Genomic DNA, 72,089 nt, shown 5'->3' on the forward strand with positions numbered 1-72,089 from the left:
AACGTGCTAAGAAATTTGTCTTCAGCAACCACATTGTTGCCTTCCCCCTTCTCTCCTGTGTTACTTCAAACGTAGTTAACAAATACGTTTTAACACATCGTTCCCACATGGCGTATATTTGTGGCTGAAACTACTGTGTTCGCAAGATGCAAGTCGTGTGATTGTTTTGTGCGACGGTGCGTCGGCCATATGCGTCACGCAAACAAAGAAGGCTCTGCGACTCCACACGGACAAATTGCGCATAATTTAGTAACCGTACTGCGACGTTTGCTCTGTTACACCTACGTGGCAGCCGACAGCGAGCACTGCTGCCTACACCGCTGTACCACAATCCATCCCCACTCCTTTCGTACGACCCGCCCCATTTCCAGGACCGCAGTCGTAGTTAGTAGTTGCGAACGTGCGGTAAAGATGGCAGCACTGCCGCCGCGAGAGGGTAACTAGTGAAGGTTGTTGACCAGCCTGCAGAAGAGAAGGGAAGGCAGGAGTGATTAGGTTGGGCTGGTCGGTTTACAGCAGCCGACGTGGGAAGGTAAGGAAAAATCAGCACTCTTCAGTGTGTAGTTGACAAAACCCACCCAACTGCTCTTACTCGACTGTCAGGTGTATCTGCTTTGCGCCTTTGATGCGATTGTTAACGTTGTTCTGCAGAGAAACGATTCCGCAAAGGCAAAAATACTCGGTTCGAAGTGCTCACGTCGTCTGCGAAGACAAGTGGGAGGGTCCAATAGCGGCCGCGACAGCGGTGACGTTTCTGCGAAGGGGAATACCCGTGCGAAGCGGGATTCGCACTCGCCATTTCGCGTGTGCCAATCAGCGACGACGTCGCAGAAATCGCGAAACGGCGGCGGAGTGGCGCTGCTGTTCGGGCGGTGGCGCTGTCTTACAACAGTGCTTCTGCGTGCCCACACCGCCATTTCAAATGCGAAGTTACGAAATGATGAAACACGCCGCAACTGCAATCGTGTGTAGAAGGGTTAATATTGCTTACGGAACGGTGCTCATTTATGCATTCTATCACCTCCTTGCAAGCAGCGCTTACCCATGTCGGTGACAAACCTCGAGAAGGAAACTGAAGTCTACACTTTTTACTTTGTGTGTGATGTTTTCGCTACAGCTAAGAGCTATGACGTAGCTCAAATACGTCGTAGTTTTAGGTATGATTCCTGGATTCGTTTAATTTCACTTGACGCGTAATTTTTTCTAAGCAGTTCGTCGTCTCTTCCAAGTTTACCAAGTGTACGCCACGTCTGTTTCAAGTGTTTGCCTTGCTAGCTCTTTTCCTATGCAGGTGCAAGAAAACGATTTAAGATAGCTATGTAAACAGAACCCAAGCGAACAGTTTATTGCTGCATTACCTAATTTTTCGGGAACTGTAGTGCGACATCTTTTCCTGCAAGGACAAGTTAGTTCCTTCTCGTTGCGGTTATCTTGATACATAATCATTTCAAGATCAAGTTATTTATTTGATTTTTCTAAATTTTGATGCAGAAAGACAATACTAGACGTCAATTCCATGTTTCACACAATTTGAAAAGGATGTCCACACGCATAGCAGCCTACCAGGAGTCTGAATTAATGTTCCTGAAAGAGAGGGAGAAAAAAAGAGACGCGTTCCAAATAGTCGGTTTTAGAGCCCCTTTTATTATCAAAATGTGTCGAGTACAGAGGAGAACATAACAGCGTTAGTAGATTTAGATTATTTTCTTCAGACCTGCCAACCACTCAACGACACTGTATTTTATGAAGAGTGATGTGATCGAATACTCTAATACTGGCCGAATTCAGCATATTCTGAACAAGTTGTTGATTAAAATTTTTCTTTCGTAGTTCGTCAGGACACACAAGCTTAAGAACGTTTGTTGCATGGTCTTTTTGTATTTGGTAGCAGACCTATTTGAAACTCGCCCTGGTTTATATGATTTCGGAAGATTAATTGCTATTTGTACCTTTGCCTTTTTCACGAAAGGCCTATGTGAGTGAGACGATCGAAATCATATTTTGTGAAATGTAACTTAGTAAGTTCGAGAACAAACAGTCACCGTGGTCCTAACGCTCTGACATTGTTTACACGTCATTGATTAGATACTCATTGTAGCCGATTTTTCTAACAAATTTTACAATATGAATTTAATTCATGACATGTATAATCTTATTGTCGGAACAAGCAGTTGTGTTATGTGGTGCAGCCTTTTCCCAAGTCACACTCTGTTTGTATCTTGTAACATACATCACAATGATTAATTAATATGGTCGTCACTTTTCTTTTAGTAACAGTTTAGTGAATGGTGCTGCTTTGTTTGACAGATGTGGTATGAATTTAATTCTATCAGTTTCTATCATTTGTGATGGTTTAGAAAGTTTAATACTGAAGTAAAAATTCTATTATATATGTACTGAAGAAGAAATACACAAAGTGCTTTCACCTGTATTAATTATTTTTAGTTAATCTTATTATTCTTGTAAAAAAAAAAAAAATGGTGCAATCTCGTGGTCCCCTCCCTCAACACCAGTGATTGCCAGCCTTTCTGAGACCATTACCCCTCAGTGCAGTCAGGTAGTATAAACGAAACTTTTGTGACGAAGAATTTTCTTCAAAGGCTTTTCTTTTTAAAATGACAGAAGATAAATAATATTTAGTTATTGCAAGTGTTTTGTTAAACAATAAGCTACAGAGTCAATGAGGCAACTAGTATTGCTTGTTCCTAATAATTTTTTATAGAATTATGAAGCAATTTTCTGTGTGTCACAAGTACTACATGCAGCGCCTTCTCAGAAAAGGAAACTAGTTTTAAAGTGCTTCCTGTGCACCACGCACTGTCATTGTGGAAATACCATGCCACTCATGCCCTGCACCTCCATTTAAAATCAACAAGTTAAAATGTGTGCACTATATGTATTTTTTGTGAATCACTTGATTGCTGAACTCTTTACTTCTGAACATACGGAAATTAGAAGATTTGAGTGTGTCAGTGCTTTGTGTGCAACCATCGTAACTGACATTAATAATAATAATATTGTGCAGTTGTACAGCAGTGTAGTAGCCATTACATAGTTCTGTTGTGTTGCATTGTCAATTAGTTCATTTACCTATTGCAAAGTGAGTAATGAAGCAATTTCTTGTAGTTTGCGGGAACTAGCTACAACTCAGAAAAGGCATTTTCATGAGGTTTTTAAGCATATTTGACACATATGTGAGGAAAACATCATACATATATTCTTTTCACAAGCTGACACCTGCACCTCATTGTGTCATGTATGTGTGTGTGTGTGTGTGTGTGTGTGCGTGTGTGTGTGTGTGTGTGTGTGTGTGTGTGTGTGTGTGTGTGAGGGAGGGGGTGGAGGCATAATTGTTCGTAACTTAAGTAATCAGTATTAACATCTTATGCATTAGTGATGAAATTAATGATCTTTTAACAATACTTTAGTTTTGTGACTGAAACACAATCAGACCTTCTTCTTTTTGTCCCTCAAAAATATAATTTTATCCCTGAGTGGTAATTACCGCCAGATTGGGAACCACTGCTCTGCGCTGTCATTGTTGCATACCTACCACATTCAATGTTATTTATGACACAGGTAATACATTCCAATACATATTGCACCAACTTTCCAGTCATTTGGTAAGAGTGTGTAAAGTGCTTCTTTCTGTCATCTGTCCCAGTGCTTAATTTTGAGTGTAATGTTTTCTGTTATTGGGGTTTCCAGTTACCACCTCCATTGTGGAGTTCTCCTAATTATTTGAGACCACTCTTTCACTCCCATACATTTATTTTAGACTATTGTTGTTATTGAAAGCCTTCTTCAGCTGTACAAGTCTGCCACTTTCCTATCACATTATCATAGCAAAGGAATTGTGGCCATGGTTCTTTCCTCAGGAGTGATGTTCATTTCATTCTGAATCAATGCACCTGTGCTTTGTTGCTTTTGTCTTCGCATACCCTAAAATAAACTACCCAGTCCATGAAACAGATGGTATATTTTTGATAGGCAGCATAGTTTCTAATGTAAATTCAGCGCCTCTCTCGTATTTAGCTGTTGGACAAAGTCTTTCACTAGAGGAAGAAACACACACATTCTCACACAGAACTCACACACACTGTCACCTCCAGGTGTTGTCAGTGGGGCCATAGCACCTGGAGATGACAGTGGTCATTCTGGAAATACCATTCAACCGCCTGCTTTTAAATGTGCCTGTCTGCTGTTGAACAGTTTGGTTCTCAAGATCAAAAAATGATATTGGCTAAAAATTCGCAAAGTCTTATAATACATATGCTCATGCTTTATCCCACTGTTAGATCATGCTTACTGTAGCTTTATAATTTGTTTGTCTTAATGTAAGAAAGGTTAATTGATAAAGTTTCTTATGTGGATGATATGTGTTGTTTCAGTTCCTGAGTGGCAATAATGAGAAATCAACCATACCTGATAATAATTGTATCAGCTTTTTACAAGTTGCTGTAATTTATCATATGAGAAAAAGATTAAGTTATAGTATTCAGAGTACAATAAATTGTATAACATGTTATGTAGCTACAGGTTATTTTTAATTTTGTTAATTTTTCAAAATGACTCCTCAGTTATGAAACTTCCTGCCAGGATGTTTCATATCAGCGCACACTCCGCTGCAGAGTGAAAATCTCATTCTGGACTCCTCAGTTATGTTTGTTAAATCTGATAGGAATGAGAGAGTTGTAGATTAATTGCAACAAAAAAGAAACACACTTCAAATGATATAACAAACTATCACTGTTTCCATATACTTCACTACACATACTCCAACAGAGAGGTATGAAACTGTTATTTGCACACTTTTATGAACAATGAAAGCAAATCTATTGTTTACTACACATCATTTAACTATCATTTTTATACCTTCTAACGTGTTAAAATTTTGTTAATTTATTCACTACTTGGATTCAGACCAAATGTAAAAAAGAGGAATGAGGGGATAAAATATGATATTGCTTTATACCACAACGAGACAACTTTTATGAGGGCGTGCTGAAAAGTATTGCCTGTTAACTTTTCATTGTGTTCTCAGTATTGGTTGAGGTATTACATATCATGCATATTTACTCGGTTGACTTTCCTGCTTCGCTGATGCAAGCCACAGCCCTCTGCCGCTAGAATGCACTGAACTGTAGCATGTAACATGATGGTGTGTAGTGTAACTATGTCAGTGTCTGAGAAGCCCTCAGGAAGCTGAAAGCATGAGTTTGAAGAGTTCGTCCACAAGTGGAGCACTTTCTCCTTCGTCTTGACACTGCAAGACCATGCATGAGCACTGCAACTTCTGCAATACTTTGACACCTAGGATTCACTGTCAGTGATCATCCTCCACGTAAATTCCTGGCTTGGCCCCATACAATTGTCATCTGTTTCCAAAACTTAAAGAAAACTCCAGAGGACTTCACTTTGATAGTGATGAAGCACTGAAAGCAGCAGTGAGGTTGTGGCTGCATCAACAAAGTCAAACATTCTACAGTGACTGTATCAGCAAACTTGTCTCTCATTGGGAGAAATGTGTTTGTCATCAGGGAGATTATATTGAGAAATAAATATGTGGACTTCAAGAACAGTGTGATGTAAAATGTTAAAAAAGTTTGTGTTATTTAAAAATCTAAAATCTTTAAAAGTTTTCACATAAAAAATTTGGATACTTACATTTCAACATACCATCACACTAAAAAAAAATTGCAGAAACTCAATAACAGTTTTACACTACAAGAAGTATGGCAAGAATTGTGAATTAGTGATTGTAGAAGTCAAAGTTAGCATATATTTCATACACATGGTAGTGGAGGAAACAGCAGTTCAGACAAATCAAGTATGCCATCCAAACCACTGGCTTTCATTAAAACTCAATTCCAAAAGAAGCTGCAAAAAACACAAAAGCCATTAAAATCATCATTTCTTTTTGGATTGTAGTGGTGTATGAAGTAAGGTATTACAATTATTGGCAGATTTACTTCATTATTTTTTATTTTACTATTTTTAAGACTGTGATAGAATGCAGTATGCTACAGGGATAACATCGTAAATCACTGGAGCCAAGCAATTAACATTCTGCTTCTTGTGCACCTTTTATCCACATCGGCATTGTTATTAACAGGCTTAGCATGATTAAATATAACAGGTGACCAGATGCCCCACCACCTGGTTATCTCCTGGGATGAAATATTTGTATCTGAACTGTCTGCATGTGATGTAATTCACGTGAAAGTGAGCCAAACTTTTCTAAATGTTTGTGAATCATTTAACTGAGGCAGGACTTGAGTACGAGTGCAGTATTCACCTGAGACATGAGAAACCACATAAAAGCCACATCCAAGCCGTCCAGCACACAAACTCTTATTGTTAATCCTCCAGGGGGGTTCAATCCAGGGCCAGTGCCTCCCTGTTCAGGAAGCAACAGTTTAACACACAAAGCTTTCTGAGTGGATTAAGTAGTTAACATCCAAATATTGAATATTGACTCCTCCCCTTCCTGTCATGTTCTTTTCAAAAATATTGTAGAGCTCCTTTACACAAAATTTCTTTTCATATCCTGCACAAGTGAGCTAAAAAACACACAGTGCTGGTATTCTGTGATGTGATGTTGTAAAAGTAAAATATATATCTTGGTGAGAGGGGGTGGGGTGTAACCCTAGATTCATAAAGAAGGATCTTAGATAAACAGTACATCAGTGCTTGGTTATCGCTTTTCATATTTCACATTTGTGGTTTTCCCAACATCAGGAAACAAGACGGCAGAAGTAGTTTTCCCTGTCAGTGACGCAAATATCCCAAGTAAGGGGCCAAACTCTAAAATGTAGTATAGATCTGAAACAGTAATGATCCACGTATATGGGTGCTTTGTGGCAAATGTTCTAATTCTTTAGCATACAAAAACAATTCTTGACCATGATTAATAATCTATAGATTCCTGAAATAAGAATTAATCAGCAAAAAACTAATAATACCCTGCATACAAAATTCCTCACTATCTGAAAGTACAACAATATCTAGGAATCATGTTGAGCAGGTAACCAAGCCATAAGTTACATGTTTTGCCTAAGGAACTGTTCCATACCATGTAAAATTGTTCTCCTGCTTAATAATTTGGGACACACTACTGTCCTATGGAATAATGCTATAGAAATATGTCATAAGAACTGCCAAAGTTATTATGTTGAAGAAATGAAATGTGGCAGTGATCTTTAGAGGCCTCTTCAAACCATTTAGGATTTGCAGCCTGACACCAGTGCATAAAATGACTGGTCACGTTCCTGTTGTATGACAGCACTCTTTTGGAAACTAAATTGTGACATCAAACAATGGAAAACCCAGGATGGAATGTAACAATATTATGAGAAGGAGAGTTGCTACTCGCCATATAGTGGAGATGGTGAGTCACATATAGGCACAACAAAAATACACTGTGACGTCCATAGACATGATACCAAATACAAACTTTTTTAACGCAAGACTTGATTACTCCAAGAATGTGCAATAAAAACTTTTAACGTGCTGCTATTTATTCACGCCTCTTTTCTTCCCATTCCTGTTCATAACTTATAGTCAAGTGAAAATATACATCTCTGACCTTGCCTTTTAAGACTTAACTGGAGCCACGTGGGTTTAGCCGAGCAGTCTAAGGCGCTGCAGTCATGGACTGTGCAGCTGGTCCCGGTGGAGGTTCGAGTCCTCCCTCGGGCATGGGTGTGTGTGTGTTTGTCCTTAAGATAATTTAGGTTAAGTAGTGGGTAAGCTTAGGGACTGATGATCTTAGTAGTTAAGTCCCATAAGAATTCACACACATTTGAACATTTTTGAACTTAACCGGATATTTGAGCCACATGATACTTGCTAAGAGCAAAAGAAGTTATAGTAAAAGTGAATATCTGACTTGTAATTCCTTCTGATACTTCTTCTTGGAAATATACTAAACTGGCACTGGTTACTCACAGTATCTTTCAGTCATTTACATATTGAACAAAAACAACAAAACCTTAACATGACAAGTGCACTTTTGATACACCACAAAATGTTATCAGTGAAAGGGAATAATAAATCATCTCTACCAATGATGTGTCCTGATTACATTAGCCATAATGCTGACTGTGTGTAAATGATTCATCTCATCAGTGCATAGATACTAAGTATAGAAAAGAATCTACTGTGTGGAAGAATAGCATAAGACAAATTGGCTGGGGATTTCTGTAAGATCCATGACACACCAGAGTATCCTGGCATCCTGTGCTGCTTTTTTTACTATTGTTACATACCAAAAATGCTATCATCATATGCAACACTTAGACAAAATGAGATGGATATCATGTTTAAAAATGCTGCTCCTGTAGGATGTGTTTTCTTATGAAGAACACTGAATGAAATGTACAATCTGAATTGCCTTCTTCCAACTAAGAAGCTTGCTTAGTATTCTGCGATGTTTCGGGCAGTCATGTGGTGCTTTTCAGTGGGTACTGTGATCACACTGAGAAGGAAATTGACTAGTGACCATGTTTATTCTGTGGCACAGCCTTTGTTAGTAGTAATAGGGTGTATCTGACAAGATGCAACCTCCCACTCTCAGCGGCTGGAAATGTCCAAGATTTGTTTGATGACCATGAAACTCATGCAGTATGTATGTTTTCCTGTTTATAAGAGTTACAAAATAATGGATTGTTATTACATACATGGGTGACAAGCACAAAAGTCTCTTGCAAGAAACAATGATTATTTCTCCAGCAGACTTAAGATTCACACATAATGGAACAGGAAATGCTTGCATGTTTTGTAACACTAGGCTAGCATAATTAGTGACTATTGCAAGGTAATGCAGATGTTGTCTGTCTAGATGTTAGGAAGAAGCATATACTGTGTTTCTAGAAACAGGCTGAATGCCCCATAATTTCAGCAGAGGATTTAAGCTGTGACAGAATTTGGTGAGATTCCTTAATGTAGCTAATGTTGAAAAGTCATTCAGGTTACAATTTTTCAAATATGAGATTCTATATGTCCAAATAAGACTACTATATCACTGGAAAATTGATTCACTGATTAATTTTGGTATTAAAACTACTACTAATGCTACATCACTAGTACTTTCTGCCAAGTTTTAAAAATGCCACATTTGTAATTTTACCATTCAATTTAATTTTCATTGACAGTTATATCAAATTTGTTTATTATTTTGTTGAATAGAACTGTTTGAAAAGTTTATTTTACCTATAAAACATAAATTTCAGGAGATTTAAAATGATCTCAAAATTTTAACTTTTTTGCAAATTAAGGGGGGGGGGGGAGTAGATAAAAATAAAAAGACTTAATAAGTCCATAGCTTAGGGAAACTTCGTAATGGCAACAGGATGATTGTCTTGTAAACAAAATTATTGTATTTTATCTTTCCAGCCTTGGGCTCACAAATATTGAAAATGATCCTGATGGAAAACAAGTAAACCGTTTATTCTTTTAAAAGTAATTGTCTTAACTGTTAGTAAATTTATCCCACTGTGAGACAAGATGGTCAATGCCTTCATAGAAAAATGTTTGTAGTTGCCTAGAGGAACCTGACTGTGCCCACATCCAAAGCAAATCGATATCCACAAATGTCATTCTTCAGGGCTCCAAAAATATGAAAATCGTAGGGGAAGAGATCAGGACTGTACGGAGGACGCCCACGTGTTGCCAGGTTTGTTTTGAGTAGACTGCAGAAGATTCGCTGGGAAGATCTCTCACATCCTCCATACAACTGCGATCCCTCCACATCCGTTTTCCATACTTTTGGAGCCCTGAAGAAAGACATTAGTGGCCATAGACTTACTTTGAACGAAGAGGTGCATTGCCTGGATACAATATGGTTCTGCGGGCAACTGCAAACGTATTTCCATGAAGGCACTGCCCATCTTGTCTCACATTGGGATAAATTTATTAACAGTTATGACAAGTACTTTTGAAATAATAAACAGTTTATTTAATTTTTTGTATCTGTCTCATTTTCATTTGACTGCCTCTTATATATCCTGCGCTTAAACACAATGAAGTAACTTAAACAGAATGATGTCCTCCATGCCAACTAGCATGGATTCTAAAAACAGATAGTGCAAAATCTGTCTCCAACTTTCTCACATGGCAGCCTAAAAACTGTGCATCTGGGCAATCCAGTGGATGACTTCTGAAAAGCATTTGGCTCTGTACCTTACCATTACTTAATAATGGAAGTAACATTGTATATCAAATGAAATCTGCTACTGGATTAATAATATAATGTGCAAGGGGCATTCAATAAGCAATGCAACACATTTTTTTCTTGGCCAGTTTAGGTTGAAAAAAATGTGGAATTTGTTGTGGAACTACACGGAATATTTCCGCTTCATCCTGCCACACCACCTCTCCACCGAAGAAAAGGTTTGGAACCAAAAGATTGGGAAATAATATGGTGTATTGGAATCCTGAATAAAACCAACCTGATTTCAGAAAAAAAGTGTTGCATTAATTATTGAATGCCCTTCACGTAAACAATCTAGACATCAACCTGAAAAAAGTTGTGCAAAAATGTAGTCAGATTGACAGCTTGCTTAAAATCAGAAATGTAGAACTTTTCCCTTCAAAAAATGCAGAGACATGGTATCCTCTGACTGCAGTATCAATGAGTGACAATTGGAATCAATCAGCTAATCCAAATATCTATCATAATAACTTCCTCTGACTAGTTTCAACGAGTTACAATTGGAATCAACCAACTAACCCAAATACCTACATGTAATAACTTCCTCTGACTGTTGTATTTATGAATCAAAATTGGAATCAATTAGCTAATCCAAATTGCATGATGTAAAAACTTGGGTGACATGAAACTGAGTGATCACATAAACTCAATCAATGTAAAGCAGGTGACAGAGTTCTGTTCACTGGATAAATGTAGTCAGTCTATAAAAAGAGATTTCTCACTAAACACTGATGTTACCAATCTTCAGATAGGGCTAATAGGGGATATTGCACATGTATATAGAAGGAAGGCACGAATGGACACAGGTCGAGATGACAGTTCACGATAATTGGGAAGTCCAGGTTCAAGTCCCAGTTTGGCACAAATTTCCATGATGCAAATAGCTGACATCAAAGCGTAGTCGCAGAACGTGAATCATTTCAGAATGTCATGAAAACACTGAAAAGTATACAAGAGATAGAAGACACAGTATGTCTTATTCACAGAAGAAGAATCAAAATTTCCTGACATAATGAGACCTTTTGATTACATAAACTGATTTGTAATGATCTAGTTGTGTGAACGTCACTGGCATTACACCCTCTGAAGGGTAAATTACCAAAATTGAAAGAGACTGAAACTCAAATAGCACACCATTTTAATGTGGATAGAAGATAATAATATTTTTAAAAAATAGATGGATTGTGTAACATGGTGTTATAGAATGTTATTCAGCCACAGACTAAGTTAAATTCTTTTACTTCTTTTTGCATCAAATCTGTAAGTGCTATTTACATTGTTTAACTTGTGGATATTCAGCTGAATTATCCCAGGATTTATCCCTTTAATGTACAAGAAGGTATATTTTTCAAAAAACTTTTTTGCTTCTTACTTCCTACTGAGATTTTATGATGAGTTCAAAGTGTGATCTAAAGTTATTGCCAGGAACATATTTATTTCATATCATAAATCATTCTTGGTTTTATATTCAAAAATAGTATCTTAGATTTGGGACTGTTGGAACTGAGACATGCTCTTTTCATTTGGGTATGCCCCATTCAGAAATGTTTCAAAAATTCAACTTTTGTCATACAACATGTAAAAACAATACAGCAAGAATAATTATGTGCCCAATCTGAAGATAACTAAAAAATTAAATTGTTTTCTTCCACCCATAATTATTTGCTGTGCTAAGTAAATTGCTGTGCTTCCAATTTGTCACCTCTTTTTCTCTCTTGACCACGTACAGAGAAACTGATTCTCTCTCTCTCTCTCTCTCTCTCTCTCTTTCTCTCTCTCGTCAAAAATAAAAACTTTCTCAGTGGCTACTTAGGAATTTGAAACTGAATGTGAAGAAGTGTTACAAGAAATTTCAAAATGCAAATCATAATAATGAAGACAGGCAACCACTGACTTGTAGCTGATTCATGCTGGTGCATAGAAACAAATAACAGCACAGAGACTACTGGCTACTTCAACTTTTTCTCACATACATAGACACCCAAACACACCTGCATCATGTGTTTGTGAATGTTTGCTCAGGCTGAGAGGTGAGTGATTGGCTTACCCCATTTTTATTTATTGGTTGTAACGAAATATTTTTAATTAATAGATTCTTTCCAGCTTTGTAGATGACACTTCATAAACACAAAAAAACCATGAAAAAATGTGTGTGTACTTGAATAAACACCTTGATTCAACAGAAAAAACATTGAAAACCAGGTGTTTGAAAGCTGCATTTTCCTCTTGAATCTCATAAACATTATGAGACACATTTCCACCATAAATGAAATAATGACTTGTGGCTCAATTTGATATGCTGAATCTTGACTATTATAATGTAATTAAACAAGCTGGACAGTGAAAAATGTGGTTGGCTTGAACTGATCATGAATGATTTTGTATACCTGCAGGGTCATCTGTTTAAGCTATGGAGATCTTGTCATTTGGTAGCTTGGAGGGCAGATGCATCCAGGCAATTCTTCTGGGATATATCCATCAATTTGTGATAAGTTTGACACAAGATCTGATATCATGACCGTAGCAGCATATAAAATGGAAAAATTCTTCATCTCTGTTGCTTCTGTTCAGCAGTGAAGAAACTACCCTGTGATTCATGTATGAACCAAGGTCACTCACACTCAAAATATGAAGCTGAAATACTTTCTACTGTCATCTAACTTCTTAATCGGTTGCCATCATCAGCCTTTCTTTCTCATACAACAGTTCATCCTTTTAAAGCATGTGATGCTTTTTTTGCCACTATTTATACTGCTACATGCATGTGATTGAAATGAAAGCTTATTGTTTTTACTAGGTTGTGTTTTCTTTATGGTATTACTGTTATCCTAATAACAGTGACATTGGTGTCAGTATTATTGTGTGTTTATCATTATTTTCATTTTTCACGACAGAGATGATACTGTTTGCTAAGTCTGCTGCAGGTTGCTTGCAGCTTCCTGGGGCTTGATGACTTAAGTGCTTTCACCATTTTGTACTTTTGATATTGATGGTTCAGAATTGTGCTATTTCTTGTATCTCACTGTATTTTTTACATCCTGGGATTTGAGACATAACACTCTTTAAAGTTCTGTGGTATTGATATCAGGTCACCATTAATGATGGTGCTGACATCAGTTTCTGCATTTCATGTTTGCAAGTGTAGATATGAGCATGCATTATTGTGCTTCTTATAGCAGTCATTCTTTGCCAATATAGGTCAGCCTGAAGTTATGTGTTGTTTCTAGTCCGAGTGTATTCCAAAAAGTCAAGATCTATCGTCTTTAATGATTTTTGTTATTACTTTTTCGTAGTTCTTCATCCATAAGGTCTGATACTGTGCAGCCATTATTAGAGCTTCTGACTGTGCTTTTGTTGTTTCCTGTTTTAAGCAAAGATGTTGATATTTAAGTTCTCCAAGCAGTTTGAGTGCTGTCCATGCTATATGGTAAATCTCCAGCATTGTCTTAACTCATTCTGAGTCTCAGTTTTGATGTTACATTGTGTTATGTGAGAATTTTCAGGGAAAATTCTTGGTGTGGGAAATGATTCCTCTGTCTCCATTTGCCATCTTGTACTGTATTATTTGATACATTGGCAGATGATTCAGGTGCTGGATCACATCCAACAACGGCTTTATTCGTATTTGACCTTCGTTGTCTCAGACATCACTTTTTTCTGGACATGTCACCTATTTTCTGTCAGTGTCTGCTCTAGGGTGCACAGCACCATACATGAGAAGTAACTGTCATGACTTGCTGTCTGTAAATAAAATGTCTTGTTGGGTTCAGAGTACCAACTGATGCTATATTCCATTACTGGAACTGACAGTGCATTATTTTGTTATTCTGTGTTAATGTTAGTTTTGTTATACATCTAAAAATTTCATTTCCATTTTTGTTACGTGTTAGTCACATTCCCATTATATTCTATGTATGATAAACTAATAAAATTTACATGTTTAGATGTAAGAAAGGGCCTCATGATCTAAATACGCATAGGTAAAATGAGAGTATTAGAGTAAATCTGTTGATATTAATGAACTTTACTACACAAAAGTCAGTTGTTTCTGCTGCATTAATTTAAGATAATTGTAAACAGTATCTCGTTGTTTGTAGACAGTTAAACAACTTTTGTACTGAAATCTTCCTGTGATATTCTTATCCATCTTCTGAAATTTGAAATTGGTATTTGGTCTTAAGAACATATAACTTTTGTTTCAGAGATCATTGCGTCGTCCCTGAGGTAGCAACGGGTCCGTCCACAATGGGGAGCACATCTCAACAGTACTGTCTACGTTGGAACAACCATCGAGCAAATTTGCTGGCTGTTTTTGATGATCTCCTCCGCAGTGAAGCTTTCACAGATGTTACTCTAGCATGTGAGGGTGGAACTTCAGTCAAATGCCACAAAATGGTGTTGGCTGCGTGTTCTACCTATTTTCAATCCTTGTTTTCTGAAGTGCCATGCCAGCACCCAGTCGTAGTGCTCAAGGACGTCAAGTATGGTGAGATGAAGGCGATACTCGAGTACATGTACCGAGGTGAAGTGAATGTTGCACAAGATCACTTGGCTGCCTTGCTAAAAGTAGCTGAGGCACTCAAGGTCAAGGGTCTCGTCGAAGAAAATGGCCCTCTTGCTGGACGACATGGCCACGTACATGGCCACAGCCACGATCGTCGTCCTGATGATGTGGGGCCCGCTCACTCCCCACCTGGTACCACGACACCTGCGGCGGCTCCACACAGCAGTGTTTCTCCGACAAACCCTACAGGGGCAACTTCAGGAGCGACTGCAGGCTTCGATCGCTCCGGACCTTACAATCTGTATGGTAAATCCCCAGTCGGAGAACGAACTGGTGCCGGAGGAGGTGGGGGACGCTTGTCACTGCCAGTGTGGGCAGTTCCGGGTCTGCCCTTGCCTCACCATCCGGCACCAATTCCCCCACCGAGTCACCCACATGCAGCAGCAGCTGGTGTTCTTGGAGGCTGCTACGATGCGGCTTCAGACATGTCTCCACTGAAACGCAAGAAACTCCAGAGCCTCTTGCTGAGTCGAGACACACCCATACTTCGCACTGTGCTCGGACAGGGACAGGGCCAGGCTGACTCTTCCCAGCAACCGATGTCTCTTGTATGTCAACCTGACAGCCATGAACGCGTGAATTCCAATGGATCAGATATTGATACTGACAGGGTTTGTCTGCATTTGTCTCTTATTCTTAGGTGTAATAAGACTTGTGTACTGCCTTCTCAAAAATATGTGTAATGTTGTAATACTAAAAATAATGCAGTGTTTTTTCATAATATTTATTTAAAATATTATCTAAACATACACAAAAACATATGGAAACACAGGAAGCAGTAATGATAGAGTGTTTCAGAATTCATCCTCTTGATGGAGGGAAAACCTGTAGAGAGAAGGAGCTCTGTAAACTGTGAAAGTTAGCATTTGAAAGGTCCAAGAAGCAAATAAAACTTCTTAAAATACATCTTTATTGCCCCTGTAAGAATTATTTATTTTTAAAATCCATTACTGCAGTTAAGTGAATAATTGTGAAAATTTTATGATTTGACCTGTGCTAAAATATGATGTTTGGGCATGAGATGTGTGTCGGCAAAGTTTCTTCCAAAACTCCTCAATTTTGATCAGAAGAACCAGCACATGAATATCATTCAGGAGCTCTTGAATGATGTCAAGGATGATCCTGATTTGCTCAAAATGGTCTTAACTGGTGACAAAACATGGGTTTACGCTTATGTAATTGAAACCAAAGCCCTTTAATCCCAATGGAAGCATCCCAGAGAGCCAAGACGAAAAAAGCACGCCAAGTTCAGTCAAACGTCAAAATTTTGCTCACTGTTTTTTCAATTACTGTGGCGTAGTGCATCATGAATTTTTGCCTCAGGGTCATATGGTCAATAAGGAGCGTTCCTTTTGATATTTGCTAAAGACCAAAATTACAATAGCAAAGTTTAAAAATAAACTATTTTAACAATCAAGATCTATTAAATAATTTTTAAAAAGTTATCAAACAAGTGCAGTGTCGTAAAGCCAAGTAACAATGAGGAGGAGAAAAAAAATAGCTGGTAAAAAAAAAATCAAGACAGATGGGCATGCATACATATCAACGTGTACCCAGTTGTCATGCCTAGATGCACACAAATGCACACACACATGAGTGTCATGTAATTAAATTGAATAATTGACATATTATACAATTGTTTCATCCATCAAATGCAGATCACTGAGTAAAAACAATGACAACTAAGTGTAGGCTTTTAAATAGTGAGTCGTCTTAGCTCCAGGTTTCATGATATGTAGGAGGAAAATGTATGAAGTAGAGAGTGTAGACAAAAATGAGCAACATCTACATCATGGAACGGTCAAGTGAACCCTGTGCCAATTGTTAATTTCAGCAAGATAATTCTAAAGACTTATCTCCATCATGGCATCGCACACTTTTTTTTAGTCTAAGAAAGGACTTCGCCATATGGGCATAGTCTTTCCTTTTTTGAAAATATAATTTTTTGGGAATTTTATTAACTTACCGAGTAATGCCTCGTTCAGTTTGCAGAGCTGATAGATTTTCATGTGACAGTGAATTTCTTATTCTGCGTCATTTTTATTCTTACTTTCTGATTGGCAAAAGTAGATATTACACATATGAGGTGTCTTCAAAAAGTAAGATGACTTATGTTTTATGAAAAATGTTTATTTATTCATCAATACTCATGTTTTCCCCTTCAAAGTAATCCCCCTCAGATACAATAAACTTGTGCCAATGCTTCTTCCAATCCCAGAAACATTTCTCATAAGCACTTTCTGGTACTGCCTTGAGTACTTCCAGTGGTGCATTTTTTATTACCCCAATCATTGAAAATCTTTGTGCTTTCATAGGTCTGTTCAGTTTTGGGAACAGGAAAAAGTCACAGGGGCAAACTCTAGTGGATATGGTGGCTGAGGCATGATTTGTCGTGTTGTTTTTGACCAAAAAACCTCTCTCAAGTAATGATGAATGAGCAGGTGTATTGCCGTGATGCAAAAGCCATGAATTGGTTATAATAGAGGGAAACATTCCACGTAGGAAAAATATATCTAAAAACAAAGATGATGTGACTTACCAAATGAAAGTGCTGGCAGGTCGACAGACACACAAACAAACACAAACATACACACAAAATTCAAGCTTTCGCAACAAACTGTTGCCTCATCAGGAAAGAGGGAAGGAGAGGGAAAGACGAAAGGATGTGAGTTTTAAGGGAGAGGGTAAGGAGTCATTCCAATCCTGGGAGCGGAAAGACTTACCTTAGGGGGAAAAAAGGACGGGTATACACTCGCACACACACACATATCCATCCACACATATACAGACACAAGCAGACATATTTACACATATACAGACACAAGCAGACATATTTAAATCCAATGAGCTTGGGTTCTATGCTTCTCCAGGAAACAAATGTTTAACAAACTGTTGCTGTGAAGTGTGCCATTGATTCATTTACGCATAGTGTGCTGAAAATCCTACTGTGAAGGAGAGCTTTCAGTGATATGGACAGAGCCTAATGAACAGGCACATGGAGTTACTGTAGGCTGCTTCTGTAATGTATACTATCAAACAATTACAACTAACACTAATCCACTCAAATTTTTAACTATTGGAAGAATTTCTGGATTACTTTTCTTATTCTGTAAATCAAGACATTACATTTACTAATAGGAAAGTAGCCACTCTGAATAAAGCAATTGCTCTTCCTTTACTTGTTTACTTCTTCATATGAAGCATTTTTGTAACTTTACTAATCTCAGAGAACAATACCAGCAGTCCATTTACTTGAAGACTTAAAACTGTTTATTATGAGCATCAGTGATTACTGGAATTTACATCTGCGAGTCCAGGTGTTCTGAGAAATTATAGGAGTGGCCCTTAAGGTTCTGTTTTATTTCATTTTTGAATATATGTAGATTTACAGTCTCCTGCTGTGTGTTTGCCAGCAACCTGTCAGAGACTAGACCATACCATGAAATTCCAATCTGAAACCTAGACAGGACACTGTGTCTAGAGGTTTATACAGCATGTGTCATAATTAATGGTGTAAACACATACAGCTGAAAGTACACAATACTGGTAGCAAAATAGTCTCAGTAAACTTAGGTCCATAATGAACAATTATTTGTGACTTTGTGGGTATCAGCCACAACTGACTTGATTCTGTGTAAACATAATCCTGTTGAGGAAAATGGAACAATGCTGTACAACATCAAGAAAAGTTATTAGAGATACTTTGATAGAAGTACAGGTGTTTTGAATGAACCTGACAACAATTACATGACTGTACTCATAGTTAAAGGAGGTGCTCAAATTGTCATCCTTTTACTTCGATGCAGGCCCATACCTATCAATACAGTGAGTTTCAAATCCTTTTAAACATGCCTGTATCATTTTAAAGTTCCTGACAAGCATTGACAAATCTCTGCTCTATTTCTTCAACTGTGTTAACTGGATGGAATACACTACACCTTTAATGTGGCCCCAAACATAGAAATCCTTGGGGTTCAGATCAGGTGATCTTGGAGGGCATGCCCAATCTATCTTTGGCCATACTGACATGTTAGATGTCATCTCACTATAGCAGCAAAATGTGCTGGTACTCCATCATGTATGTACCACATCCTCTGTCACTGCTCTGAGGGAACATCCTCAAACTGTCCTATAAGATGATGCCACAGAAACAGTAGGTAATTCTTGACTTTGAGTTTGTTTGGTAGCATTTACAGCCCAAGATGATGATCACGTACAATGAGAAAAGTCACGGATAGGAAGACTCATGCACAGCATGTGGGTTGGAGCACAGATGACTTCAAATATGAGAGTTGTGGTAATCAAACACAGCACCATGAGTGAACCCTGCTTAACATGTATATAAAATGATGTTAACAAAGTAGGGTTGCCTACAGCTTGTTGCTGCGTATGCTGACGGAACGTACACAGTACTTACTGGAGGTGGTACAAGTACATTGCACAGCAATGTGTTATTCTCCAAACACTATTGTGGCTAATTCCAGGAATTTGTGTGGCAAGTTGACTGTTTCCAGCACTACATCTTCAAGCACAGATGTAATTAGTGCACCCCTCCTGCTCCTGCAGCACGTGCAAAGCTCCCACTTTCTCGGAGGCATTGGTGCACTCTTGTAAATGTTCAACTCTTGGAATCCTTTGGAACCATGAAGCCACAATTATTTCACAAACAGGTTACATGTGAACCTTTGTTTACTGAGACTTCCTTATTTGTATTGTCATGTACTTTAAACTGTATGTGTGTATGCCATTAATTATGATGTACCCTGTATATAAAGGATGAACCAAAATTCGTGCACTCAGACACCAAGTGTGATTCTTTGAATACTAACAGTACACAAATGACACTAACAAAATGTTGCCCTGTGCATATTTTTTTGTAGAAACTGAATATCAAAGAAAGGCAACTTGAGAATACTGTAGTCACAAGTACAAGTGTTGTCATTCAATACTGAGTACCTGTTCTGCCCAGTTAGTGTGCTGGGTACATTTTTGCATTACAATTCTTGAATTCAAGGGTTTGTTTCCAATTCTAGCCTTATTTTTTTTTTTATTTTCTGATTTTAGACTACAGGGTGTGGTATTTGGCTTCTTGAATGTTGTACAGCAGGTTTCAACAAAACACTTGTAATTGTTTAATATTAATACAGAAATAAGAGATCAATTGTTTCTATTATTCCTCTTTTAAAGACATATTATGTCTTTAAATGGTTACTGTGTTCTCTTCCATGCAAAAGAGCCCTTCAATCTTCAGTACATTGTTGGGATTGCTTTCCTTCTCTTCGGTTGTACCCCTTCCCTCAGAGCAAAAGAAACCAACTCCACACCTCTTCTGTTAGTCTACTCTGCTCCTAGTTTCCTTGGTAGTTTTCCTGCAACCATGCTAATCACACTGTGGCATTGTCTTGAGTCCATGCTCACCACCACGATAAGTAATTTATTTTTAACTTATCATTACTCTTTATTGATATTTCTGACATGTGATTGTTATGTTCAATTTTGAAAAAAAAAAAATAATAATTGTGAGATACATATTGCTTAAGAAACATTGGTCAGGGGAAAAAATTTAAAAAAACAAAAATATTAAACACAACACACTACACTAACTGGGCAGCACGGTACATACTATTGTTAAAGATATTTGTCATACATGTGATTGCCAGATTAGCATTCTTTGGTATCCATTTTCTACTGAAAATATACACAGAATGAAATTTGGTTATAGACTTTTTTTTACTGTTAGTACACAAGGAATCACACTGTAGCATCTGAGTGCACAAATTTTGATTCACCCTGTATATAGTATATACAGTAAATAGCATTTATACACACATCAAAAAAGATTTTGCATCACCTTAGTTCCGAGAGTTCTGGAACCTGTATAAAAAATTGGAATAGAGATCAACATAAACATCATTTCCATACTTTTTATTGCTCATGAAAACCACACATTGCATGTTGTACCACCACACAGCGAGACCTTCAGAGGTGGAGGTCCAGATTGTTGTACACACCAGTAGTCTAATACCCAGTAGCACGCCATCTTACATTGATGCATGCCTGTATTCATCATGGCATACTATCCATCAAGGCATTGATACTATCCATCAAGGCATTGTTGGTCCAGATTGTCCCACTCCCCAATGGCAATTCAGCGTAGAGCCCTCAGAGTGGTTGGTGGGTCACGCCGTCCATAAACAGCCCTTTTCAATCTATTCCAGGCATGTTCGATTGGGTTCACATCTGGAAAACATGCTGACCACTCTAGTCGAGTGATATCATTATCCTGAAGGAAGTCATTCACAAGATGTGCACAATGGAAGCATGAATTGTCATTCATGTAGACGAATGCCTCACCACTATTCTGCCAATAGGGTTGCACTATCAGTTGGAGGATGGCATTCACGTGTTGTACAGCCATTACGGCGCCTTCCGTGACCATCAGCGGTGTATGTTGGTCCCACATAATGCCACCCCAAAGCAGCTAGGAACCTCCACCTTGCTGTACTCGCTGGACAGTGTGTCTAAGGTGTTCAGCCTGACCGGGTTGCCTCCAAACACGTCTCCGACAACTGTCTGGTTGAAGGCATATGCGACACTCATCAGTGAAGAGAACATGATGCCAATCCTGAGTGGTCCAGTCAGCATTTTGTTGGGCCCATCTGTACCGCACTGCATGCTGTCATGGTTGCAAAGATGGACCTCGCCATGGACGTCGGGACTGAAGTTGCACATCATGCAGCCTATTGTGCACAGTTTGAGTTGTAACATGATGCCCTGTGACTGCATGAAAAGCATTATTCAACATGGTGGCATTTGCTGTCAAGGTTCCTCCAAGCCATAATACATAGGTAGCAGTCATCCACTGCAGTAGTACAGTAGTGACCCATGGCTGGCCTGAGCAAGGCATGTCATCGACAGTTCCTGTGTCTTTGTATCTCCATTATGTTCTAATAACATTGTTTTGGTTCACTGTGAGATGCTGGGACACTTCCCTTGTTGAGAGCCCTTCCTGGCACGAAGCAACAATGCGGACACGATCGTACCGTGGTATTGACTGTCTAGGCATGGTTGAACTACAGACCACCTGAGCTGTGTATCTACTTCCTAGTGGAATGACTGGAACTGATTGGTTGTCGGACCCACTCCTTCTAATAGGTGCTGTTCATGCAAGGTTGTTTACTTCTTTGGGCGGGGTTAGTGACATCTCTGAACAGTCAAAGGGACTGTGTCTGTGATACAATATCCACAATATCCACATCTGTCTTCCCGAGTTCTGGGAACCGGGGTGATGCAAAACTTTTTTTTGATGTGTAAACAGTCAAGGCATAATTTTAAGGAATTTTATTATATGATATATTGCTTCATGTGTGTATTAAGTGTAATGACGAGAAAGGAAAGCTAATCTGTTGATAATTAGTCTTAGACATGTAGTTAATAATAAGGATCTTATATAATGAGCAGCTGTTTTAATTAGAAAATGATTCCATCCTCAATTTAGGCTGTGAAATAGAAAATTAAATATGCAGTTTTCTATTTCAGCAAATTGTGAAGGCAGAACAGTCTGTTGAAGAGGAAAGGTCACCTTATACTGATATATCTAACATGGATGAAGATATCAGTGAGAAGGTATGTGTATTTCTAGCTTCTCCACCCATTTATAGTTCTTATGTTAGTGAAAATACAGATTTTTTGTGACTGTGTTGTGATAAATAATTATATATATACATACATTTTTTTACAGAACAATAAAATGATGCTTTCGCAGACTTTCCCTAATGACATGAGAGGTAAGCTGAATGGACACAGTCTGTTGTACAGTAATATTAATCCATTAATGTTCATCTATTAATGTTCTTACCTTTTTTGATTTGAATTAGTGGGAGATACCTATGAACAGCAGTCTTTTAAGTATGTGTAGTTCCAGTTTCAGATTTTTCCTTTTTCTGTGCACATCAGCCAGATATGACTTTGATTTAGTGTTTCATCACATTTAGCCATCCATAGCTGCTTCCTCTTTGTGGCTCAGAACCACTGACTTTGTTCTAGGATAAGTATCTGGGATTTTTATTTTAACTAAGTCTCCAAGAAAAAAAAAACTTCCTGTTCTAGGATAAGTATCTGGGATTTTTATTTTAACTAAGTCTCCAAGAAAAAAAAAACTTCCTGTCTCTTCACAGTCATTGTAATTTACCAATTTGTGACAAATATTTTGAGTTTCATGTTTGAAATGAAACAAACAAATATGCCGCCTCTACAACAGAATTCTACTGAATGATCAACATTTCTGAGCTAAGAGACCAAGGTTTTTCATTAATCAGGATTGTCACAAGTTCTAGAAATCAGGGGAAGTCAGGGAATTTCAAAAGTGTCAGGGAAATTCGAAAAAAAAAAAAAAACCACTGGAAACATCTCATTTTTGTCTTAGTAGAAGAAATGATTTGTTTACAGAGAAGTCATGCATCGTTCCTGGCTGGGTGCAGCTGTGTACGTGCACTGCTTCCCTACTTCCTCATTCTTACTGCTTCTCCCCTTCCTACCATTCTCTTTAGCTTGCAGTCAGTGCTGTTACCACTTCTTGCTGCTAGACTAGCAGTTGACGATGAGAGGGAGGGAGGCGTGAGGAGTGGTTTTGTCTGGATCTGATTCTCAGAGACTGTTGATGCATTGGCTGGAGATCATGGTCATGTGTGCATGAGTTCTGGCTGAGTGATTTTGTGAAAGTTTGTGTGCTCTTGTTTTCTGACAAAAGCTATGGCTGAAAATTTAGTTGTGAGAGTGTGATTGCCTTTTCTTTGTGCCTGTCTGTGGCTGAGCAATCATCTTCGCAAGAAGTCATTAATACGAGGGGGTACCCAAAAATAACCGGAATTTCTTTCTGGAAAGAATATACTTTATTGCTTTCAAATACAACCTTAATCTCCTTCGAAGTATTCTCCATTAGCATTAATACACTTGTGCAAACATTCATTCCAGTGTTCGAAGCACCTTTTTAATTTGTCCTCTTTGATACCTGCTAGCACTTTCATGACATTGCGTTTTACGTCTTCCACATCTGCAAAACACTTCCCTCTCAAGTCTCTTTTCATACTCGGGAATAGGAAGAAGTCCGAGGGTACTAAATCTGGTGAATAGGGAGCATAGGTTAAGGTAGTCATCTTCGTTGAGGCCAAAAACTGGTGAATGCTGAGAGCCGTGTGTGCGGGAGCGTTGTCGTGATGCGGGAACCACATGCCAGAATCCCACAAAGCCAGACGTTTTCGCATCAAACTTCTGCGAAGCCGTTTCATAACCTCCAAATAGAATTTTAGGCTTACTGTCTGGTTTTCAGGGACAAATTCAGAGTGTACGATCCCTTTGATGTCAAAAAAACAGATCAACATCGTTTTCGCATTTGATTTCACTTGTCGACCTTTTTTTGCTCGAGGTGACTTCCATTGTGATGACTGTTGTTTACTTTCTGTATCGTACCCATATCACCGTGACTGTAATGATTTTGTTGACAAAATGTGGATCATCTTTGAGCGCATCCTTCATTTCGAGACAGGCTTGAACACGACGATCCCATTGATCTCCGGTAAGAAGCTTTGGCACGAATTTTTCTGCCACTCTTTGCATCCCCAAATCGATGGTCAAGATGCACTGAATTGAGCCGCAGGACAACGTGGACAAGTTCTCGAGTTGGTCGATTGTCCTGCGTTGATCTTCACTGATGAGATCACGGATTTTGTCGATGTTGTCTTCGCTTCGAGCAGTTGAATGTCGACAGGAACGGGGATGATCTTCAACCATCATTTCTCCCTTTTTAAACCGAGAAAACCATTCATACACTTGTGTTTTACTAAGAGCATAGTCTTTGTAGGCTGTCTGAATTATCGCAACAGTTTCTGCTGCGTTCTTGCTGAGCAAGAAACAAAACTTCAGTGCCACACATTGTTTGTAAGAACTAGCCATTTACTCGTGTCATGTCTGCACTGTACGCACACTCAAAGAACTGCTGCACTGTTGGGTGATGCCACATGGCAGAATGACTCAGCAGAGCTCCTACTACAACCCTCTGCTGGCGCAACCTGCTACTGGAAGTACACGATGTGCAGCATTACTATTCCGGTTACTTTTGGGTCCCCCCTCGTATTGATTTTCAGAGTAGTCGCACAAGTTATCTGTTGCATGGATTGATCACCACAGTCAAATTTCATCAACATGGTTTCTGCAACATGTGAATAGATGGCCACAATAGTGGACTTCAATGATGGGCCAGAACCGCCGGCCATTTTTGTGGGTATCTCTGACAGATTGGGTCTGCCGATCTGAAGCTCATTGTTTCCCACTGCTGTGCCTTTCAGATCTAGTCTCACTGAGCTGCCCAAAGGCTGGCTCTGTTTGTGTGTGGCATAATGCAGCAGATTTTCGTGGTTTATCCATGGACCCAGGACTGCACGCTCCTCAGCTGGCCAGAGGCCAGTGGGTGATGTATTTCAGAAATTGCGACTGTCTCTCCACAAGTACACTGTACAGCGCAGTGTTTTAGACATTTTATTTATTCTAGTATGTTATGGCACTTTGAAGATAGGTCATATATTAGAAAGTATGAGCGATAAGAAGAAAAAACTTGTGGCAGCCATTGGCTGTTTGTACACTATGTACTCACATATTTCTCGAAAGGAAAATCACACAATACCTGTAGAATGAAATGATCATGTGGCATTGATGGCTGGGAGGCCACATCCAGGGAAGTTCGGGTGTTGAGTTGCAAGTCCTCATTCAGGTGATATTACATTGGGTGACCTGTGAGTCGGTAATCATGAAGTGATGATGAGGGCAACAGAACACTCAATCCACGAGCAGAGAAAATCTTCAACCTGGCTGGGATTTGAACCTGCACCCTCTGCGTGGTAGGCAAACACGTTACCACTCAGCTAAGCAACCTGACACACAATACCTCTAAAATAATAGACATAATACATTGGATAATACCTGACAATAACGAACATAGTAGAATCAACATTTTATTGGTGGACACCTATAGTGTTTGTTTACACAACTTTTCCCTGCCTTATACACTTGTTTCAAGAGGCCTATTTTTTCTGAGGGTGTTTCTTTTTTTTAAGATCAGTGAAGGTGTTTTAAACCTGTCTTGCAATTCCAGTGAAATGCATATTTTTGTCACCAAATGTGTTTCGTTTTAGTGAAATAAAATAACATCAGTAGTTTGGCTTGCTTTCTCGACCTAAAAACAGTTCATTACAAAAGATGTTGATGTCAGTACTTGAGATTTTTGCTCACATGTTTAGGAATACAGAAGTTACATTTTTGTGAAGTCTTTATTCACCCTTGAAATCTCAAAATTTGTCAAGGAAAAATTTTAAAACTTGTATGGAAATTAGGGAATTAGACTTATGGAAACTTGTGGCAACCATGTTAATGTTTTGTATTACTTTACAGAATTTAACTCATATTCTCTTGGATGCATTGGTTGAGTGTGTTCTTCTTATGCCAAAAGCAAGTGCATTAAGATGAGGGTTCTTTTTACATGAGTCCAACAGGTCTGAACTTCTAAATGTATTTGCCATCAAGCATATGTTTCTGAAATTTTCCTGAGTTATTGTTTTGTCATAGATTAGGATATGCAAAGTGAAATGTAGACAGTGTACAAATATACAGGGTGATTCTGTGATGATGATACAAATTTCAGAGGTGATGGAGGAAGTAAATGTATCAGTTTGTGGTATGGGACCCTGGTCTGGAGGCAATAGAGTCAAAAGTTGTTAGTGGAAGTAGCTCTGATACCTCTGCCAGAGGAATAAATGTTCTGGTGGTGTTGTTGCTAAGATTGGATGATGGGCAACTTTCAGAGGTGGCAGTATGGACCAAAACAAGAAAAAATGTCTAGTAAGCATGCGCTCAAAAATGCTTACCACGAGAACTATGATCTTTTTCATCTTTGATACTGTGAAACATATCGCTTTTACTGCAAGCTCTTTGGTTCCCATATTTTTGGAGGAGGTAGTGTGGAACAAAACAAGGTAAAAAGTCCAGGCTGTAAAATGCATATCTTAAAGAGTTATGGGCAGGCCTCAGTAGAAGAGATGTGTTTTACATTTTTGAAAAAGGCCTTGATGGCTGAAAGCTTCTATTGTGACAGTCTTTTTGTTGTGCCTATCTGCAACTCAGCATCGCTGCTGTATGCTGAGTGGCAGCTTTCCTTTTCATACTGTTGTTACATTTCTGCTTAACTTGGTTGTTTCCGGACCAGCATTCCTTACCTTTATGCATTAGAGCAATGTTCTTCAAGCGTCTTCAGAGTGGCTCACTCCGAGCCGCCATCCTGCTATTGCCAAGGAGTAAAAGGGTCTGATGATGATCCTATAAGAGATTGAAATCAATCACAGAATGAAATAAGTAACTTATATGCAGTCAAGACTGCTTTTATTGATATAGCAATACATTTCCCCTTCTACATCATCCCTGAAAATTTGTAACATCATCACCTGGATGTAAGTGAATTTACTTTCAACTATCAAGGCAGTGTAACAGTGAGGCAAATTGTCTGGAGAAACTGGAATTCTTGGAGAAACTACTGTTACCAAGATAGGGGACCACAAAACATTCTGGGAATTCTGAAAGACTCAGTGGGGATTTCAGAAGACGGTTGACTGAAACGGAGGGATTGAATCATTTTGTTACAGCTCACTCTGTGTGATTCTGCACTAGAGAACAACTGACTGTCGATGTGCCATTAGATGAGGCAAAATAGTGCATCCTCTTAGAGAGGAGGCAAAATAGTGCATCAGTAGTGTTTGTTGTTCAGCCATGGTCACCTATCATGTCACCAGATCTGAATACAAATTGTAAACTCAAAGAAATATACTAAAGAGAGTGGGAGAGATTGGACATGGGGTGGTTGCAATACTACTGCTGCATAAATTGTACTTGTTCTTAGTGTCCAGTGCAACTCTTGTGGTAATAATTTACTAAATTTCATCTTAGTGAAACTCCACATCATATACTCCAGCTGTTTTTTCTTCTGACCACTGGAAATTTTGTGGCATGGGCACACAGGCATACCGACTCTCAGAAAACAGAAAGTGTTACAGCGTTTGCTTGTCGAGTTAATATGTTGTGTTTCTTTTGTGTCACCCTTAATGAACACAAGTAGCCATAGGCATATTAAAATGAAAATTAACACCAAATGTTCAGTGCATAAGCTGAAATGCAGATAACAGATTAAGGCTATTAGCATGATGCCACTAGTTAGAATTACAGTTTTAGAGGTTTTATGTAGTTTGTTTCCTCTTATTCCAATCTGCAACATATGGTTTAGCTCACATTGATTTTCAGTTTACACCCATTTTCTTCTGTCCTGCTTCCATTAACTGTATTTTGATATTTGACTGTTACTGTCTGTCTTTTTGTGTATTTACTTTTTATTAGTAACAGGATAGAGCCTTCAGTTTTGTACAGAGTACATACTGTACATGATTTAGTGTAAAGTTGCACTTTAAAAATGAACTTAACAATTGCAGTTTATAGCAAATTACTTTAAAAATATGAACTAAAGTGTTCAGTGGCTTTTATATCCATTTTGTTCTGCTGTTCACAATGTCTCATACAAATGTATTTGTATTTAATTTGTTCTCATAAGACTCACTCTATGATGATTAAGGCATATCACCATTTTCGTAATTTAATTTGTTCATATTGTGTTACTTGTAGCTGATATTAAATAACTCTAGTTGAAGTATTTTTCTTCATCCTTCTGACAGAAAATATGTGTAACACAGCTGTATCATCTGGAATAGCAACATACGTCCCTACGCAGAAACCAGAATGGAAACGCTATAAACAGTACACACGGAATGATATAATGTCAGCTATTGAGGCAGTACGGACAGGTATGAGTGCATTACAAGCTGCCCGCAAATATGGTGTTCCTTCACGCACACTTTATGACAAGGTGAAGAAAATGGGTATTACAACAAGTCGACCTTTCAACAAGAGAGGTTCCAATGTCAGTCCTGGAGGATATTTCCCCTATGGAGGAAATGGAGGTTCCAGTGCTGTTTTTGGAGGAGGTGGAACATCAGAAGGTGATGACCAGGTACCAACAATGGAACCACTTTTCCTGCAGCATGCACTTGATGGCATGAAACGTGAAATTGGAGAACGAGAAGTTGCAGTAGCAGCCGCTGCAGCTGCAGCAGTAGCAGCCTCAGCAGGTGGCCCTGGGTCTGGAGGAGGATCATCAAGTCCAGGTGAGAATGGACGCTCCCCCAGTCCTGGGCTTGGGCACAGCCCAAAATATGGTAGCCATGATAGTGCAACACCAAGCCCACCAGGTGACGGTTCTCAGCCTGGTACAGTTTCCACACCAGTAGCAGATGAGGACAGAGTTGAAGATTTGTCGGTAGCGGGTACTCGTAACAAAGATGGATTGTCAGCAACTCGAGTAATAGTCCCATTGGCTGGAAGGAAGGATGATGATCAGCCATTGCCTTCAATGCAACAGCAGCAACATCAACATCAGCAACACCAGCCACAGATCCAACAACTCAACAGCCTTGAAGGCACTTCAGCTGCAGACTGATATACAGTACCTCGGCAAGTGTTTACACAATGCCACGAGACTGTCATACTCTGAAGACTGCTGTAGTTAAGTAGAATACCAGATTTTTAATTTGTTGTTACAACTTCATTTTACACACGTACTGATTATATGGTTGTAGTAAACTGTTCATGCATTTATTATCTTTGTGCAATATTATTTATGTTGAATTGTATCAGAGTCTACATTTGAAGGACAACTAAGAAGTAAACTTCAAAATAATATTTTTTGGAATTTTAGTGACATTATTCCTTTCTTTGTAGGTGACGAGTGAAGCAGCAATTATTTACAAGCACACATTAAGAATGAAATCATTTTCTTTTTTGTTATATAACATAATTTTTGTTATTTTGCTTGCCATCAGATTAGTGTGATGTAATTGTGAATGTGATTTTATTCGTGTTTGACACACATGTGATAAAATGGGCATTATACTATAAGATTTACTTTTTTGTGGTCAGGTAACATTATAGTTATTAAGAACATCTATGTAACGTTAAACTGCAATAGCCAAGGAAAAGAGTAATTTCCTCTCTGTGGTCAGTAAACAAAGTTTAATGTAGAAATATATTTATAAAAGATGTAACTTTGCTTTCTGACTAGAGTAAACTTTAATCAAATCTGTATAGGATTTTAATGACAGATTCTTTAAACTATAGAAATATTTTATGGCCAAGTGTCTTGTAGGTCATAACACACACACACACACACACACACACACACACTCACACACACACAGATATATATATATATATATATATATATATATATATATATATATATATATATATATATATACACGTACATAGATTACGACAAACCTGCTTTTCATCAAGACAAGAAAGTTTAAGAAACAATGTGCAATATTTTTAAATATTCCAGCTTCAGTATTTTTATATACATAGACACAATTACACCACATTTGAGTATCTCAACAGTAAGTAATCACTTCACATAGAAAGTCTTACTTACTTATATTAAGATTCATGACTCAGTAATTGCTGCTTTACTTGCAGAGTTTGTGTTGTTATATTTTCAAAGCACTGAGGATAATTAGAATAGAGCAATTATTATTGTTCACTTAGTATTCATTCTGTTGTTGAAATATCATATCTGATTGCGATGTCGATCAAACTCTATGTGCCTTATCGGGATTATCATACATCACTGATAATCTTCAGAACATCAGTCATTGTTTTCTTTTTGTTATTGGTGTAACTACCATGTAATTATCTGTTGGGCAAGTATGGAGAACCTGCTATGGAAATAATCACAGTTTATTGTGAGCAAGTTATAGTAGTTTATGTAGGCACTGTCAACCTTGTTGATTGCCCTAAGCTGTCAGTCATCATTGTCATTTATATAGTTGTTTTATAGTAACTTTATGACTTTTACATATAATGTTATGTATTGTAATGTGGATAATTGGATGGAGTGATCAAAAATGAAAACACATCCAAGTAAAGATGGAGTGAGAAAAAGAGGAGAAATATAGTATTCCTAGATGACAACAGAGTGACAGAGACAAACAGAAAGGGAAGAGACTCTTGAGTTTTCAGAACGTGGAGTCCCTCCGTCTGGAAAAATAAACAGAGAAAGGACACAGTAAATGAACCGTATTAAAAGACTATATGTATTCATATTTCACTCCTTGCCGGTCTTCTCTTTCACTCCTTTCTTGTCTCTTCATTCCTTCTGTTTACACTGTTTCTTCTTCACTACTTTGCTACATTTTTTTTTTGTTTTTATTCTCTCATCAAGACCAATCTATCTTTGTCTCTATTAGGCATCTCTTTTAGTTTTTTGTTCCCTAATCTTATACTATTTAACTGCTCACTCTTCTTGTTTCAATATTTCTCAAGTTTCATTGTTTTGTATATTGTTATTTTTTCATTACTGTGCTGCTTTCCAACTTCCCATGCCATGTCATGTCTTTCTAGTTTATGTTGTTCTGGGTAAGTTTCCTACTGAATTCTTTAAAGAACCCTTACTTTGTAACTCCTTTAAAATGAATGAAGTTCTGATAACTTGTGAATCTGTTGTCTTTCAGTATGTACCCATCAATATGCTGCTTCTTAGGAAGTAGGTTTTTTCCCCTTTCTCTCTCTCTCTCTCTCTCCCTCTTTTATTTGGGTAGTAGATATGACAGTGTGAACCATTCTCAAACAAGTAAAAAACGTTTGACATGCTATAAAACAAATTTATTTCAAAATATTTCCTTTTGCATATCAAAGTAGACTGATTTCTGCACAGAATAAAGTATAAGCTCATAGCCATTTTTGGAAAATGAGGAAAAAAGAGAACACATGAATGTAATGTACTGAAACTTTGCCATTCTTGCACAAAAGCTAGTAAATACTGTTTTAATTTGTGAAGTGAAACATCCAATATTACAGCTGTCATTCACGCATTTCACTATTTGTACTCAAATATTTAAGACTTTCTTGTCTTACATGGATGACAAACTAGCAGTCAGGTATCTTCAAAATTTGTTGTAATATATATATATATATATATATATATATATATATATATATATATATATATATATATATATGAAACTGGTATCATTCTATGTGACACCTAGAATTGGTTCTGATTCATACACAATCTACATCTAATTACGTACTCTGCAAACCACTGTCAAGTACATGGCAGAGCATGTATATAATATTTGTGTTACTATCCAGCCATTTACATCTAAAAGTTTTGATAGTGAGAACAATATTTTATACATGGAGAAAACTGTAGCAGTTGGTATGAAAGACAATAGCTATTTAAGGATTAATGAAGGATGCAAGTTTAAAATCTTTTTAGGACAATATTGTGTAATATTGAGCAGAGGAAAGAGATGTTGCAAGTAATTTTCCACAAGTTGTTACAGTGAATTCTTTTCTTTATTCACAATTATTCTAGCAGAAAAAAATCGGTGATTTATAAGCAGGGAACCTGGCCAAACTTTCTAGATTCATTTGCTACTTGGATGTGGTATGTTCGCACTGTCAGATCCTATTCTGATTAATTGTTACAACCATAAATCATGAAAATGTTTTTTTAAGTAAAATTGTAACTAAATCATGAAAATGTTTTTTTAAGTAAAATTGTAACTAAGAGTTGGTAAACGTTTAAAGAACTAGAGGATTGATGTTTTCTGTACTGTGTCCACCTCGTTATAAATAAGATTTTTTCATTGTTCAGATAATGCAAATGTAATTTGCTTTCTGTTTTAGGTACTAAAGTTATATCAGTAGGCCAAAATATTTTCTAGAATACTGGTGACTGGATCATAGCCCTTTAGAGTGCTACCATAATTCTCTTGAAATGTTGAAATGCTATGGTGTTACAAATGTTACAGTAATTGCTTCTCATTTTTCACCTGTTTCTCTTCCTGTGCACAAGTGTAGGTTGTTTGTTGGCATATTGAATCTTTCTGTTATTGGCTGCTTTTCTTCCTCTTTAGCATGAACGTGAGACTGATTTGCATTGTTATATTCGTAGTTTCAAAATTGGTTAACTTTTCCAATATTAGTGAGCATGCTACAGAGTTTCTGTCTGTTTTTTGCATATATTTAATGAAACTGTGGCAGCCCATGAAGTTATCTACCAGTTGTTTCAGTCTCACAGTGACTACATATAAATCAATTATTATTGTATTCACTAACTGTGGTATTGTGTAATAGAACACAATAAATGTTTTGATATTTGTGGTACACGAAGTTAAAAATGTTTGCACATTGTTTCATTCATGCAGGAAATTGCAGTAGGCACTGTTTACAAATATTCATGAGAAGGGTTAAACATGTTTCTTTACTTATCACTTTCCTTGAAATTGATTTATTTTCCATAATCGTAATGAAATCTGTTTTTATGTCATTGAAGACTTGTCTTCATCTTTGCACACTCATTTCTTCAGTTACAAAAGCACTTTCATTCATAACACCTTGTTGGTTATCAAAATAGGTTTTGGCCCCATATTTGTAGTTTGCACCATATGAAATAAGACATCCACAGAATTATTAATATGATGTAGCTCACTATCTGATTTTGTAGATTAAAACTGAGCAATCCTTCTGACAGATTGTATAAGTATAGCTTGTTAGCACTCTTACATTTTATGTACTGTGCTGTGCCATCTGAACTACCCAGACATACTTTACTAGAACTTTTAGTGCTCATCACCTACTCTGTAAATAGCTGGTAAGCTTAAATTTTCTTTCTGCATTGTGTTTTAACCAGTCTTGTGTTCATTTTGATGGTGCATCCATGTAAAACAGTAAGTCTGTTACTTAAGAGATTAAGCAAGCAGAAGAGTGTGAACCCAGTCACCAGCAACAGGGAATTTGAATGGCTGTTTGATCATTAGCAATTATTGTACACTATGTGTTCATGATATGAATTTCAATTCTGCCATAAACTTAACTTTTTGTCATCAGGAGGGACCAGATAAGGGAAGACTTTTTGTGTCAGAAACTGTCACAATATAAAATGTTTCCATTTGTTTAAAGGAAGCATAATCATAAGACTGACATAGATTCACATAATTTATATTTTACAATTAGGTTTTAATGAAAGGCTGTTGGACATGTGACTGTGATACACTCAGGTGGTATCTAATGTCAAAACTTTCGCCAATATCACACAGCTGTAACAGTTTGCATACTGGAGCAGAAGTGTAATAATGAGACTGAATCATATATTTTTATTTTTTGTTTCTGTTTTTTTTTTTCTTTTTCTGAAAGGTATGAGGATTAAAGACTTATTTATGTAGAATAATTTAAATAGCTGTTCTTTGAGTACATTCAAAAAGTTAAATGACTGAATAAATACAGTTGTGTAATGTCCTCTAATGTTGTAATGTACTTGTACTTTGTGGTCTCCCTGAATAATAGCAACATATGAGACAGTATAGCTTACCAGCTTAAAATGAAATGCTTGTGTAAATAACTTACTGTTATTGGGTATCTGTTTAATATTGATGCTATTAGTAATTGAGTTGCCAAGTATGTGTCAGTGATAGGGTAAAACCATTGTAAAAATAATTTTGTTTAGCAAGACTGACAGCACAGTGAAGTTTAGGATAAAGTAGTAACTGTAACTAGTAACCAATCACTGTGTGTAGTTTACTTGATTTTGTTATAATGAGAAAGTTTAACTCTATTTATAACTGTGTATTACCTGATTCTTCATTTATTCCAGAAATCCTGTGAATTCTGTAGCATATTGATGGTTTGGGTAGAACAACATTAAAATTTATGAACTTCTTATTTAAAACTTATACACTTTTGCTGTAGAATATTGGGAAATTATTGGAAATGTTGATATAATTTTCTGTAAATTGGTTTTGGACATATTATATGAGAAACAGCTAACACACTTTGTAGGTATTCAGTTGCATTAGCAAAATACAGTGTGCTGAGTGCCTATTTGAATACAGTGGTAAGTTAACCAGTTAGTTTTTATAATGCATTATTTAGCAAAGGATACACAAGTTTTAGTTGTAAGATCAATACTTACTTATTGTAGGATTGTATGACCGACTGAACTAATATCATGGGCATTTTTCAGAGGAGTACTACTTGTTCCAAGATGCAGTTTGATACAGTTCACATGAGCAAAAGTACTTGTTAAAGAAAAAAGAACTTAATGTCCAGCATATATTTCAATAATTTAATTTGTGCTAGAGTTTGTGTTTGCTTGTTGTTAAAATGATCATTAAGATTTGTCAGAACTTTAATGAAAATGTCTCTTTTTTGGGCTTTGATTACTTTTTAAATGGTTCTCATACTGCAGAACAGAACAGTATTACTCCTCTGTGAATCTTGTATTTCTTTGTGTATTGTTTATAGCATTAAATATTTTATTGAATTGCTGTGATTTATCTAGACTGAGTATTGTGGGATGCTCAACAGACAAAAGATTTGAACCTGAGCTACACAGTACCACTTGCATTTCCTGACGTACATAAAACAGAGAACAGACTGATAGCATGCTTGTCTTATATTCAGTTATCCCATGAAATCTGCTTGGCATTTTCATATGCAATGGTTTTGAAGTGTGCTGAGACATCAGAGTAAATGTATCCACAGAAATATCGGTTCCACAGAGCATACAAACTTTATATCATTGCAGCAATGATGATTATGAGTGGGACCTATTTGTAAAGTAAAATATGTAATTGTTACCATCCCATAATTTCCAAAATAAGTAATTTTATTGTTTATCTTAACAAGAAATTTCTAGTTGTTACAATTTCACATTTTGTCTAAAAATCTAATCTCAGTGTTTCAGACACAGTTTGTAATTCTTCTGAGTTGAAATCTATGTATTTGCTTTAATCTGTCCGCTAACAGAATACAAGTTTGTTCTGTGAAGTGCAAAAGTTAATAATAATCAAGCAGATTTCTGGGATGACCAGACTCTAGTCAGTGAAAAGCTCTTTCATTGTTAGGTCCTTATTTTCACAGATATACCTCTCACAGCAATACCAAGCTTCTTTTGTATAAATGTTACTTGTTTTGTTGATTAGAGGACTTGCAATTTTTATAGGACTATATTTAACAGTAGATCAAAACTGGATCATGGCACACAAAGTTGATGTTTCTGTTACTGCAAATTCTTTAAAGTGTATAATGTAGGAAATAAATTGAATTAATATTATATTAACAGAGAGAGACTCAATATATATGTTTTAATTATTACTATTATTTTGTACAAAATCTTCTTATTTAAAGATGTGTTAAATGACATTGTTGTCAGAAAATGTTATAATTCTGCAGCCACTATTCAAAACACACAGAGAGAAGACTGAAATATATCTAATGTTTACTATTTCCAATTTCTTTACATAATCTCTCATGTCACTTTCACATTTATCCTAGAACTGTGGAAACATGCACTTCGGGGATGTAATGGCAGAATTTTAGATCCTTCAAATTTGCTTGAATTGTGTTAATGTAAAGACTTTTAAAAATTGTGGGTGATAAACTGATTTTTAAAATTTAAGCCTGTTTGCACATGTAATTTACAATATACAGGTTACTGCTTGACATGTTGGCTTGGGTTCCAAGACAGTAATTAAAATATTAACAGTTGACTGCTTAAGTCAAATGTTGAGTGCACTTTGGTAATTTCATTTCTGCTTATGGAATATTTTGTTTGCAACTGCTCCTCCTTAACTTGTAATCTGTACTGACATTTCATTTAACTGAAACTTTTTAGGTGACCAGTCTTTCCACAATATCTTGTACACTAAAAATGAATCTGTTCTTTCCTTGCTGTTAGTTTATCTTCATTTTCACTAATTTCATAATTATAGTTTTTGTATAACTTTATCTCATCCACCTCCTTACCTGAGCAATCATAGTGTCTTCACAGCCACTCAGTTTCAGTTCCTCATACTCCCATGGATTTATTCTTGTTATGAGGGCTGGAATGTGGTGGACACACTCTTGTGAGGCCAACAGAGAAGCTACTTGAATACGAACTAGTTACACTGTGGCGTACAAAGCGGAAAACAATTGGCAAAACAGTGCACTAAATTTGTTCCCCTCCATACTATATCCAATGATGTTAGCTTAGGATGACAGTTTGACCTTCCAGCATTGTGGTCTTTGTGACCTTATCATGGTCTTAATTGGTTTCAACATATTTTCATTGGACAAAATTTATGCAGAAGAAAATGCCCTTCTATGAAGTGCTTTCTTTTGGGCATCTGTTTCCACTGTTCACATTTGCAGAAGGAGATTTATATGGTTGTTAACTAAATGTGTGCACTATTGTCCTTTCTTTCATGCTACGTTCTGAGTTGTTGAAGGTAGATAAGTTTGTCTGATCCTTCTTCACAGTGCCTGGCTGCTAATTAGATGTTTATATAGAAATTTTGTTTAAGACATACTGACATGCTAGTGAACTATATGTTAAAGAGGATGTGGTTACAAAGACACAAAGGAAAAAATAGTGACTTTTAGTTTACTGAGGGCTTAGGCCAGTAAAATAAGACAAAAATCACATATCAAACTGGTGACCTATAGACCAAGCTGATGCATTCTAATTAGACAAAATTTCATGTCCATCTATGTAGTTTAAGGTCACACGTCATCATCATTATCTTTTTTGTCAGTAATAGTCATGTAAAGATAACTGAGGAGCTACTTGATTGAAAAGTGGTGGCTCCAGTCTTGAAATATGACAATGGCTGGGAGAGCCCCTCCATATTCGCATCCAGTGATGCCTGTAGGCTGAGGATGACATGGGCCTTCCAGGCCTATTTGGACGGAGTTTAGTTTAGTTTTTTAATACTCACATAAAATCAGAGATCAAAGTACTAACCATTACTGCATGGAACCATAATTCCAGACCTATTCGGATGGACTTCCGTTTTTTAATACTGATATTAAATCAGAGATCAGAGTGCTAACTGTTACACCATGGAACCATAAGATAAAACATAGTTTTAGTGGTTATTCATAAATTTCTCCATACAGTCTACTGAATATATAAGGGAAAACATATGATACACTAATGACAAAAGATCTAGGAAATTTGGCTGAGTACGTGCAAGTTCCTTGCCACATTAGAATCAACAGTGTATATCACTTAGCTTTTGTTCTATAGAACTGTCGTGGGGAACAGCTTGGTGATCCTAATGTCCCTTCAGGTTATTTGTTTCCCATCAAGAAAATCATTACCATAACTTGCTGGAACCTAGTAGTAGGGCTGTTCACTGTATACTGCATCTCAGATGTTTTCTATTCTATCTATATTTTTCAGATAGTAATTCAAGCACACATTTACAAATTAGGCAAATTTTCATGGGATAAATTTAAAGGTAGCAAGTTTCTGTTGTAAAACTTGCCAATTTTCTAAATAAGATCATAATAATAAGATAATGGAAAGTTCTAGTTGGAATATAAATAATGGGACATGTAATGGCAACAACTCATGATGCAGGCGAGATGTTGAACAACTAATATGCACAGAAACAAGACTGAAAAAGTTGCTAAGCTTCTGATACAGGGTGCTACAAATGTCTGGAGTGCGTTAGTGAGAGGTGGTAATATTTGTGTACAAGAAAAGTAAGAAGGAAAATGGGAAAAGGTGCACATAGGCCGATAAGAGAGAAAACAGAGTGAAACATCATATCACTGTTTTAGTCTTGTTTATGTACAGATTGACTGCTCAGTGCATCAAATATATGATGAGTTTTTATCTTTATTCCTGCCATTATCTGGAAATATATATGACATACAACAACAGTTTTTTGGCAGTGTGAAAGATGAGAAATCATACATGTGTATTACAAAGATCTATATAGTTTTGCTCATTCTTTACAATTAAGAATTTTTATAAATTGTGTGCTCATTTAGCACCTAACTGATTAGACTGAATTTCATCCATAGGAAGGTAGCATACTTTCAGGATAAACTGCAATTTTATTTGAAAATATGATTGTGACAGCTTTATTATAGTCTCTCTTTGTATACATGTGTTGCCTTTTTATGGGCCCTTCTGTGTGAAAAGCAATTGTCTTCAACAGGTTAGAAAGTATTTGATTTGAAAGAGGGATAAATCACATTGTAGAGATCAGTCTCATGCTTTATCACATGTCTTTTCTATTTATTGATCTGACAGATGTACTATACAGGTGTTGCTTCATAGTGCTTGCAAAAAAGCATAAAACTGCTATGAATGAATGCGTGAACCAAATACTATTCACATTATTATGTGTTGTCACTTGTGACTCATTACGTCATGAGTGAAGGCAGTTGATACTGAGGTCTGAGTCAGACTGATACTTAAAACTACATACAGCTAGATAAAGGACAATTTACCAGCTTGAAATGCAAGATGAGGTTTGTAGATACAAGTAAAAGAAAAAGTAATCTTGAAACTAGAGCCCCTTTCTTTTGAGCACATAATTATACAAACCTTCACCTGCTCTTCATTTCGTTTCTTCCAAAAAGGAAAGGGGCATTCAGCACCAGAAGTTGTAGAAAGAGGCTTTTTTGTGTTTGTGGAGATTTTGCTTCACTCAGTCAATAAGAATTTATTATTCCTTGTTAGAAAGTGACCTATGAATAGTGAGAAAAGGTAGTTTATTCACTGTATGCTTATAGGTCTGCTCAAGTGCACACTGAATTTTATTTTTCTGTCATTACTTGCATTTTATAAAAAAATCATTCACCATTAATTGCTTATATCTGGCAACTGAAACTTACTGACAAAGCCTATACTATTCACAATTGACTTGCACTCTGTTGGACTTAAGCAGTTACAACTGTCATACAAAAATTAAATTGAATTAGAATGTTAAAGCTAAGAGAGTTTACATGTGATGAGTTATACCTGCGAAAGTTTAATGTGCCTTTAAATGTTAATCAATAATACTATTTCTTGTAAACAGTTCAAACATTCCTTCACTGCATACAATAGAAACTTGCAAAGTTACTGGATAAGTACAAATCCCAAGTTACAAATGAATGATAATGAAGACACAATATTTGTTTAAAAAATAAGTGATTACTCTTTTCATATGCATGGTACAGTTCCAGGCAAGGAAGAATATTTATTATTTGATAGTAAGCAAGAGCTGGCCTTAGCAGAAAATGTACCCACTTGAGAGAAATTTCCCTTATGAGTGGAGAATATTATTAGTCATTCATTATAAAATTTCTTTACAGATTGATTGTGAAAGTTTCATGCTTATGCTTGGAGATCTTTCCACTTTTAATTATTTACTTATCACAAGTAGACACACTAAAATATTTTCCCGTTGTATTTTTCTTGCCATCAAATTGCATTTGATGGTTTTTTTGTGACTTCACCCTCTGTTAGCTTACTGGTAATTTTTACAATGGAAAAGTCATGTTGTCTTACTATAATATTGCAAAGAATTTTTTATTTATCCCTCTTTTGGATAACAGTGGACCAATAAGAATCTGACTTTAAATTTAAAGTGTCATTTGTTTTTAATTTTGGCCCTTATTGATCCTGTGGGATTATATTTCAATGAAAGACAAAGTGCTTCATTTCTTCCATAAATTGACACCTTCTTTGTCAATACACAGGAAATTTAAAACAGATTAGATCAGTCAAAGAAAAAGGGCAGCATTATGTGATATGATGTGTGCTAACAGATGTTTATAAATTGCAGTTGTTTCAAAGAAAAATGCCTTTTGCATGCTGCACATCAAAATTTTTATTTTTATTTATGCACCCAGACGCTTTTTCTCATCTGGCAGTTTGCTTAGATGCAGTGAATTAGAAGTTACCTGACACCCACTGGAGATGCCTTGGAAAAAAGGCAAAACGTGTGGGCGCATAAATAAAAATAAAAATTTTGATGTGCAGCATGCAAAAGGCATTTTCTTTGAAACAACTGCAATTTATATACAGCTGCTGCGGAAACGGTCACTACAAGAAAAGTGTTAACAGATGTTTGTTTTGTTTTCATAGTTCTTTTGGTGTAATGACAAGTATGCAGATTTGATATTAAATAATGAATCAGTATAAATATGATGGTTGAGCTAAGGAAAAAAGACCAAAGTACATTTGCATCACATCACACTGTTACTATTGAATTTTTTGAACTGTAATTTCTCTTTACATTTGGATCGAATTTCTTACTTAAAGTGGTCTATACATTTCTTTTGCTTTAATACCTGATTTTAAGATTACAATTGATCAAAGATAAGGGTGATTGATTATGTATCACAATTTTATGTTAAAAGACTGAGTTTATAGATGAGTGTTATAGTGACTATAGAGTTTGAGGTATATTACTTATTGTAGCAGTTACTCAACATAAAAGTATGTTGGATATTGTTTTGTTATCTGCACATCTCAAATTCAGAAATAAATGACTAAATTATTCAGTGGTCTTCAATGTCTACCTCATAAAACAATACCATAAGCTATTGTGAAAAGTGCTATCTGCTGAAATCGATGATATTTTGTACATAATGATGACAGATTTCATGGAAACTATTTTATAATATACACAAACAATTTTAATTATGACACTATATAGGAAAAAGAAAACATAAAAATGTTGCATGATGTGATTGATGAGGACACTATTTGTAAATTCGTGTGCTGCACAATAGAGTGTGTAAATACTGGGAGCTACTTCTATTATCAAATTAATGTGTTTCTGAACACATTTTACACTTGAAATTAATTGCAGTTTGCTGCCCATATCATCAGTCTTGAAAGGTTATTTATGACAATTATATTGAAATTACAGAGTTTCTGTCTGTTGAAATTCTGAAAAGAATGATTTGAGTGAATGTTTTTCATTCTTTTTCTAAAGTTGCAAAAAATTAGGGTGCTTCTTCCTGTGAAGATGGATACCAACACAATTGGAAATGCAGTCTATGTGATGTGTATTTTTGGGTGTGTACCAGATGTGAAAAACAGCTTAAACAATAGGAAAATTAGTATCATGACTGAGATTCAAAATGTGAGCATTGTGATGGGTTGCAAGATAATAATATTAGTGGGAGACTCAGCTCAGAATAATCTGTTTAATATTCAGTCTACCCTGCATGAAGTATAATGTTTTATATTTTTTTCGGTTTACACCCAACAAAATTTCAGTAAAGAGTTTGCAAGTGCATTGAAATTGATAATTTATTAGAAAAATAAGACCATGTTACCACTACCTGCCTCTTAGTGTAACTGTGTTTTTCATTATAACTAATTTATATTTTATCAATCAAACATTTCAGTATTTATTATTACTGTCTTCACAATAATCACCTCAGCAGAAAAACTGAGATAATTTCTGGAGAACAAATGTGTTCTTTAGAAAATTAGAGGAAAAAACTTTTAGTACTATTACAACATTATAATTTCTGACATAGGAGAACTGTTGTATTTAATTGTCATTTACAATGGATTAATAAATTTATATTTTATTCACTGTGTAGAAACAGTTTGTTATTTAGTATTAAGGTTTATCTGCTGCAGATTAAATTGAGCTGAGCTCTGCATTGTTGTTTGACAATTTTTAAGTCAACTTGTGCCTTAACATTGTATCATGAGTTCATCCACATTTGCAGCATAGTTCACTTTAAGTTGCATGTCCTTCATTTATCACTCTTTGCTGAAAATCAACTGGCCTTGCTCAGATTAATAGAGCAGATTTTGCAGCTGTGTGGTTACTGTTGACTTAACACTGATATCAGCATCAGAAAACATGTTACACTCAAAAGAACAAAATAAATTTCTCTTTGCTGTTGTGTAAAGTGAAATATATATTTCAGATGATACTTTGTCACTTGTGTTAGTGCATAGATATTAGCTGAAGACAAAGTCTCACCATAAGCAATTTCTTAGGTCACTTGCAAAAATAAATTAATTTTCTTTGTGTACTGGAAACTTCGTATGTCAAATGATAGTTCTGCTAATTTGCAGACTTACATAAAATGTTTGCTAGTCATAAGAAATAATAAAGTATGTGACAAAAAAATAAGAGTATTAAGGCTGAATTTCACTGTTTCTCACGCAGCAAAATAATTCTCAAAAATATTTAATTATTGCGATGACTGACAGGAAAGAGTGCAGAATCATTTTGCAGTTGTTGTTGTTGATTAAAATAAGCACAAAAAAAACCACACTCAGATGTGCTGCATGTCGAAGTATTGTTCTTTGTGAAAGTCTGCCAAAACAAACAAGATTATATTATTATTATTATTATTATTTTTTTTTTACGAAAAAATCCCTTCTACATCTGTTTCTGTTTGCAGCTTAAATACTGTGGTAAATCATCTCTGTTTGTCTGTTTTTTATGGGGTATCTATTTTGTGCTGAAATGAAACTGATACTTTGTGAGTAGCAATACCTTGCATTATTTTATGTTGGCTTGCAAGACTTAGGTTACCTAATTCAGTGAATTTTAAATTTGTAATCAAACAGGAACATTATTTTGTTTTAATATGTTTTTAATGTTGACTGACACCATAGTTATTGTTGCTGGATATATTTTTATGGCTTTAAATAAAATATTTGGTTTTTAAGCAAGTGTTTTAAATTTCCAGTGTGTAAAAACAGTTAAACTGCAGTCTCACTGGGCTTAAGAGGAATATTTGTAGGAACAATTATACTATCTTTATTGTTGGATAAAGGCTGATTTTATTGTAATAATGAATATTAATTACACATTATTTTTAGAAAATTAATGACTCTTGCACTGCACTTTGTAATGCAAATAAATGTTTGACATGAGAATCTTCTTGTTTATTTATTTTGAAATTTTGACTTGAGAATGTATGTGTTTATTTATTTAGAAATATATTACATTTTCACCTTACAAATAAGCAAACGTGATTACCCTTGTGTGCAGCAGAGTGGATTAAAACACCCTCTTCCAGGACATGGGGAGATGCTCTGGCCCCCAGTCAGATTTGTGACATGGATTAATGAGAGGGACCAGTGTGCAGGCTAGGCTGAATGTGGTTTTTATTTCACATTCAGCTACGTGAATGCAAGGCTAGTTCCCAAGCCTTGCCTCAGATACACAATGCAAAAGTACTGGAAAACAATGTCCCTTTCACCATGTGATTACACTAGATGCAGACAGAAGGGGTACGTAGATTCTTCCTGGGGAAGAGGAACTGGCTGTAGCTTTAAAATGCCTTTGAGAGCAGTGACCCCATCATAATAGATAGTGTGTATAAATGAGTATGGTTGCTTCTCCACAAAACTGGAAACATAGCATTGAAGTTCCAGCCTTGTGTTGGTTGGATAAAGGTCATTGTACAGGAAGAAGGAAATAATGGAATGTAATTAGTAAGACTGGAGTTTTACTCTCACAACAAAACAGAGGGGCAGATTTACAGGTAACCTATGCAGATGGTATAACAGAAACAATCTATTTCTAAGACTTGCTGGTGATATGAGCAAACCCAGCAGATATCTGGGTCATTTATTTAATGCAAATTGACAAATAAGCAACAATAAACTTTGGAAGTACTGAATAAACTTGACAGTAGGATGCAAACTTACATTTATGTGAGAGTATCAGACAATAATATTACAAATTTATTATTTTTTCCCCTAGTTTAGCATTATATGTTCATGAAATTTTCAGTTGTGAGTGATAGACAAATAGTTAGACGGTTGGCATCCATAGGTGTTACAGTGCATGATCCACTTTGGTCTGGCAGGAGTATCAAATAGTGAAGATGGCTGCTGAGGCAATCACATCCTGTTATGCTTGAATGTATCACATCTGTTTCTTCTCAGGGCTATTCTGGGATTTTAGATAGTTGAGTGTCTTTCCAAAATTTATTTTACATTTATAGCTCTAGGTGAGCTACTGAATAATGACAACAGCTCTTGTATATGAAATTGTATTAAGTGTACCATTACATCTGCCAATGCATTCCCTGCATTTTCACACCACAATGGTATTCATTGCAACCAGACTTTTTTGTCTGCATCATGGAGTTTTCCATTTATTCCTTGCAGTGAAGTATATCACTACGGACTGGAGGTGCCGTATAATTTGAGATCACTAATATGGCTGCTTTTGAGACATTTATGAATACTGTGTCAGTAAATGATGATAATTTGCAAGTAAAAAGTGTCAGTGTAGTTATTATAGCATCAAAATGTGTATAATCATTCCCTGGTGTGAAATATGTAGTGTGTTCAGGCACCAGTTGTTACAGTTTTCTGTCTTTGGGACACATCAGTGTAAACATGTAATCCATCATTTCCTAGACATCAAGGGAAAATGATTTCTGGTGCAGAAACTGGAGTAACTGGATAAATTTCTGCTAATTCATTGTATTAGATATAAATCAATGTGGTATAGCTCAAAGTGGGTTGGTTGGAGACAGAAGCTTACATATGTTGCATTATATTGTAGTTTTTTTCTTTCTGCTGTTACTTTTTGGACAATACCTTCTTGTGCTCATAGTATCTGGCCATAAATTGAAGAATGGTGAAGATACTTTACGTCTGGTAGGGTTGTGAGCTTCTTGTACATTTTGAAAGCAAATTCAGACATTCCAATCTCTGATTGACAATTTTAATTGGCTAAGGAAGGGGGTGATCAGCTTGGTTCTGAAAATATTCCAATTTGTTAACATTTCATTGCAGTGAAGTAATAATTATTCCACTGCAGTATTTGTTAACAATATTTCATACATTTTCCACTTGGTATTTACCATGTTGTCCATCCCCATTTGGTGCCAAAATATATCAGCAGGATGCAAAGTCTGTAGTAAGCTCTTTTAGTACGTTCCATTTTTTGTACATAATCTATGTCAACAGCAATGTCCAGGTTCTTAAAGTGTTCTTTTCTGGTGGGAAAGAAGAAACATCTAACATGATAATTGTTTTGTTCAACTGCATTTGGAATTCAACAGTCCATTCAAAATGGAAGAAAAGCTATTGTCAGAAAGGTATTTAATATTCTGTTGCAAACTATCCTCTCAAAAACAATTTGAGGACATGGGATGGAGACAAATGGCTGTATAGTTAGAGGTCACTTATTTATCTCCAGATTTATAGATGTGTCTCACTATTACACATTTCATTGTTTTTGTAAGTACACTTTATTTTGTCAACTGGTTCCATAGGTAGCTCAAGGGGGTTGCTACCAAGCCACCACAAAATTTTAATAATTTGATTTGAAATACTAACAAACAGAAGAGTTACTGCTTTTCAGTGACCTAATGATCTTTTGAGATATGTAGCAGCTGATTTACCAAAATTGATATATGCTAGAGAAAGTCCAGTAGATCTGTTTTTGTTTGTTATTTTTGTCCTCATGTTTTCAGCTGCTGTTATGAATTAATTGGCCAATGTTTTAAATTTAGCATCATTTGTCTTGTTGTTACGTTATTAGGTAGTTGAATATCATATGCCTTACTTACTGCACACATGTCGTGCCAATCAGTAAAGAATCTCAATTGCAAAAACAACATTGGTAATGTTGCTTATAATGATCAACAACGTCACACAGGTACATGTATGAAGGCTAAAAAGACAGTCTGCTCTGAGACAATGAAGTGAATGATCGTGTTACAAGGAAGCTTGAGGTCTAGTAAGACAGCAGTTCAGAATTGAGCCACTATGGCCTGTGGCAATTATGGGGAAGGTGGGCATGATGTATTCATGCCTGCATTGTTCTATCTCACATTGACTTCATCAGGAGAATACTCTATTTGAAAACAAGTTTCGCCATCTGGGGGCCTTCAGGTACCAGTGCCAACATTTGCAGGTGCTTCAGTAATTGTGAATGAAGAGAACATGCCACTCCAAAACGTTGATCCAGCTGAGGAAGACAGAAATACAAAAAAAAACTCCGATGGAGGTGGAAGGACAGACCAAGCAATTAGAATGTGTGAGCCCAAGTAATAGGTTGCAGAACATATCAACTGTACCTCCAGTACTACTCCAACAGCAACACAAGAAGCAATTGTAAACACACAGCAACAGTGGAATTGGTAGAACCATATGATAGGGACCAAATAGTGTCTTTATGGAAATGCTAAAAGGTTGCATCCAATGTCAGTTAGCAAACTTCTGCTTTGGTTGGAAGCTAGTGTGAACAGTGTAGCTCCTGCTGGGAATAATATAGTCAGAATTGAAGTTTGCTTGTCTTAACTATGAACTATCTAGTACCAAGTCCAATTTTTTCAATGAATACTCTGGAGGTGTACATTCTCTAATATATGAGTACAAGACAGGGAATCATTCAAAATATCTTGATGGACCTATTGTAACAAGATTTATTAAAAGAGTCATACTAATAAATGAGGCACACTATATCATGTATGTTCCTGTAGAACACACACAATATAGTACTTTTCATTTATTAGTATATCGTTCTTTCAAGAAGTGAGGAAGAATCATTTAAAGGGTAATATTGTTTGGGATTAAAATTTTGTTAGTCAGAAGGTACCATAAGAAGAGTGAAGAGAATGAGAATATCATAGACACATCAACGTATAATTCATTTTATGCCTTAGAGGTTACTTGACTGTGTGTACATCATGAAGTTCCCCGCCCTGCAGAGCTGTATGTCAGGTGGGTTATGCAGTCTTATAGATATTTTCACTATGGCTGTGGCAGCAAACAATGCTATTGCCAGAAAAGATGTGTGCACTGTTCAGGTGTATGACAGTGTGAACTGTGACAAATCGATTTCCAGAATCTATATACATTGGTCACAACTTGAATGAACATTGCTGCACTGAGTTTGTTGGGAGGAACATATCAAACAAACCATGGCATTTGAAGGCAGAACTTAACAGGCATTCCATTGAGAGGCATGGGGGTAAAACTTACACAAATGTGGCAGCAGCATGTGCAGTAAACCTACATGCCCACAAGGTCTTCCTAGTGTTACCGCACATACAACCTGCCGAAATATTCTTAACACTACACAACTGAAAAATTACCGCTTGCAGATATGTATGTTCACCAGGAAGTCCCGTTGTCTTAGCCAGCATATGCTCCTTTATCATTCACCACTGCTTTGGCAGCAGGTATTCGGATTCCCTCATATTACATGAAAGAACAGTCTCAGCATTACCCGTGTTTAGAAGGACATAAGACAGAGAATTTCCAGATGTGCACAGTATGGCATATATAAGAAATTGTGAGTACCAAACCAGTATGATGTGACTCTAATCGGCAGCCATTCCTAACTGCCCCAAACACACAAAGACATCTGAAAGAGAACAAATTAATGATAAATTTCCTAACAACATCCTGAAAATATTACTAGTGTTATGGCAAGTCAACCCAATGATGCAGATACAGTACCAGCATAGCACAGTATTATAAAAGGTCTAATCATGACTGCACTTACAGCATTCATTCATACTAATGACAAAATACATTAATAGTGTATGTGCCATTTCAGAAACATGGATACAATTGGAAAGTGTGTTATAAGCATAGTATGATAAGAAAATATTGGATCGATAACCACAAAAGCAGTGCCATCTCTGTGTGTACCAGGGATGGACATGTGAATCTCATTGATTTATGGTGCTCCTAACAAGTACACAAGAAGACAAAATAAGAGAAATAGTGAATGCTATTGACCATTCAAAGGTAATAGTTGGGGACATGAATGGCCATTACCTCATTTGGGACTCAAATGTTGAAGGCAAAGCTGGAAGAAAAACCACAGAAACAATCCAGATGGATAGACTAGTTGTGATAAATGATGGAAAATGAATTAGAATTAACAGACCTGACCAGAAAAAATGGTGCTGTAGATATCAGCTTCGCATCAGCTAATTTTGCACTATGTATTAGCCAGGAGGTGCTACAAGATCCACTCAGGTCTGACCACATACTGATACTGATAGAATGTCAGAATACCCAAGAAAAGTGGTGAGAAAGTGATGGCAGAGAAGCTGAAAGCCTTGAGGAAGTGTATGACAAACTAGTACATAATACTGAAAGGGCAGCTGCAACCTCAGTCCCACAAAATACTCAGGTCTGACCACATACTGATACTGATAAAATGTCAGAATACCCGAGAAAAGTGGTGAGCAAGTGCTGGCAGAGAAGCTGAAAGCCTTCAGGAAGTGTATGACAAACTAGTACATAATATTGAAAGGGCAGCTGAAACCTCAGTCCCACAAAATACGCCCTTTTGTGCCTCTGCTAGGCCACCTCCATTCTGGTATACAAAGAATGTGAGGTGGCAACTAAGCAGAGGAGAGAAGCAATCAAAACCTACAAGCGACAAACCACAGAAGGGAATTTTCTTAATTTAAACCACATACAGGCAAAGACAAAGTGCCTGTACAAAAATGAAAAGAGGGAAAGCTGGAAGAACTTACATAATAGCATGTCCACAGGCTCTTCTGTGACTGTTCTAAGGAATAAGATCAAGAGAATAAAAGAATGATGGGGAACATATAGATGCTAACGAAAACCCTTTTAGAGAATATTTTATGCATTTTTGCTGCAGATACAGCAGAACAAGACAAAGTTGAATATACAATAGACAGAATGCTCGAATACATGCTGGAGAAGGAAGGAATTCTATCACTTGTGAATAAGATGTTGGAATGAATGATTAAACACAAATTAGAATGTTAATGGAATTTTCCATCGGTTCTTAGTAGAACAACATTATCACAAATTTAAAGTACCAGTTTGCTTTTGTTCCAAAGTATTGCAAATTAGAATGATGGATCGTGAATCGCAGAATACTGCCCCCTGTGAAAAGCTGGGTTTAGAAAGGGTAAAGACATAAATAAAATGCTGGTACCAGTAGTCACTGATGTAGAACTCACATTCAGTGACAACCAGTATTTGCTTAAGTGTATATGAACATCAGACACACATGTGATAGTGTCCTGTATTGATGAATAAGTTGCAAAATCATGACATCCAATTGTTATTCCTCCACAAGTTACACTGCTTCTTGAGCAACAGCAGCCTGATCATTTCAATGAACAATGAAACAGTATGGCAAAGAAGAACAAGTAAATGGTTATTGTAAGGCATGGTGCTGTCACCATTGGCATTCAATCTATTTACATTAGACCTACATTCAAAGATGGACATATGGAAGACAGAAAACTCCAATACGTGCTGCAGAAAGGACAAACTCATTGAACATATTTTTTAAAAAAAATGGGCCAACCAGACCATATCAAAGAAATGAAATTCTGCAGTATGATGATAATTTATGTATTTATACTCATAGTGATAGTTTTACTGACAGTTAGCAACAGACGAATAACGCTGTGATAATGTTTAATGAACGGCTGAATGCCTCATAAATCATCTATATGCGTGTATACCAGACACAGACTTAATGGAGTAAGAAACATATGATTAGGACCTGTCACATCCTCTGCCAAAACGGCAGTGAAGTACTTAGGGCTTTACATTGATCATAAGCTAACATGGTCACACCCTGTATCAAGCATGAAATTCAAAAATATGAAGGTACCATAAATATGTTGTGCACTGTGATAAGTGTTCCTTCTTCTTGTCAGTGTTTCCCATATATTCATTTCCTCACCAATTCTCTGACAAACCAACTCATTCCTTACCTAATGAATCCACTAATTGTCAACATTCTTCTGTAACACCATATCTCAAATGCTTTGATTTTCTTCTTTTCTGGTTTTCCCACAGTCCATGTTTCACTACAGCATTTAAATAGATTCCAACTAATGCTATGCTGGTGCGAGCATGTGCCGTTAGAACTATGCAGTAAATACATCAGCACCAAATTCATGTTGAAATGTTTTCACTTTTTACATGACAGCTATTAGCAAATATTAGATAATTCATGTTTAAATGCTATGCAGAAAGGTACTGGTTTAAAAGGAAAATCTTGCCTTTTACTTTGATGCTTTGCCTTTGGGTGAATATATTGTTGTTGCCCCAAATTTGAGCTGCTTCAGTTTGCCCTACAATAATGCCTCAGATTACATTATAAATCAGACCAGAACTTGAAACTGGAATCTTTGCCTTTTTTGGGCAAGTGTTCTATTGACTGAGCTATCCAACACAACTCACTATCTGATCTCACTGCTTTACTTTTGTCAGTACTTCATCTCCTATCTTCCCAAATACGTAGTGTGACTAGTATTCATGGGAGAAAGGTTATTGTGGAGACATGGTTTAGCCATAGCCAGTTATGCTGAATGTTAAGATGCACCTCCCATACATCCAAGATACAATGAACTGCATTGCAGATGCAAGACTAATTGAGAGGGTACATTCAGGCCACCTAAAGTACCATCCAAACTCAATGCAAAACTTACTCTGCTATTAAAATGGTATAATGCCAGCAACACAAAAAAATTATCACATTTTACACTGTCCAAAAAAAGTAGAAGTTTTTTGAAACCCATGAATTGTTTCCCATTGTGCTACATAAGTTTGAAATTTGGCTCGAAGGTGCCTACAGCCTTCCTCTGTAGTGATGCAAAAGGGTGGCACCATAAAATGTCACCCTTGCCATTTCAAACAGCACTGTGTCAACACATGTGAAAAAAAGGGCACAGTTAAGAAGCTCATGAGAGCTATAAGGTGGACTAATGTCACATTGGCACCAAATTTTACCTCAATTCTGGCCAAAGCCATCGTGGATGTTTCTAATGATGAGAAGGTCATCACATCCCGTCTTACATTTCATCCTTACTTTTGACGCCTGTGTGATGGAGGTCAGAACTGTAATGTACACTATTGAAATCATGTGGTTTTCTTATGGACAGCTGAGGAAAAAGGAAAACATTTCAGACACATCATGGTTCAGAACTGATCCAGAGAGCCCTCAGGAGGTGGCATAAAGGGCATCAAGCAAATTACCCTTTCCCTTGGGCCATTGATTCCCCTACATTTCACAGTCGAAAAATGCTATTCGTAATGTGATGCACAAGAGGATGATGTTCTTGACAACATTTGTCACACATGACCGACCCCATCTGTTTTAATCCTCCTCTAAGAACATAACGGGGCTGCAGCTCCAGTGAACATGATCTGACCCCTTAGGAGTGTAGTGTGACTGCAATTTTTGCTCTGGGTGGAACCACCAGGGATCATATCTCACAATTCAATGAAAATGGAACATGATCCAAAGCAGCATGGGTGCTTATATTTTTCCAACCCTCCTGTTTCACACCGTCCTGTCGCATGTCACCAGGCGAAGGCAGGAAGGGGGCTGTGTGACATTGATATGTGCATGAATAAAACAACAAAGGAACCCTCTAAAAAGCTCCAGTTCAGTAACATCCTCTATGTGACCCACACACCTTTATAAAATATGTACCTGTCAGACTCCAACACCCATTCAGTTGTTTGGTGCCTCCTGAGTACTCTAGCACCTGAGGGCAGGCAACCTCACCAAAAGGGTGTCGAAGGGGTGGCCAGCTGCACTGGCATCTCTTCCAACATCATCGCTATTTTCTGTGGACAGCACGCTGACTGTGATGTGACCACCCATTCTCCTGACATGGTGTCCCACCACTCTGCCTATGGCCTTCCCACAAATGGATGATGCAGCTCAGCTCTTGTTAGCCCAATGGTGCTGGTCTTGCAGGAGTCGGGCAGTGGAATGTGAGACATTGGGGCTTCATTGGTGCACACGCAGGCACCTGCTACACCACCACTGATGTTGACAGGACCTTCCCTGCTGTCGGTGCCTACACCCCCTCCCTGCTGGCCTCTCCTATGTTACTTCTGAATTCCATGGCTCCCCAGCTCCTGCCCCACAGCACCACGTCCATTGCTAATATGTCTGTCATCTATGGGGAGCTGGGGTCTTCTACCTGCTCTCCACGAGGGAGAAGACAATGTGCACGTCCACACTTCCACCATTACTGCCCTTGTGTTTGGATTGGAAACTGTTCATGAGCAAGACAAAATGCATCTGACACCATGGACATGTCAACTGTCAGAGTGTCACATGGGAGTCAGCAACAGAGCACTCATCCCCCTCCCACCCCACCAAGGAGGGACGACTGTGGTGACCCACAACTTACTGCACCTCCTCTACTACAGGCTGCACCATGCATTTCACTCAAGTGTGCAACACTCAGCTGCTCCAGGCAGTTCTAGCAGAGGCCGCTGATCATGGACACCGCATCAGTCACTTGCAGCACAAAGCCAGCGGCCCCCTAGTGGGCAAATACCCTTTATATTGTCTTAGACTAGCTCCAGCCAGTCTCTCTTGTACATGTTAATAAACGATTATATTCTGTCATCATTAAACTGACTCAAAAAGAGGTTGTTGATTTCTTACAACTGCATTTATTATTGTGTTCAGAGTTAAGCACTGGTGATCCCTTGATGTCTCAGAATGTTTACTATCAACCGATCCCTTCTGTTAGTCAAGTTGTGCCACAAATTTCTTGTCTTCCCAGTTCTATTCAGTACTTCCTCATTAGTTATGCAATCTACCCGTCTAATCTTCAGCGTTCTCCAGTAGCACCACCTTTCAAAAGTCTCTATTCTCGTCTTGTTTAAACTATTTAGCATCCATGTTTCACTTCCATACATGACTCACTGCAGAAAAGCACCTTCAGAAAAGACTTTCAGACACTTAAATCTGTATTTGACATTAACAAATTTATCTTCTTCAGATATACTTTTCTTGTCAGTGTCAGTCTACATTTTATATCCTCTGTATCTGTATTATTCACAGCAGAAAATGAAAGAAAGTATATTTCCATAACTAACTGGCACCACAATGATATACAATTCCTCCTAGAAAATCAGTACTATCTGATTCATTTTTAGTCTTAATATTGCTTTCTGTTAATCACCTGCATAAGAAGGTTGATAAATTGTACTAACAGTATTTCTACAACTTTGGATGCTTGGTCACAGAAAGCTACTCTCTGCTTGGGTGTATTAATGGGCAGATATGATTGCCAAGTAGTCTGTATATAGAATTATTATGCATCATTATTATGAATTGTGCAATGTATTTTAACATTGGGAGTTAATCCACCAGTGAATAAATGAATATCTGCAACAAATTTAATAGTCAGTATTCCTATTCAAAATCAACAAAGAGTAGTAAAAACTTTACACACAGTATTTCTGAGGATCAGGGAAATACACAAACCAGTTTCAACTCGGAGAACGTCAACGAGACATAAGGTAAGTGAAACTTCATTTTGAACCCTTTGATTATTGTTGTAATTTCTGAGCTTAACATGCTAATCTCACAAACAATGTGAGAGCACGTAAAGACTTTGAGCAATGATGTTTCAATGATCGATACTGCCTTTTGTGACCCTACACTTCTCCAGAAGCCAAGCTAATCTTCTCTGAAGTCTTACCATTCACATGTCAAAAAATGGAGTCAGTATTCTGAACCACAGTTTATTAAACAGATGGTTCTGTGTCGTATTCATACATGTCAGCACCTACCTTCCTTGGAATAGGAATTATAACATTCTAATTAAATATTAGAATATTCAGATTGTCTCACACATCTTGTGTATCAGGTGAGTTAGTTTTGTCATGGTAAGTCCTCCCATAGAGGTTAATAATTCTGAGAGACTGTCAACTACTTCAGGTGCCCATTTCAATTAAGGTTTTCAAATGATCTATCAAATTCTTCCTGCTGTATTACATCTCCTATCTCATCTTCATCTACTTCCTCCTTCCTTTCCATAATATTAAATTCAAATTTCTTTCCTTTGCATACTCTTTCTATAGATTTCTTCTATCTTCCCCTTTTTTACTTAGTAGTGGCTAGTCATCTGAGCTCTTGGTATTTGTAGAGTTGCTAGTCTTTCCTTCAGTGGTTTCTTTAATTCTCCTACAGGAGGTATCCACCTTTCCCCTAATCATTCATGCTTCTACAGCTTTGTATTTATTGCGTAACCTTGCTGTTTATATGAACTTCACGTTTCATATGACTGCATTTCCTTTTGCTTGCTTTGTATCTGGTGTGTCATTCAAGGGTTTCTACTGGGCATTGTCTTTTCACTCATTTTATGCTCTGCTACTGTTGTTTTCTGTTGTACTTGTTTTCCCTTTTTCAGTCAGTTGTTGCTTATTGCTACCCTTGAAAATCCCAACAACCCTTTCAATTTATCTATGACCTATCTCTTTACTTTCCATCAGAAATTTGTTCAGTTGTAATCTTCAGTTCATGAGAAATTAATTATGGTCAGAGCCCATATCCACTCCTGGAAAGATTTTGCAGTATCTAAACTGGTTTTTAAATCTCTGTCCTGTTGTTGTTTTTGTGGTCATCGGTCCTGATACTGGTTTGATGCAGCTCTCCATGCTACCCTATCCTGTGCAACCTTCTTCATCTCCCAGTACTTACTGCAACCTATATCCTTCAGAATCCGCTTAGTGTATTCCTCTCTTGGTCTCCCTCTACAATTTTTAGCCTCCACGCTGCCCTCCAGTGCTAAATTTGTGATCCCTTGATGCCTCAGAACATGTCCTAACAACCGGTCCCTTCTTCTGGTCAAGTTGTGCCACAAACTCCTCTTCTCCCCAATTCTATTCAATACCTCATCATTAGTTATGTGATCTACCCATCTAATCTTCAGCATTCTTCTGTAGCACCACATTTCGAAAGCTTCTATTCTCTTCTTGTCCAAACTATTTATCGTCCATGTTTCACTTCCATACATGGCTACACTCCATACAAATACTTCCAGAAACGACTTTCTGACACTTAAACCAATACTCGATGTTAAGAAATTTCTCTTCTTCAGAAACGCTTTCCTTGCCATTGCCAGTCTACACTTTATATCTTCTCTACTTCGAATATCATCAGTTATTTTGCTCCCCAAATAGCAAAACTCCTTTACTACTTTAAGTATTCTCATTTCCTAATCTAATTCCCTGAGCATCAGCAGACTTAATTCAACTACATTCCATTATCCTCATTTTGCTTTTGTTGATGTTCATCTTATATCCTCCTTTCAAGACACTGTCCAATCCATTCAACTGTTCTTCCAAGTTTTTTGCTGTCTCTGACAGAATTACAATGTCATCGGCGAACCTCAAAGTTTTTATTTCCTCTCCATGGATTTTAATACCTGCTCCAAATTTTTCTATTGTTTCCTTCACTGCTTGCTCAATATACAGATTGAATAACATCGGGGAGAGGCTACAACATTGTTTCACTCCCTTCCCAACCACTGCTTCCCTTTGATGTCGCTTGACTCTTATAACTACCATCTGCTTTCTGTACAAATTGTAAATAGCCTTTTGCTCCCTGTATTTTATCCCTGCCACCTTTAGAATTGGAAAAAGAGTATTCCAGTCAACATTGTAAAAAGCTTTCTCTAAGTCTACAAATGCTAGAAATGTAGGCTTGCCTTTCCTTAATCTTTCTTCTAAGATAAGTCGTAAGGTCAGTATTGCCTCACGTGTTTCAATATTTCTACGGAATCCAAACTGATCTTCCCCGAAGCTGGCTTCTACCAGTTTTTCCATTCGTCTGTAAAGAATTCGTGTTAGTATTTTGCAACTGTGACTTATTGAACTAATAGTTTGGTAATTTTCACATCTGTCAACACCTGCTTTCTTTGGGATTGGAATTATTATATTCTTCTTGAAGTCTGAGGGTATTTCGCCTGTCTCATACATCTTGTTCACCAGACGGTAGAGTTTTGTCAGGACTGGCTCCCCCAAGGCCGTCAGTAGTTCTAATGGAATGTTTTGACTCAGGTCTTTCAGTGCTCTGTCAAACTCTTCACGCAGTATCGTATCTCCCATTTCATCTTCATCTACATCCTCTTCCATTTCCATAATATTGTCCTCAAGTACATCACCCCTGTATAGACCCTCTATATACTCCTTCCATCTTTCTGCTTTCCCTTCTTTGCTTAGAACTGGGTTTCCACCCGAGCTCTTGATATTCGTGCAAGTGGTTCTCTTTTCTCCAAAGGTCTCTTTAATCTTCCTGTAGGCAGTATCTATCTTGCCCCTCATGAGATAAGCCTCTACATCCTTCCATCTTTCTGCTTTCCCTTCTTTGTTTAGAATTGGGTTTCCACCCGAGCTCTTGATATTCGTGCAAGTGGTTCTCTTTTCTCCAAAGGTCTCTTTAATCTTCCTGTAGGCAGTATCTATCTTACCCCTCATGAGATAAGCCTCTACATCCTTACATTTGTCCTCTAGCCATCTCTGTTTAGCCATTTTGCACTTCCTGTTGATCACATTTTTGAGACGTTTGTATTCCTGTTTGCCTGCTTCATTTACTGCAGTTTTATATTTTCTCCTTTCATCAATTAAATTCAATATTTCTTCTGTTACCCAAGGATTTCTACTAGCCCTCGTCTTTCTACCTACTTGATCCTCTGCTGCCTTCACTACTTCATCCCTCAGAGCTACCCATTCTTCTTCTACTGTATTTCTTTCCCCCATTCCTGTCAGTTGTTCCCTTATGCTCTCCCTGAAACTCTGTACAACCTCTGGTTCTTTCATTTTATCCGGGTCCCATCTCCTTAAATTCCCACCTTTTTGCAGTTTCTTCAGTTTTAATCTACAGTTCATAACCAATGGATTGTGGTCAGAGTCTACATCTGCCCTTGGAAATGTCTTACAATTTAAAGCCTGGTTCCTAAATCTCTGTCTTACCATTATATAATCTATCTGATACCTTCTAGTATCTCCAGGATTCTTCCATGTATACAACCTTGTTTTATCATTCTTGAACCACGGCTTCCTCTTTCATTTCTTAGCCCTAATCCATATTCACCTACTACTTTTCCTTCTCTTCCTTTTCCTACTGTTGAATTCCAGTCACCCATGACAAATAAATTTTCGTCTCCCTTCACTACCTGAATAATTTCTTTTATCTCATCATACATTCCGTCAATTTCTTCATCATCTGCTTAGCTAGTTGGCATATAAACTTGTACTACTGTAGTAGGCGTGGGCTTCGTGTCTATCTTGGCCACAATAATGCATTCACTATGCTGTTTGTAGTAGCTTACCTGCACTCGTACTTTTTTATTCATTATTAAACCTACTCCTGCATCACCCCTTTTTGATTTTGTATTTATAACCCTGTATTCACCGGACCAAAAATCTTGTTCCTCCTGCCACCAAACTTCACTAATTCCCATTATATCTAACTTTAACCTATCCATTTCCCTTTTTTAATTTTTAACCTACCTGCCAGATTAAGGGATCTGACATTCCACGCTCTTATCTGTAGAACTCCAGTTTTCTTTCTCCTGATAATGACATCCTCTTGAATAGTCCCCACCCGGAGATCTGAATGGGGGACTATTTTACCTCTGGAATATTTTACCCAAGAGGACACCATCATCATTTAACCATACAGTAAAGCTGCATGCCCTCGGGAAAAATTATGGCTGTAGTTTCACCTTGCTTTCAGCCGTTCACAGTACCAGCATAGCAAGGCCATTTTGGTTAGTGTTACAAGGCCAGATCAGTCAATCATCCAGACACTGTTGCCCCTGCAACTACTGAAAAGGCTGCTGCCCCTCTTCAGGAACCACTCGTTTGTCTGGCCTCTCAACAGATACCCCTCCGTTATGGGTGCACCTACAGTACGGCCATCTGTATCGCTGAGGCAGGCAAGCCTCCCCACCAACGGCAAGGTCCATGGTTCATGGGGGTGGCTGTCTTACCGCTAACAAATCTATCTGAAACCTAATGTCTCCAGGTCTCATCCAAGTGGACAACCTTCTTTCATGATTTTTATACCTAATGATAACAATTATGAAATAGTATTCTGTACAAAATTCTACTAAACAACTTTCATTTCTTTCCCCCAGTCCATGTTTTCCTATTATTTTTCTTTCCCTGCCTTTTCCTACTATTGAATTCAATAATTTTCCTTGTCTCATCATACATACTTTCAACCTCTTTATTACCTGCAGAGCTATGCATGAGGTGCTTACAATACTTCTGCTTTGGTCACATATCACCCCTTTGTATTTCAAAATCTGTCGGTGGAAACTGGCAGAACTCCTCACACTGATTGCGAATGTGAACAACAGCCTCTTCTGTGCACACACTACCTGGACTACCCTGTCCCCAGATTGTTCAATTTTCAAAAATCAAAAGAAGATACAAGAATATGAAATGTCTAGTTGCCTGTCATACTTTGAAGTTCGAAAAAAGTATAAACAACTTCATTCAGTGGATATGATCAGCAATTATGCAGAAATTACATTTAGTGTGTCCTCTATTCAAAGTTGTGAACAACTTAATGAGTTGTAAATAGTCTTCATGGGTTTGCCGCTGGATCATGTTGTGCAAATTCCACAATATTTCCTTGGAGCAACTGTCTCACATCTTCAGGTGGTTCAACCTTGTTGGTGGCTAGGTACGACCAACTTAATAAATTGGTAAACTGATAGAGGCAAAAGTTACCATCCCCCTTGAAGATGGATACCTCTATGTTGATGCAGCTAGAGGCGCTCCACCCTTCACTGGCATCACTGGAGAGCAGGTTGCCCACTAAAACTTACTCTTCCTGCCTCTTTATGCTGACATCAAATGGCACAGCTGCATCTACCTGGGATGGCTGCCAGTGGCAGCCCAGTCACTGACCACCCTCAGCATTTCTGCAGAGTGCACACAGCAATATATCAGCAATACCTGATGTGGTTTATGTGTTTGAGATGTGCAAACTAAAATTTTCCTGGCAAATTATATGTTTGAAGAGATTTGAGGATTGCAACCAGACATCGTAAACTTCACTCTATGATATTTCAACTGGACACCTTCCAGTCTTCTTCAGGTGAGCCGCCGAAGACTGATGAAGACGTTCTCCACTCCACATTATATGAAAGTATTTGCAGCGCATGGGTCAGAGCCGTGGTGACAGGTGGACCAAACTGCCCAGTGGCAGCACCCTCGCAGGTGGTATTGAGAAGATCAGCGGTCTTCAGCGTTACCACTCGCCGCAGCCATCGGAGTATTCTGGTGTCTTCGTCTGGAGCAAATCTCAGAAATGATGGAATCCCGTGCATTATCCAACTGGTAGCCACTGTCTGGTTCATTAGATTTTTCGGGATGCATATTTCAATGGATTTTTTTGTAATGCAGTCCCAAAAATATGTTTGTGTGGCCAAAATTAATGTTTTGTCAAACTCCATTACATTTCAGTTAGCAACAGAATGTTCTGCAATAGCAGACCTGCAGGGTTGCAAAAGGCGAGTGCAACATTTAAGTTCTCTGCAGCGTTCTTCCATTGTGCATGCTGTTTGTCCTATATAGGCTTCACACACTGGCAAGGTATTTTGCAAATTCCCACCTCCTGCAATAACAAATTATCCTTCACTATTCCAGCAAGTCCAAAATCTTAGATGATGGGCAGAAAGTCACTATCACCTGAAAATTACTTAGGATTATTGCTATTTGAAATAAATATTTCCAACAAAGGAAAGAAAAGGTTGGGACTTTGATCACATCTTCTCCTCTTTATCTACTTCCCAATTCGTGGTTTTAGATGAGAATGCCCTGTTAACTTGCCGTGTAGAGTATCCATTGCCTCTGAAAACTGTCTTTAAATGTTTAAGCTCTTTCGGCAAACTATCTGGTTTCGACACTGTATGAGCTCTGTGTGGAAGCGTTTTAAGCACACTCATTGTATGGGATGGGTGATGGCAGTTTGAAGTGTGTTAAGTACAAATTAGTGTGAGTACGCATACGATAAACAGAATATCCTAGTGACCTGTCACTCTTCTATCTAACCAAAACATCCAGCAATGGAAGACAATTGTCTTCCTCTAATTCCAAAGTAAATTGAATGTTCACCTGAATGGACTTATGATGTAAAAACTCCATTAACTTATCTTCTCTGTGGGGTCACACTATGAAAGTATCATCCACGTACTTTGTTCTTTTCCTGCCTGAAGGGTTTCCTCATGACAAAAATTCCTTTTTCATAACCATTACTGTAGGACCCATTGCTTATATCATCTCAAAATTATTTACTTTACCCTGCAGGGTAATACATTGACATGATTTTGTGTGAAATTGGCAATTGATTGCTGCAAACTCATTTTGTTTTTATTTTGAACCAAATAAAATGACTAGAAATTTATTTTACTACTCTATATTATTGGATGATTGCATTCTCAGATTCATACATTAAGCTGAAAAAGATTTTGCCATCATTCACATAAATTTTATTTAACTTTACCAAATCCAGCTATAGGGATATTTTTCTAATGAAATTTACCTGAAATAGCATTGAAATGTTTTTGCACCCCTCCTCTGTTATTCTATAAGCAGTTGTTGATAGACAAAAAACCAATTATTGAAATAGTAAACTTTTACTTACATAAGAAATGAGCAAAAGTTGAAGATGATTACATTTCTTTATAATCTATGGATAGAATAGTTAGAAGAGAAGAGTGATGTGTGGAAGGAAGAACAGAACACTCAACCAGGTGGGCACTAATCGCCATATAGTGTGTACACAAAATGTCAGGGAACCCACTATGTAAATCTGTTGCTAAGGTAGAATATTCAAAATTTTTGGGTGTGTGCACTGATGAGAAATTGGATTGTAAGGAACACATCGATGATCTGCTGAAACAGTTAGGTTCAACTACTTAAGCTATTAGGGCTATTGAAAATTTTGGTGATAAACACATCAGTAAATTAGTCTATTATGCCTATTTTTACTCACTGCTTTCATAGGGTATCATATTTTGGGGTAATTCATAACTAAGAGAAAAAGTATTCATTGCACAAAAGTATGTAATCAGAGTAATAGCTAGAGCCCCCCCCCCCCCCTCCCCCCCCGCCCAAGATCACCTTGCTGACATTTACTTAAGGCACTCAGGATATTCACAGTACCTTCACAATATGAAATTTATTATTAATAACCCAAAAAACAGAACAGCAAAGTGCATAGCTGCAACACTAGAAGAATCACTATTCTGGGTTAAATCTGACTTTGGCACAGACAGGGGTGAATTAAGCTTCCACAAAAATCTGTGGTCATTTGTAAAATAGCATTAAAAGCCTGACAGATAGCCATCCACCATTTAAAAACAAATTAAAAGAATTTTTGAATGAGATCTCCTTCTACTCAATAGATGAAGTTTTAGATATGAAATAGTAATTGAAAAAAAAGAAAATTATTTTGTGTAAAGAAAACTTGTGTTAAAGTGACACGTTCCACATCATTAAGAAATTTCGTATTCATGATCTATTGAACAAGTATTAATGTAAGTATGTATCTATTTCTTATGTAGTCTTTTACGTGCGTGTTTTGGCACAGCTTGGTGAGTAGATCTTTTATCATCCAATTAAATGATTTTGTCAATAATTGATTGTTTTTGTTGTTTTATTATTATTTTGTTTACTTATATCATTTATTCTTCCTCTGCTCAACATATTCCCTTCATCATCATAAATAAATAATTCAAATACCTCACCTCCTTCATTAATACTTAATATTCAACTATCTTCACCACTATTTGAACTACTACTAGGTTACTGTTATAACTTTCAAATCTCCAGCTGATCAGCTATTCTTGTTTTCACTATTTGGCCATAAATTGTTTTCTGAAATTGCTTACAAAATATTTCTTACACTGCACAGTTGAAAAATTTTTTGTCTCATCAATCTGTTTGCTTATTACTTTCTTTAATTCTATAGGATCCTTTGTTTTGCCTCGCATTAAACATGATTTAAGTTTTTCACTAACTTCAACTTCTATAGCTACATTAGAGTTGTTTGAAGTTTGTTTATTTTCATTTATCAGTGACCCTTTTCTACATATTGTCCAACTGGCGCAAACCTCAGTTTCCCTCTTGGGTCTATAGCTGTTGCTCCCCATATTTCTATCACGGAAATTCCTCCTATCATCTATACTTCCATATGGACCATTTACCACCCAATTATTGCTGGGATTTTCATTATATCTTGAGAACTATCCTACTTATTCTGTTTACTATGTAATCTGTCATTCATTGGTTTCTAGCCTCAAAATTACTCACATTGTCTTCTGTTATGGATTTATCCATTTCCAATTTTCCCAGTTACTTTAAAAAGTCACTAATATTATTCCTGGGAGCAGACAAAAGCAGTTCCCCTACCCTATGCAGAAATTTGTTTTCTAAACCCTTTATTATGTATTCACTGCCCGGTCCCTTATCTAGTTACATAAGTTTGTTAATCCAGTTCTGATAAGAACCTTTAATGGTGGCCCTTCTACGAACATATCAGTCACCACCCCAAAATTCATTCAAAAGTCTTTGCACCTCATCTTTAGACTAATTTGCTGCTCTATGAATGATTTATTTAAAATAATAATAATGATAATAATAATACTACTTAATGCAGACTGGAAAAATCAATGTTGTTGTTGTTGTTTGTTGTTGTGGTCTTCAGTCCTGAGACTGGTTTGATGCAGCTCTCCATGCTACTCTATCCTGTGCAAGCTTCTTCATCTCACAGTACCTACTGCAGCCTACATCCTTCTGAATCTGCTTAGTGTATTCATATCTTGGTCTCCCTCTACGACTTTTAGCCTCCACGCTGCCCTCCATTACTAAATTGGTGATCCCTTGATGCCTCAGAACATGTCCTAACAACCGATCCCATTTCTTCTAGTCAAGTTGTGCCACAAACTCCTCTTCTCCCCAATTCTATTCAATACTTCCTCATTAGTTATGTGATCTACCCATCTAATCTTCAGCATTCTTCTGTAGCACCACATTTTGAAAGCTTCTATTCTCTTCTTGTCTAAACTATTTGTAGTCCATGTTTCACTTCCATACGAGGCTACACTCCATACAAATACTTTCAGAAACGGCTTCCTGACACTTAAACCAATACTCGATGTTAACAAATTTCTCTTCTTCAGACACGCTTTCCTTGCCATTGACAGTCTACATTTTATATTCTCTGTACTTCGACCATCATCAGTTATTTTGCTTCTCAAATAGCAAAACTCCTTTACTACTTTAAGTGTCTCATTTCCTAATCTAATTCCCTGAGCATCACCTGACTTAATTCGACTACATTCCATTATCCTCGGTTTGCTTTTGTTGATGTTCATCTTATACTCTCCTTTCAAGACACTGTCCGTTCCGTTCAACTGCTCATCCAAGTCCTTTGCTGTCTCTGACAGAATTACAATGTCATCGGCGAACCTCAAAGTTTTTATTTCTTCCCCATGGATTTTAATGCCTAATCCAAACTTTTCCTTTGTTTCCTTTACTGCTTGCTCAATATAAAGATTGAATAGCATCGGGGAGAGGCTACAACCCTGTCTCACTCTCTTCCTAACGATTGCCTCTCTTTTATGTCCCTCGACCCTTATAACTGCCACCTGCTTTCTGTACAAATTGTAAATAGCCTTTCGCTCCCTGTATTTTACCCCTGCCACCTTCAGAATTTGAAAGAGAGTATTCCAGTCAACATTGTCAAAAGCTTTCTCTAAGTCTACAAATGCTAGAAACGTAGGTTTGCCCTTCCTTAATCTTTCTTCTAAGACAAGTCGTAGGGTCAGTATTGCCTCACATGTCCCAACATTTCTACGGAATCCAAACTGATCTTCCCTGAGGTCGGCTTCTACCAGTTTTTCCAATCGTCTGTAAAGAATTCGCGTTAGTATTCTGCAGCTGTGACTTTTTACACTGATAGTTCAGTAATTTTAACATCTGTCAACACCTGCTTTCTTTGGGATTGGAATTATTATATTCTTCTTGAAGTCTTAGGGTATTTCACCTGTCTCATACATCTTGCTCACCAGATGGTAGAGTTTTGTCAGGACTGGCTCTCCCAAGGCTGTTAGTAGTTCTAATGGAATGTTGTCTACTCCTGGGGCCTTGTTTCGACTTGGGTCTTTCAGTGCTCTTTCAAACGGGGGGGCTAGCCAAAGGACTTATCGTGCACATCCTGTCCTGTTTGCTGTTCTTGTCCCGATTTGTACATACGTACTGCCATTATGTTGACTAAAAAGTTTCTACACTAGTTACTAGAAGTTGACTTTACTTATTAGCTGTTTATATGGATTTTCTACAATTATTTAGTGTTTTTTTTTTTTTTTGGGAATTTATCTCATTCACAATGTTTTTATGGACTCTGGTAGCCAATGCAGGAAAAGACAAAAAACAGAAGAGTGTTCAGTGTGCTAAACTAGCTGGTAGTGTCAACCGACTTACTGTGAAAACTGATAGCATCAGATCTGTAAGTACACCAGAATTTATATTTTCATATAATCGTCAGTCTGAAAGCTGTTCACTCTCTACAGTGAAAGAAAAGACAGCTTTACCTGCAAATGCTTTAATGTCTACAAAGAAAATCACTCTCTCAGAGCAGATTGAAAGTTCTGATTGGTATTAGCTATTGACCAGAAAATATAAGCAAGACATTGAAAAATGAACTTGTTAAGAGAGGGATGTGTGAACTGTAGAATAAAGGTACAATTTATTTTCAACAGATAATACTGCAGATTGTTTTATACATCTACATCCCTACTCCGCAAGCCCCCAATGGTGCATGGCAGAAGGTACCCTGTACCAATGATAGTCATTTCCTTTTCCATTCCACTCACAAATAGAGCGAGGGAAAAATGACTGTTTATATGTCTCTATAAGAGCCCTAATCTGTTTAACCTTATGTTCATGGTCCTTATGCAAAATGTACAATGGTGGCAGTAGAATCACTCTGCAGTCAGCTGCCATTTCTCTCAATTTTCTCAACAGTTCTCCTCGAAAAGAACATCATCTTCCCTCCACTGAATCCCAGCTCCTGAAGCATCTCCATAATACTTCGGTTTTGTTTGAACCTACCAGCAACAAGTCTAGCAACCTGCTTCTGAACTACTTTAATGTCTCTCTTTAAACTGACCTGATGCTGATCCCAAATACTCAAACAGTACTCAAGAATGGGTTGCACTAGTGCCCTATATGTGGTCTCCTTTATAGATGAACCACACATTACTAAAATTCTCCCAATGGATCAAAGTCAACCACTTATCTTCCCTGCTACAGTCCTTTCCTGCACATTCCATTTCATATTGCTATTGCAACATTGTGCTTAGATATTTAATTGATGTGACTGTGTAAAGCAGCACACTACTAATACTGTATTCGAACATTATGGGTTTGTTTTCCTATTATCTGCATTGACTTAGATTTTTATATGTTTAGCGCTAGCTGCCATTCATCACACCAACTATAAATCTTGTCTAAGTCATCTTGTGTCCTTCTCCAGTCTCTTAACCACAACATGACAATTTCTTCCCATACACCACAGGATCACCTTGCAAATAACTGCAGATCACTGCTTACCCTATCCACCAGATCCTTTACATGAATAGAAAATAATAGCAGTCCTATCACACTTCCATGGGGCACTCCGGATGATACCCTCATCTCTGAAGGACACTCACTGTCAAGGACAACATACTGAGTTCAGTTACTTAAAAGTTTTTGAGCCATTCGCATACCTGGAAACCTATTCCTTGTACCTTCATTAACAATCAGCAGTGTGACGGCATGGCAAATGCTTTATGGAGATCCAAGAATATGGGATCCGCCTGCTGCCCTTCATCCATAGTTTGCATGATCTCATGTGAGGAAAGAGAAAGCCAAGTTTCACACAAGCAATGCTTTCTAAAACTGTGCTGATTTTTAGACAGAAGCTTTTCGCTCTCAAAGAAATTTATTGTATACAAACTGAGAATATGTTTAAGGATTCTGCAGCAAAGTGATGTTCAAGATATTGGTCTTTTATTTTGTGGATCTGTTCTCTTACCCTTCTTATATACAGGACTCACCTGTGCTTTTTCCCAGCCACTTGGGATCTCGTGCTAGATGAGAGATTTGCAACAAATGCATGCTACGTAAGGAGCCAGTGCTGTAGAGCACTCTTTGTAAAACTGAACTGGGATTCCACCAAGACCTGGCAACTTATCTGCTTTCAATTCTTTCAGTTGTTTCCTTACACCAGCCATCAAATAAATCACCCTTGTTTGCAGCTACAAGTTCTAAAACATTTCCACTGGTGTGGGCTGTTGAACTACGTGCTCAAGACAGTTTTCAGAAAATGTGTTCAAAAGAACTTCTCAAGGCTCTCTATCTGTACCTTTAGCAATGAATCCTTAGCTGTCCCAGTCTGTACTCGGCAGATTAACGTTGCCTCCAACTAATGTTTCGTGATCTAAGTATTTCTGTACTACTGACCAGACAACCTGACTCTGAAACCATCAATGCAGAATAGGGTGGATGGTAAAAACATCCAACAATTAACTTGATTTCACCCAGACCTGTCATTCATGACCAGATGACTTCACTGTCACAATCACATTGGACCCCAGTACAGACAATATTTTTATCAACTGTAATGAACACATGCCCTCCTATGGCATCTAATCTGCCTTTTCAATGTCTGTTCCCTGAATCACTACATATCTCAGAGCTACCTACTTTGAGTTTTAGCTAGCTCTCAGTCCGAAGAATAAGTCGAGCGCAAGAAGTTTTCTGGAGGGTAGTATATTCACGAACTTTGAAAAGACTCCTTTGACAATTTACCAATAAAATTTTTACAACTGATATGTCTTTACTCTGAACACAATCTGATTTTGCTATTTACATGTCGTCTGGAAAGTGTTCATCAGACAACCTTGACCTACCGCCTAGCCTAAGAAAAACCCATGTGCACTCCACAAGTACTCTGCTACCCAAGTAGTGGCTTCCTTTGTGTAGTACACCCCTGACCTATCAAGGTAGCCCTACAATTTCCCAGATGATAACAAAGGGCCAGAAATCTGCAGCCAAGACCATCAGAGAGATGCCAAAGCCTTTACTTAGGATGCTCCATACAGCTTAAAAACAAAGGACCCTGACAGTACAATGCCAGCAGTTTTCACCAACTCCTCTAGCCATCCATATGAACTGAGAATGACCTCAGAAACCAACAGGCATTGTTGATGCTGACGTGAGTCGCAACCTGCAGGCGACTGCATCCTGCATGCTTCTGTAGCCACAGGCAAGGCCTCCTTCACATTGCGGTTGAGGCCCCTTGGCTGACATACTGAGTGTACATTGGTTTTCTTTCTGGGCATGAATGCTATCTGTTTACAGGTCTCCATGGCATTCCTAACGTTGGAGCTCCCATTTTGAATGGATAGCAAAGAAGGTTGTTTTGTAGGATTTTACGCACCATGATTACAGGTATGTCCAATGTTCAAGGCAATTCACCATCACCTGGACTGCTGCAGCCACTGCTTCCACAGATGTCAAATCAATTCGTTTCATTCCTCTACCATGTTGCACACCAAAAAAACCCGACTTTTCAAGTTTCTGAATCATTTTCTCCAGATCCACGGCAGTCATCAGACCAATGCTGTTTATCCAAAACCCTTCAGTGTCAAGAACTTGGGCGGAATGATGTGCGGACAGTCATCATTCTTGTAATACAACTTTACAAGCAGAGTGTGATCCAACCTTGTGACAGTCACGGTGAATGTCGCAGATGCAAAAGGAGAAAAAGGCCTGTACCTGGCATGTTTGTACCAACTTCCATGGCTTGTGTGCATGACAGGTGTTTTCATTTACATTTTCTAACACATACAGTGCCATCTATTGATCAATTTCTACACTATTTTTTTCCTTCTGTCACATGTTTTCTCCCCTTTCCAATTACATTCCTTTGCGATTTGACATCTTTCTGACTAGTTGTTTTATTTCTAAAGCGTTTTGAAAGTTTAGCTTTAATTATAATCACCCTGAACTAAACAACTTGTTTCAATTAATGTAAAGCAATTCTGTGACACAGCATGGAGTTCAAAGCATGAATCTGTTTGTGTGCTTGCTGTGCACACTTAAGGCATAAGAAAAGCTTTGGAAGTCTTCTGAGATGGATTAGAAGATACCCCCAGAAGCCAGAAGGGATGCAGGCAGTTTGTCAGTTTGCATTATGACCTGCCCTTTCTTTTGGAGCCCAATACTAACTTAAGTGAATAATACTCAGATATACCTGTAACAAAGAAGACTTGAACTATGTCAGTGCATTCAAAAGCTGAAAGTGCTGACTGTACTCTGTTACAAATTGTGTGACCATGATTCTCTAGTCACAAAAGCAGCTGAGAAAGTTATGGAGATCAGCAATATGTTTAATACATCAACAGAAAGCAGAATTAGAAGACAAAAGAAAATACCAGCTGAGGAAAGCATTGATTCTGACTTAAACTGTTGGGAACAGCTTGAGGCTGTAGATAAACTAACATCAGAATTAAACAAACATATATTACACATGAAGATACTTAATGAGCTATTTGCCTTCCTTCAAATTTAAATACTACTGGATGCAGAAAAGATGAAATCATTTAATTTGATTTGATTTGATTTATTATTGGTCCTGTAGATCATACAATTTGTACAGCAAAGCACATCATGATATAGGACAAGTCAATTTGAAAAATTATGTGACGATGGTATATGACAAGAGATGACAGTAGTGGTACATAACTCTCATAGTAGAATACATACAGGATATATTGACAAAATATAAAAAAGGTGGTGTGTGATGAGAGATGACAGTGCTGCATAATGCACATAGCAGAATACATATAAAAGATTCAGACAGAATATGAGTAACAAACAATAATTAAATTATCTTACTAAGTAGAAATATCCACAAGTGAATATACAGCTTATTACAAGTAATTAAAATATTGTGGTACATAGTTCACATAGCAGAATACATAGGCCTATATGAGATACAGACAGAATGTAGATAAGATACAATAATTAAATTATCTTACTAAGTAGAAACATCTACAACTGAATAAACAGCTTATTGCAAGTAATTAAAATTTTGTTTCAAGAAATTCATGCATGGAATAGAAACAGTGATTTAGTAGCAATTCCTTTAATTTAGTTCTCATTATTTTTGGGTTTTTATGTCTGTTGGGAGGTGGTTGTATATTTTAATGCCCATACATTTAACCCCATTCGCATATAATTTTGTGTTGTGGGCTATAATTTGTAGCTGTGTTTTGTTTCTGGTGTCATGTGCGTGGCGGTCTGCATTTCTGTCGAGGGTGTCCAAGTGCCGTACTGAAAAACAAGCTAGTTCCAATATATAGCGGCATGGAAGTGGCAAGATTTTTAGCTGTTGAAATAGTGGTTTACAGTGTTCAGTTCTTTTTTTACATTTCATTATTCTTACTACTCGTTTTTGTAACTTGAAAATTGTGAAAGAATCAGAGCTCTTTCCCCAGAAGATTAGGCCATAGCTCAAGACAGACTCAAACAGGGCATGGTACACCAGCTTCAAGGTATCTACACTGGCTGTGTCTTTTAATGATCGTAATAGGTAGCAGGTTTTACTAAGCTTTTGTGACAATGCCTCAATATGTGGTTTCCAATTTAGTGTGTTACTGATGGTAAGTCCACAAAATCTGGTGTCCTGCCTGTACGTAATGTCATCTTTGCTGATAACTATAACTGCATTGAAGTGGGTCAGATTTTGTCTAGTATGGAAGTTCATACTTACAGTTTTCTGAATATTTATGAGTAGTCTATTTGCTTCAAACCACGATTGTAAATGACAAGTAGTTTCATTAACTGCATCTAGCAATCTGTCACCTCTACTGGTTATCAGGATATTTGTGTCGTCTGCATACAGAAAGGAGCTGGTATTTGCTATGTGTTCTGGGAGATCATTTATGAACAATATGAAAAGAACAGGGCCAAGGACAGATCCCTGAGGGACGCCATTCGTTGTATGTAGTATATCTGACCTGCAGTGCATGAAAGTCTCCGATTTTCTTATTTCTACATATTGTTTTTTTTGACTAAGGTAGTTATGGAACCAATCGTGGGCTACACCTCTAATCCCATACTTACGGAGTTTCATAAGCAGCAGCTTGTGGTCGACCATGTCAAAGGCCTTGGACTGATCAAGAAATATACCGACAGCAGGTTGTTTATGGTCAACAAAACTTGAGCACTTTTCTAGAAATGCATACAGAGCATGTGTGGTGGACCTATTTTTCCGAAATCCATATTGGGAAGATGTGATTATGTTGTTAGAATTTAAACACATTTCTAATCTAGTTGACATACAGTATTCAAATATTTTTGAGAAGGCAGATAGTATAGCAATTGGCCTATAGTTTCTCATGTCTGTTTTCTCTCCCTTCTTGTAGAGAGGTATAATTTTAGCAAGTTTTAGCTGGTTTGGAAATGTGTCCTCTAGAAATGAGGTATTTATGATATTTGACAGGGGTCCACTGATGTAATTTGAATACTTATGAAGTAAGAAGCAGGGTATCAGATCATGCCCTGCAGAATAAATCTTTTTGCTCTTTTTTTAATAATATCTTCAATTTCATATGGTGTTGTAGGAGATAGGAAAAAGGAGTTCAGAGGAGTATTATTTTTGAGACAAGAGTGTGCAGTGTTTGGAGAGTTAGTCAGGAAATTTGTGGGAGGAGAGTGAACAGTGTTTGAAGAGTTGGTTAGGAGATTTTTGGAAATTTCTGAAAAATAGCTGTTGAATTTATTGGCAATTTTATGTGCATTTTCAGTCTTTTGTCCTTCTATATTTAGTGTGATTTTATCCTCTATCCTTAACTTTCTACCAGTCTGTTCATTTACTATACCCAAGATGATCTTACATTCGTTGGAAGAGCACCTATTTGTTTTATCATTATGAGCTTTTTTAGCCCATTTGATAACTCTCCTGTATGTGTTTTTGTAAATTTTATAGTATACCTTGAACTCTCTGGATTTGCCACTGTCCAGTTTGCTAAGTCTGTGCAGCAGCCTCATCTTTTCTAATGAAGTTTTAATACCTTTTGTGAACCAAGCATTCTGTTTTTTGTTAATGATAGTCTTTGTTTTTTCTGGGAAATGGCAATTAAAGTAATATTCAAATATCTGCAGAAAATTGTCATATTTTTCATTTGTTGCCAGTCTTCTTTCTCTAAGCTAAGTGCAAAGTTGTTTATGTTGCTATCACTATAACTTCTACATTTAATAACTGTTTCTCCTGTTGGGAGTACATTGAGTGGTGGATTAAAATATATTGTTAGTGCACTGTGATCTGAAAAACCAACACCCATAATTTTTACAGTGCAATCAGCATTAGTAGCAACCTGATCAAGACAGCTGTTTAATCTTGTAGGACATATAACTTTCATATTTAAGTTGAATGACATAATTAAATTTACTAATTGGGACTTTTGAGCAGATTCTTCAAGGAAATCAATGTTGAGATCACCACATATTTCTCAAACAATTCTGCATTTATATGAAAATATTCCAGA

At 37.2% G+C, this 72,089-nt stretch overlaps 1 protein-coding gene across 1 annotated transcript; it reads left to right on the top strand.

The window, feature by feature from the left end:
• Nucleotides 1-14,458: 14,458 nt before the first annotated feature.
• On the top strand, nt 14,459-49,431 carry LOC124805712. Its single transcript, XM_047266282.1, has 5 exons — nt 14,459-15,388; nt 22,317-22,403; nt 22,519-22,564; nt 28,559-29,188; nt 49,328-49,431. Exons 1-5 carry the CDS (start codon nt 14,459-14,461, stop codon nt 49,429-49,431), a joined length of 1,797 nt encoding a protein of 598 aa, XP_047122238.1.
• The last annotated feature ends 22,658 nt before the right edge of the window (nt 49,432-72,089 follow it).

Source organism: Schistocerca piceifrons, chromosome 7 (genome assembly GCF_021461385.2).
Source record: "Schistocerca piceifrons isolate TAMUIC-IGC-003096 chromosome 7, iqSchPice1.1, whole genome shotgun sequence".
In the NCBI taxonomy this organism is placed as follows: Eukaryota; Metazoa; Arthropoda; class Insecta; order Orthoptera; family Acrididae; genus Schistocerca; species Schistocerca piceifrons.

Coding starts and splice junctions, on each gene's coding strand:
- LOC124805712 (XM_047266282.1), top strand. CDS start 14,459: ATGGGGAGCACATCTCAACAGTACTGTCTACGTTGGAACAACCATCGA. Junction 22,404..22,518: donor ATGAAGATATCAGTGAGAAG/GTATGTGTATTT, acceptor ATTTTTTTACAG/AACAATAAAATGATGCTTTC. Junction 22,565..28,558: donor TTTCCCTAATGACATGAGAG/GTAAGCTGAATG, acceptor TGTGTAACACAG/CTGTATCATCTGGAATAGCA.